Source organism: Diceros bicornis, chromosome X (genome assembly GCF_020826845.1).
Source record: "Diceros bicornis minor isolate mBicDic1 chromosome X, mDicBic1.mat.cur, whole genome shotgun sequence".
Lineage (NCBI taxonomy): Eukaryota > Metazoa > Chordata > Mammalia > Perissodactyla > Rhinocerotidae > Diceros > Diceros bicornis.
Window position 1 is genome coordinate 136208545 of NC_080781.1, and position 72089 is coordinate 136280633.

The 72089-nt window shown below is 44.8% G+C and overlaps 2 protein-coding genes and 2 pseudogenes across 2 annotated transcripts; 3 read left to right on the plus strand and 1 right to left on the minus strand.

The window, feature by feature from the left end:
• Positions 1 to 8844: 8844 nt before the first annotated feature.
• On the plus strand, positions 8845 to 21882 carry LOC131400400 (melanoma-associated antigen 11-like). Its single transcript, XM_058535134.1, is given in 4 exon segments — positions 8845 to 8880; positions 19773 to 19791; positions 20375 to 20701; positions 20704 to 21882. Coding segments are annotated over 4 exon segments (894 nt in total). The 3' UTR covers positions 21216 to 21882.
• A 9831-nt stretch (positions 21883 to 31713) lies between these two features.
• LOC131400171 (heat shock transcription factor, X-linked member 3-like) lies at positions 31714 to 33210 on the plus strand. Its single transcript, XM_058534895.1, has 2 exons — positions 31714 to 32205; positions 32620 to 33210. Exons 1-2 carry the CDS (start codon positions 31714 to 31716, stop codon positions 33208 to 33210), a joined length of 1083 nt encoding a protein of 360 aa, XP_058390878.1.
• A 1277-nt stretch (positions 33211 to 34487) lies between these two features.
• LOC131400172 (protein EOLA1-like) lies at positions 34488 to 35885 on the minus strand (annotated as a pseudogene).
• A 10981-nt stretch (positions 35886 to 46866) lies between these two features.
• Positions 46867 to 48006, plus strand: LOC131400635 (melanoma-associated antigen 10-like; annotated as a pseudogene).
• The last annotated feature ends 24083 nt before the right edge of the window (positions 48007 to 72089 follow it).

Below are 72089 nucleotides of genomic sequence, written 5' to 3' on the forward strand. Positions count from 1 at the left end.
TTTCTAAGTTCACTCACACACTCTCTGCTGCCAAATTTTACCTGAGGCAGGATTCCAGGGAGCTGTCAGTCAATTCCAATGGAGAAAGAGATGTGGAGCATCATCCAAAAGCTCAGATATTAAAACCTCAGCTAAGTTGCCACCAACAGCCCTCAGATCACATCCCCTGACCATGTGCCCTAGTTCTTTGAACTCTTTCACACCTTCACTCTAGATATAACTTTTCCTTGACTTCAGACAGCCCCTGGGTCATCCTTTTACTCTCAGCCAAGCAACCTCCTCCAAGCCTCTTTTCCTTCCCTCCCAAGCCAGGCCCCCATACATGTTAGATCAGTGGAACAATTCTGTCTCCAGTACTCTTGATTTCTTTGCATTCATCTCTTTCCTTTGTATCCACTCAACAAAACCCCAACCCTGGACAGACTAATAATCCACAATCCAACTTCACTTTTTGTGGAAAAAATCACACAACCATGATTAGCCTCATTATAAATCAGGGTCTATCCTCAGTTGAGCAATCATAGCTGCAGGTAATCCTTTTCTGTGGCTATAGTGAGCTTCACCCCCATTTTTAATCCAGCAGATAAGGCTAGACCATTAAGTTATGGGTGAGAGGCAAGCTCAAAAAGGCCTTGTATGCCTGCTAAGACACTGGCCAGCAAAACTCTTTGAATGTTTACACTTACCAGTCACTACTCTCAACCTCTTCCTCTATCTTCAAGCTTCCTAATCAATTGTCATCCTTCTTGCCTACAGAAAGCAACCTTCCTCATCCCTGACAAAACTGAGGCCATCAGAAATTACATCTCTCAACTTCCTTAATCTTCCTCCTTATCAATTTTTGATAGTCTTCTCTTCTCTGATCACTTTATCTCCAGCCTCAGAGATGACTGTTTTCCTTCTGTTCAAAGGTAAGCACTTCCCCCATACTCACACTCCTTTAATCTTTCCCCGTCTTTCACCTCATCACTCTTTCTCTCTCTTTTCTGCTCCTTCATGCTCTTTTTCTCTAGTATCTTCTTCTCCAAACTTGAAAACATATTCAAGTTGCTGTAATCTAAAGAAAAAAAAATCCTCTCTTGATTCTTTATCCTCTAGCCACCACCATATTTTTCCTCCACCCCCTCCAGTGCCAGACTCCTGGAAAGAGATATATGTGCTCAATGTTTCCACCGCTTGCCCACTTCCCACTTACAACCTACTCTATTCTTACCTCTGCCCATCACTCACAGAAACTGCTCTTGTTAAGGTCATCAATGACTTCAAGCTTGCTAAATCCATTGTCAAGTCTCAACCCTCTTTTTACTTGACCCCTTTGTCGCACTGAATACTGTTGACCATTCCCTTCTTGAAACACTGTACTCCTTAGACACACTATTTCTCTTCTCATTCTCTTTGGGGTCACCACTTACTTAATCATCCATCAAATGTTAGACACCCCAGGGTTCCTTCCTCAAGTCCATAACTTTTTCCATGGACATTCTCTGCTACTGTGATTCCAACTACCACCTTTAAGCTCATGACCTCCCACACCCACACTCATATCTGCAACTCATAGCTCTCCCCAGCTCCCAACTCGTATAACAAACTATCTGCCTGATATCGCTGACTGGACACCACACAGGCATCTCAAATGCAGTAAGTCCAAAATGACCTTGTCATCTGCCCCTCACCACACCACATGCAAATTAACACCTTCCCTGTGTTCCTATTTCAGGGAGTGATTACCTCATCCTCACAGTCACCAATGCCATGAATCTGGGAGGTATCCAACTAGTCATCACATCCTGCCAATTTCCCTTTGATTAACATTTCTCAAGTTTGTCCTTCGATTCTTATCCTCACTACCACTATCTTAGTCCAGGTCCTCATTATTTCTCCCCTTGACTATTATAAAAACCTACACAAGAGTTATAGGTTACTCATCCTAGGATACTCATTTTAGCATCAATGGCACTTTGGAGTCTATAGGTAACTTAAAAGTAAACAAACACAACTCTGACTCACAGATTTGTTGGCCATGTTATTGATTTCACATTATCTGGCTGAATGTCATGGGAGCTCGGGCAATGAATGTCACCAGCTTATCTCCAAAAGAGATAGTCCATCAATACCTCATATAAGAAAGGGAAAGCTTCCTCTCCCTATCAAATCATTTCATAGTCCCCTTCCAGGTTTAGCCTCATCCCAGCACTGTAAGAACTGGCATCACATTTCTGGGAGAGATGGAGAAATTAGTTGCTGGAGTGACTACCCTTACATTGGATATATGATTCCTGGGATGTCCCCCCTATCTTCTCATGAGTTCTTGACACCTTGTGACACTCTTCCCAGAAGCACTGAAGGGCCAGGAATTTACTGGACAACTTTGCACCCAAAGTGTCTCTTGGGTCCCCTTCTCTTCTCCAGCATCACTATTAATTCATTCAGAAAATATTAATTGAATACCTACTCCATACCAAGCAGACTTCTAAGTGCTTGAAACTCAGCAGTTAAAAAAAAATATATAGGCAACTACTCTACCCTCACAGAGCTTACCTTCTAGGGGGTTCAGGCCCCCCAGTTTATGCTCCCCTTCACAGCAAAGCTACTTGAAAGAATTACTTCCTTGTGCTGTGTCTACTTTCTCACCTGATATTCTCTCCTCAACCCTCTCTAATCAAATTTCTATCTCCATAACTCCTCTAAAATGGCTCTTGTGAAGATCACAAATGACTGATATGTTGCCTAATATAAGTCACATTTCTGCCCCCATTTTTCTTGACCTCTCTGCAGTACTCAACACCCATATACACTCCCTCCCTCCCTCCTGAAACACTTTCTTCTCTTAACTTCCATGATGCTACAATCTGTTGGTACTTCTCTTTACCTCTAAATGTTGGAATAGCCTAGTCTTAAGTCCTTGAACCTCCTTACTTTCTCTCTCTTCTTGCAACTTCCTAAGTGTCCATCCATTCCAATGTCCAATCCATTCTAATGGTCTTAACAGATTCCAACATGTGCCCAATGGACATCCATTAGACAACGGATCTAATGTCCATCCATTCCAATGGCCTTAAATGCCATCTATAAACCTACAACTCCCAAATGTCTATTTCGAGTTCAGACCTCTCCAGACTCATACATCCAACTTCCTCCCCAATATTTCCTCTTAAATGTCTTACTAGAATTTCAAATTAAACACACCTCTATTGGACACCAGTTGATTGCCTCTCTAGCATCCAGTCCCTTCCTCCTACTTCCTAATAGCTTCCTCACCTCCCATGATTTTCTGAGGGTATCCATACATTTCTGGAAAATCTAATTCCACCCCCCACCCCCAGATCTAGATGAGGAGTGCATGACCTAACTTAAGTAAGTTAACACATCCCATTCTCTAAGTCAAAGTGATTGCTTCCAGGGCAGGTGTGTGACTCAGGTTAATCCAACTGGAGTGGACTTCCAAAACATTTTCCTGCCTGGGAATTTTATATATGTTCTTTCTTGCTCTACAGATGTGATCTGTGGGTATGAGGACTGCAAGTACTGCAGCAATTTTGCTACCATGAAGCAAATCAGACTGGTACCCAGAGAAAGATAGTGCTTCAAGATTAAAAACAACTGAGCCAGAGCTCTGATCATATCATGCTTGAAACCTTGCTCCTGTAGCCTTTTTTTAGTTCCATGAGCCATTACAGTTCCTATACTGTTGAAGCAATTTTGATTTGGGTTATGTTATATTGTCCAGAGCAAAACACTTGATTCTCCTTTTCCCAAACCTATTGTTCCTGAAGTCTTCACCATCTCAGAGAACTAGTTGTTCAAGCCAACTGTTTAAGCATCATCCTTGATTCCTCTCTTTCCCTCATACCATATATCTAACTTTCTTAACCACTTCTCTTCATCTCCCAGCCACCATGTTCCCTTTCCTGTACCACTGCAACAGCATCCTATTTCATTGTATCCCTATTTCCACTATTCCCTCCTTTCAATCCATTCTCCACAGAGCAGAGTGAACTTTTAAAAACGTAATCAGGTCATACCACTCTCCTGTTGAAATCTTTCAGTGGCTTCCCATTACACGTAGAATAAAACTCATATTCTTTACTATGACATTCAAGGTTCTACATCATCTGGCCCCTGCCTACCTGTCCATTTGCATCTCTTACCACTCTCCTCCTGGCTTACTTCTTTCCAGATACATTGACCTTCTTCCTGTTCCTTGAATAAGCTGCTTTCAACCTCAAAGCCTTTGTACTTATTGTTCCTTTTCTTTAATCACTTGTCCCCAAGAACGTTGTATGGCTGCTTCCTTTTCTTCATTCAAATCCGAGCTCAAATATTAGCTCCTGTAAGGCCTTGCCTGACCATCTTATACAAATTAGTTAGTATCTCTCCTACCATCCCAAACATTATCTCATTCCTCTGTTTTCTTTTTGACAAGACATCATAATTATCTAAAATTATTTTATTTATTTATCAACTGATTTATCTTCTGTCTCTCCACACTAAATTTTCACTTTCATGGTGGCAGAATCTAAGTCTATCTCCTTCACCACTGAATTACCACAACCCAGTTGGTTATCCATAAGTGATTTCTGGATGAATGCATAAATGCCCAAACGACATAGACCTGGCACACGAACCAAGGGAGAGGCAAAGGCAAAAGTGTTTCAGATAATCACAAGTGTAATAAGTATGATAATGCAGGAGTTTCAGAGAACAATAGCAAAAAATATTAACAAGAGAAACTAACTCCAGGGCACGCACACACCCACAAACACACATACACACACACCCTGCTAACATACACACTTCAGTCATGAACCCCGGAAAACATTCTCTAATTCTGACAGAAGCTTCTCTTAAAGCACTTACTGCTAGGATGTCTTTGATGATATTGCTCACTATGGTCCACCTTGTCCCCTCCATGAGGACCTCCAGCAGAAATTCCTTTCTGATATCATTGAAAATAGTTTGGCTTCCATGAGCAATGGGTTGGTTCTTATCTTTTGAATACTGAGGATCATGTAATAGAGATTCTTTTCTTCTAGCACTAGCTGCTAAAAAGTATCAAGATTAACTGAAATGTCCGGATCCCACAGCATGCATTGTATGTACACACTTACTCTTGGCTCCATCTTTTTTTTTTATTAATTTGTATTTTCCTTTAGCCCTGATACTCCAAACATTTAAAAATACAGTTGTATTCCAAGTACTTTTGAAAATTTCCCTAATTCTATTTTTGAGCAAGGAGAAGTATAAAAGTAAAAGAAAAGAAGCTTCTAAGCTTATTTTATAGGTACTCGATGGTCATCTGTTATTGGGACAGGAATCTCTTGAGAATGTAACAAGTGGATGAATCAGGAGTTTCCAATCAGTTGGTCTATATTTATCAGGAGATCCTGAAGGCTTTATTACTCACCAAGGCTGTTTTTGAGAACTCTTTTTCCTTTCTGTGATGAGGAAATCTGAAACTGAGCCAGCAGCTAAGGGACATTTCTAGCTTGCTGCCCTGGTCCCCATCTTGTAACCAAACACTGGCAACAGTCCTCTGTCCCACACATCCCACCATCAGACTGCAAACCAAGATGAGGACTCCATCCTGTAGGCAACAGGGAGCTATTGAAGATTTTAGACAAAGTTAGTCTAGGACATATTACTTTGGCTGCAATGTTTGGAACAAATTAGAGAGGAATAGGACTAGAATCAAAATGATTTACTAAAAAGCTGTTACAACAAGCTAGGTTAGAAGTAATAAGGGCTGTCTGTATCTGTCAGGGTCCACCCAGAAAAGTAGAAACCACTCTAATTTTTTACAAGACGAGAAATGTAATCTAAGGAACTGGTTATATAGGAGATGGAATCACTGAGGAACCAAACTGTGTAAGATGAAGCAACTCAGAGATAAGCAATAGCAGGAAACTGCTACCACCCCTAAGCTAAAAGGACAAAGAATGGAGCCAGGGTCTCTAGAGTCTTGAAGCAGGGTCACCTGGTGGAAAATGGAATCATGGAGGGTCTGTTGGTGGGATATGGAGTCACAGAGGAGATAAATGCAGCTCAAGGCAGAGAGAGATTAGCCCCCTCTCCCATCCTCCTTCCCCTTTCCTCTCACCATCCAATCTCCCTGCATGAGGCACAAGAGCCAAGGAAATTCAGCCTGGAAAACAGAATGGAGCAGGATAAGGGTGAGGAATGGATCTGAGGGAAAATAGACCAGCACAAGGACCTATCTCAAGATGGTGGCAGCAGGAATAAAGAAGAGAGGATGGAGTCAGAAGCCATTTAGGAGTAAAATTGACAGGAGTGTTGAGCGCTAATTTCCATTCTGATGACTGCTGGATTAATCATGGTGCTCTTATACAGGAGATGAGGCTGTTTGGGGCCTTGTTGAAATTGAGATGCTTGTTAGGCCTCCAAGTGGAGGGGCCTGGGGATAACTATATACTCAGCTCTGAAGCTCAGGAGAGAAGTCAGGCTGGAGACAAGAAATTAATGATATTAGCCAAGGAGTGTGTGGTGACAGAGATGAGAGTTTGGGAAGGCCTGGGGCACAGTCTTGAAGAGCACCTGCACTTAATGGTTGGATGGAGAAAGTGTTGTGTAAGAGCAAAGAAAGAAGAAGGCTCTAGATCTTCTATGCCAGTGACTTCAGACAAACCCAGCCCTCTCTTCTCCTGCATTCCCTTCCTCCCTCCCATCAGCCTCCGCTTGGCTCTACTCTAGCAATGTGGGGCATTGCAGAGCCATCACTTTGAGAGCTGGCAAGCCCTCGTAGCTCCTAGTGAAAGATTCCAGGTCAACCAGTGAGGGAGGCTCATGTGCAGTGAGTTCCAATCCTGACTTTGCCCCTTAGTGGCTATGTGATTTCCAGCAAGTGACTTCACTTTTCTGAGCCTCCATTTCTGAGCATGACAAACAGGACCTCTCAAAGTTGTTGGGAAGATTCATTGAGTCCACAGAAGCATCCTGAGGAAGGGACCCAGTCTCCCAGACTGAGGCCTTTGGCGGGTGAGGCTCTCTGGTAGGAGGACAAAGTATTGTCCTGGATCTCTTAGGGCATTCTCCTCTCAGTCATCTAGGGGTCTGTGAGTGGCTGTGAACCTCTGCCTGGCTACTGAACTGTGGTGACCATTGGGATTTACCCTGGAGGGGTGGAGAGAGGCTGGCAGGACAATTCACATGGCCTATCCAGATGGAGGGTAGGTAGCACCCTCTCTGGGGCACACGTGGGCAGGTAAAACTGCAGGGAACAATGGTGCTTTAAGAAGATCCCAGGCCTGGCAGGCATTAGCAGCTCAGCTTGACAGTGATGGACTTGCTGGTGACCTTGGGCAAGTCCCTGTTGTTTCTGGTCCTCAGACTCTTCCTTCATACAATGAGGACCTCAAAGGCCCCTGCTGGATCTGCCAGCCTCCCTACTTGGCAATCACAACTATTTCTTGATCTGTACTCTTTTTAAAGGAGGCAGAGGGACGTGCAGATTCTCAGGAGCAGGGCTCTGGCTAGCCCAGCTGGGCCACTATGCCAATTATGGAAAAGGTCCCACAGAGCAGCATCTAATTAACATTAACAGAACCCTGCATGTGACAATAGCTGAACACACATTTTTCTCAATGTGTATTGAGAAATATTCTCATGGAATATTTATTAAGAGAGATGATATTCTAGGTCATAAAACAAACCTTAACAAATTGAAAATAATAGAAATAATAAAAAGTGTGTTCTCAGACCATAACTTAATTAAACTCAAAATCAAAAAAGAAAAGCTATCTAGAAGATGCCCAAATATTGGAAATTGTAAAATATGCTTCTAAATATTTCATAGGTCAAATAGGGAGTTGCAAGAGAAATTTAAAACTACATTAAATTGAACGAAAATAAAAATACACACCCAAAATTTGTGGGATTCAGCTAAAGTGGTCCTTGAGGAAAATTTATAGCATATTTTAAATGTTTATATTAGGAAAGAAGAAATATCTAAAAATCAACAACCTAAACTTCCACCCTGGGAAACTAAAGAAAGAAGAATAAATTAAATTCAAAATAAGTTGAAGAGAGGAAATAATACAAACTAGAAGAGAAATCAATGAACTTAAAACAGAAAAACAGGGAGACAATGTCAAGATGGCAGTGTAGGTAGACTCTGAACTCACCTCCACCCGTGGACACAACGAATTTACAACTACTCTTAGGACAATTACCCCTAAGAGAGAACTGAAAACTGGATAAAAAGAACCCTCACAAAAAGGGACAGTTCTGATTTAGGTGGAAGAGGCAGAAATTCCTTTCGGGAGAGAAAAAAGCCACCTTCTAGCTGAGACGCTTCACAGCTGGCCAGGAGCAAACGTAAGGTATGCAGCCTTCCATGGGGGAATGGGGGCTCTGAGCGGAGGAGCGTTACCACCATAAGCAGCTTTTGGACTCAGCACAACCAAGACAAGTGTCATAATACCTGGCTTTGCTGGCTATTAACTACATCGGGGAATACTCCCAGAAAAGCCTGCTCTTAAAGGGCCCATGCACAAATTCACCCACTTTAGAAAGCAGCTTAAAATCAACAGAAATAAATGTGCGCAGTCATTTGGTGAAAAGAGACTCACATGATAGGCTCTGGGTGCATCTCAGTGAGAAGTGAGACCTCTACAGGGACTGAGACATTGGCAACAGCCATCATTGTGACCTAGTACAGATGTGCTGACACAGATGCTGGCAGATGCCATTGGAGTTCTTCCCCTGGCCTATTAGCCCAGGGTCTGCCCCACCCACTAGAGAACCAATTTAATCCAGCTCAGCCAGAGCAGGCAGCCCACCCTAGGGACTGGTCTCATGCAACAGCAAGCCCTCGGGCAACTTGTGGGCATGCATAGGTCAAGTGCCTGGAACCTCTGCAACCAGGTGAGTGGGTCCAACTTTGTGGGGCAGGGCATGGGTGAGCAGTGGGTGGAGTGTGTAGGAACTCTGCAGTGGGGTGACTGAGTCCGTTTCAGTGGGTCGGGGCAGGCGCATGGGGCAGGACTGTGTTGGGAGAGTGTGTGGCCCTGAGGGCTGTGGGGCCTGCCAGCTGTAGCAGACTTGTGCTTCCCAAACAGCTACATAGGGGATTGGCCTCACCTACCAAAGCCTGAAACAATTGGGTGATCCCATGCCTGAGGCTGGCCCCAATCAGCTGCCACCCTGAGAAAACTTACAACAGCCTTGCAGGTCAGAGGCCTACAGCAATTGTAAGCCCCTGAGTTTAGCAACCAGCCACGCTGGGGGCCTACTCACTTAACAGAAAAACTGCAGCAGGAATGTGCTATTAGACCTTGCAGCCAACTGTGCTGGGGATCCCCACACCTGATAATGTGACTGAAAGGACCATAGCAGCCTCAAGAAGCTGAAGCATTACAAACAGACATTCAGGGGGACAGTCTAGCCTCCCCAGGCACCTGCAGCAAGAGCAAACCTGTCATAACAGAAGGACACGTGTAGCCCATAGAGGGGACACTCCTGGAACATATGGAACTGGTGGCAAGAGAGAAGCATACTGCTGGGCCTCATAAGGCATCTCTTACATAAGGCCACCTCTATCCAGAAAAAAAGTAACAAAATGGCAATAAGTACATTCTTATCAATAGCTACTTTAAAAGTCAATGAACTAAATGCTCCAATCAAAGGGCATAGGGTAGCCAATTGGATAAAAAAACAAGACTCATATATATGCTGCATACAAGAGACCTAAAGACACTCTCAATCTGAAAGTGAAGGGATGGAGAAAGATACTCCATGAAAATGGCAATGAAAAGAAAGCTGGGATAGCAATACTCATATCAGACAAAATAGACTTTTAAACAAAAACTGTAACAAGAGACAAAGAAGGGCACTATATAATGATCAAGGGAACAATCAAACAAGAGGCTATAATGCTTGTAAATATCTATGCACCCAATGTAGGATCACCTAAATATATTAAGCAGTTATTAACAGACATAAAAGGAGAAATAGACAGCAGTATAATAATAGTAGGGTAATTTAACACTCTTTTTACACCAATGAATAGAGCATCCAAACAGAAGATCAATAAGGAAACATTGGCCTTAATGACACAGTAGACCAGATGGACTTAGTAGATATATACAGAACATTCCATCTAAAAAACACAGAATACACATTCTTTTCGAATGCACATGGAACATTCTGCAGGATAGATGACATATTAGGCCATAAAACAAGTCTCTATAAATTTAAGAAGATTGAAATAATACCAAGCATCTTTTCTGACCACAACAGTATGAAACTAGAAATCAACTACAGGAAGAAAACGGAAAAACCACAAATATGTGGAGATTAAACAAAATGGTACTGAACAACGACTGGGTCAATGGAGAAATCAAAAAATACCTGGAGACAAATGTAAATGAAAATACGACATTCCAAAATTTATGGGATACAGCAAAAGCAGTTCTAGGAGGGAAGTTTATAGCAATACAGGCCTATCTCAGCAAACAAGAAAAATATCAAATAAACAATCTAACAGTGCATCTAAAGGAACTAGAAAAAGAAGAATAAACAAAGCCCCAAATCAATAGAAGGAAGGAAATAATAAAAATCAGAACAGAAATAAATGATATAGAGACTAAAATAAATAGAAAACATCAATGAAAGTAAGAGCTAGTTCTTCAAAAAGATAAACAAAATTGACAAACCTTTAGCTAGACTCACCAGGAAAAAAAGAGTGAAGGCTCAAATAAATAAAATCAGAAATGAAAGAGGAGAAATTACAATAAACACCTCAGAAATACAAAACATTATAAGAGAATACTATGAAAAGCTATACACCAAAAAATTGGATAATCTAGAAGAAATGGATAAATTCGTAGAATTATACAACCTTCCAAAACTGTATCAAGAAGAAATAGACAACTTGAATAGACCAATCAACAGTAAGGAGATTGAAACAGGAATCAAAAACCTTCCGAAAAATAAAAGTCCAAGACCAGAGGGCTTCCCTGTTGAATTCTACCAAACATTCAAAGAAGACTTAATGCCTATACTTCTCAAATTTTTTCAAAAAATTGAAGAGGAGGGAAAGCTTCCTAACTCATGATGCTAACATTACCTCAATAGCAAAACCAGACAAAGACAATGCAAAAAAATAAAATTACAGGACATTATCTCTGATGAACATTGATGCAAAAATCCTCAACAAAATACTAGCAAATCGAATATAATAATACATTAAAAAAATCACACCATGATCAAGTGGGATTTATTTCAGGGATGCACGGATGGTTTAACATCTGCAATTGATTCAATGGGATACACCACATTAACAAAATGAAGAATAAAAATCATATGATCATCTCAATAGATGCAGAGAAAGCATTTGATAAGATACAGCATCTATTTAGATAAAAACTCTGAATAAAATGGGTATAGAAGGAGAGTACCTCAACACAATAAAGGCCATATATGACAAACCCACAGCTAATATCATTCTCATTGGAGAAAGACTGAAAGCTACCTCTCTAAGAATAGGAAAAAGGCAAGGATGCCCACTTTCACCACTCTTATTTAACATAGTATTGGAAGTCCTAGCCAGAACAATCAAGCAAGAAAAAGAAATAAAAGGGATCCAGATTGGAAAGGAAGAAGTGAAACTGTCACTATTTGCAGATGACATGATTTATATGTAGAAAACTGTAAAGAATCTACCAAAAGCCTTTTAGAAATAATAAATGAATACAGTAAACTTGCAGGATGTAAAATCAACATACAAATTCAGTTGCATTTATGTACACTAACAATGAAGTAGCAGAAAGCAAAATTAATGATACAATCCCATTTCCAATTTCAACGAAAAGAATAAAATACCTAGGAATAAATTTTACCAAAGAGGTGAAAGACCAGTACACTGAAAACTATAAAACATTGTTGAAAGAAATAGAGGAAGACACAAAGAAATGGAAAGATATTCTGTGCTCTTGGATTGGAAGAATTAACATAGTTAAAATGTCCATACTTACTTAAGCAATCTATGGATTCAATGCAATCTCTGTCAAAGTTCCAACAACACTTTTCACAGAAATAGAACAAAGAATCCTAAAATTTTTATTGAACAACAAAAGTCCCTGAATAGCCAAAGGAATCCTGAGAAAAAAGAGCTAAGTTGGATGTATCACACTTCCTGACTTCAAAATACACTACAAAGCTATAGTAACCAAAACAGCATGGTACTGGCACAAAAACAGACACACAGATCAATGGAACAGAATCAAGAGCCCAGAAATAAACCCACACATCTATTGACAGCTAATTTTCAACAAGGGAGCCAAGAGCATACAATGGAGAAAAGAAAGTCTCTTCAATAAATGGTGTTGGGAAAACTGGACAGCCACATGCAAAAAATGAATGTAGACCATTATCTTACACCATACACAAAAGTTAACTCAAAATGGATTAAAGACTTGAATTTAAGACTTGAAACTATGAAACTTCTAGAAGAAAACAGACAGTACGCTCTTCAACATTGGTCTTAGCAGCATATTTTCAAGCACCATGTCTGACAAGGCAAGGGAAACAATAGAAAAAATAAAGAAATGAGGCTACATCATCAAACTAAAAATCTTCTGCACAGCAAAGGAAACAATCAACAAAATGAAAAGACAACCTAACTGAGAGAAGATATTTGTAAACCATATGTCTGATAAGGGGTTGATATCCAAAATATATAAAGAACTCATACATCTCAACAACCACAAAAAAACTAACAACCCAATTAAAAAATGTGCAAAAGATCTGAACAGACACTTCTCCAAAGAAGATATACAGATGGCCAACAGGCACATGAAAAGATATTCAACGTCCCTAATTATCAGGGAAATGCAAGTCAAAACTACAATGAGATATCACCTCATGTCCGTCAGAATGGCTATAATTAACAAGACAGGAAATAACAAGTGTTGGAGAGGATGTGGAGAAAAGGAACTCTCATACACTGCTGGTGGGCATGCAAACTGGTGCAATCACTATGGAAAACAGTATGGAGATTCCTCAAAAAATTAAGGATAGAACTACCATATGATCCAGCTATCCTACTGCCAAGTATTTAGCCAAAAAACATGAAAATGCATGTGTGTAAAGATATATGCACCCCTATGTTCACTGCAGCATTATTCACTATAGCCAAGACTTGGAAACAACCTAAGCGCCCATTGAGGGACGAATGGATAAAGATGTGGTATATATACACAATGGAACACTACTCAGCCCTAAAAAAGGATGAAATCTACCCATTGGTGACAACATGGATGGGCATTGAGGGTATTATGCTAAGTGAAATAAGTAAAAAGGAGAAAGTAAAATACCATATGATCTCACTCATAAATAGAAGATAAAAACAACAACAAACAAACAAATAGAGATAGAGATTGGATTGGTAGTTACCGGGGGGGGGGGAGGGAAGAGGGTGAAAGGGGTGATTAGGCACATATGTATGTTGATGGATTGCAATTAGTCTTTGGGTGGTGAACATGATGTAATCTACAAAGAAACTGAAATATAATGATGTACACCAGAAATTTATATAATATTATAAACCAGTGTTACCACAATAAAAATAAATAAATAAATAAAACAGAAAAACAATAAAGAAAATAAAGCAAAAAACAAGTTCTTTGAAAAGATCAATAAAATTGATCAAACTGTAACCAGACTATCCAAGGAAAAAAAAAGAAGACACAAATTATCAATATCAGGAATGAAAAAGGAAAGACCACTAGTCATCACATGGATATTAAATTGATAATAACAGAATATTACAAACAGCTCTATGGCCATAAGTTCAATAATTTAGATGAAGTAGATAAATTCATGGAAAGATACAAACTATCAAATCTCACCCAGGGAGAAATAGATGACCTCTCTGACCTTGTATCAATTAAATGGATACACAGGTATAATGCAATTCCTATCAAAATCCCAGCAAGAAATTTTGTGGATATAGATGAGTTTATTCTAAAATTTATATGGAAAGACAAATGAACTGGAATAGCTAAAACATTTTTGAAAAAGAAGAATTTTAGTCTAACATATTTCAAAATTTACTATATAGCTACAGTAATCAAGACTACATTAGATTGGTGGAGGAATAGACATATAGATCAATGGAATAAAAGAACTCAGAAATAGAACCATACTAATATGCCCAATTGACGTTTGTTGAAGGCACAAAAGCAATTCAATAGAGGAAAGACAACCTATTTAACAAATGGTGCTGAGCAATTGTATATTTGTAGGCCAAAACAAACAAACAAAACGCCAAACAAACAAAACAAAAACAAAAGTTGATTTCAACCTGTTAGCTTGAAAAACTTAACATATACTACCCCATACAAAATTAACATAAAAAGAATAATTGACTTAATTGTAAAACACAAAACTATAAAACTTTTAGAAAAAAATGAGAAAATATTTAGGATGGAGGGCTAGGCAACGAGTTCTTACAACTTGACACCAAAATCATGATCCATAAAAGTAAAAAATTAGGGGCCGGCCCCATGGCTTAGCGGTTAAGTGCGCCCGCTCCGCTACTGGCGGCCCAGGTTCGGATCCCGGGCGCACACCGACCCACCGCTTCTCTGGCCATGCTGAGGCGGCATCCCACATACAGCAACTAGAAGGATGTGCAATTATGACACACAACTATCTACTGGGGCTTTAGGGGAAAAAAGGAGGAGGATTGGCAATAGATGTTAGCTCAGAGCCGGTCTTCCTCAGCAAAAAGAGGAGGATTAGCATGGATGCTAGCTCAGGCCTGATCTTCTTCACAAAAAAAAAAAGAAAAAGAAAAAAAAAACTTTAAAAAAAAGTAAAAAATTAATTTATAAATAATTATTTAATAATATTTTATTTATTTATTTATTTATTTATTTATTTATTTATTTATTTATTTATTTATTTATTTTTGTGAGGAAGATCAGCCCTGAGCTAACATCCATGCTCATCCTCATCTTTTTGCTGAGGAAGACCGGCTCTGAGCTAACATCTATTGCCAATCCCCCTCCTTTATTTTTTCCCCCAAAGCCCCAGTAGATAGTTGTTTGTCATAGTTGCACATCCTTCTAGTTGCTGTATGTGGGATGCGGCCTCAGCATGGCCGGGGAAGCGGTGCGTCGGTGCCCACCCGGCATCCGAACCCGGGCCGCTAGTAGCAGAGCGCACACACTTAACCGCTAAGCCACGGGGCTGGCCCCAATAATATTTATAAACATTAAAAAAATTCGCTCTACAAAAGACCCTGTTAAGAGACTGATAACACAAGATACAGACTGAGAGAAAATATTTGCAAATCACATACCCAATAAAGCACTAGCACTAGGACATATGATGAACTCTCAAAACTCAACAGTAAAAAAACCCCAAACAATGCAATTAGAAAACAGGTAAAAGACATGAGCAGACATTTCACCAAAGAATATGTACAGATGGCAAATAAGCACATGAAAAGATGTTCAACATCGTTAGTCATTAGGGAAATGCAAGTGAAAACCACAATGAGATATTACTGTACACCTACCAGAATGGCTAAAATAAAAAATAGTGACAATAAATGCTGCTGAGGATGCGGAGAAACTGCATCACTCATACATTGCTGGTGGGGATATAAAATGTTACAGCCACTCTGTAAAACAGTTTGGCAGTTTCTTATAAAACTAAACATGCAACTACCATGTGACTCATACATTCCTGGGCATTTCAGGAATGCCCTGGGTACAGAGAAGTGAAAACTTATTTTCACCCAGAGACTATACATGAACATTCAGAACAGTTTTATTCAAAAAAGCCCAACACCAGAAACAATCCAGATGTCCTTCAATGGGGTAACAGACAAACAAACTGTAGTACATACATACCATGGAACACTACTCAGCAATAAAAAGACATGAACTATTGATATATACAATGACCTGGATGAATCTTCAGAGAATAATACTGAGAGAAAACAAGCCAATTCCCAAAACTTACATACTATATGATTCAGTTTATATAATATTCTTGAAATGACAATATAGAAATGGAGAACAGATGAATGGTTACCAGGGTTTAAGGAGAGGGTGGAGGTAGGAGGGAAATGGATGTGTCCATAAGTGGGCAACATGAGAGATTTTTGAAACTATGGAAATATTCTGTACCTTGACTGTGTCCATGTAGATATCCCAGTTGTGATGTTGTACTACTACAGTTTTACAATATAGTACCATTTTTAGGGGGAGCTGGCTAAAAGAGCTCTTTTTATTATTTCTTACTACTGCATCTGAGCCTACAATTATCTCAAAATTAAAAATTTAATTTAAAAAATTGTCTGAAATTTATTGCCTGCACTGGGAGTGAACTATTCCCACTGCCTTGCCTTTGGGAGGCCACTACTTCACCTCAAGTTTCTTAACAAAAAAGTGGCCTAACCGGTGTTGGATTTGAGTGTCCAATCACCATTATTTTAGTGTTGGAGACTGCTGTCATTGACTTTACTAGCATGAGATTTTTGGTCATTTTGAGGACCTTCAGTTGCTTACAGCATAGGGTGGGGCACAACAAACATGACTACGAGGTAAGTGGCCTAGAGGTGATGGATTTGTCTGCCCTTTGTTGGGTCACTGTCACCCACACACACTTCACTCACTCCATGTAGGTTCTTGCAATCTACACCTTGACATCCTGCCCTGCTCCCCCAAAACACACACAGGCGGAAACATCAAGCCGTTTTCCTCCTTGCCTATGGGATAAAGTATAACCTTTTTGTTGTTGCTGTTTGTCTTCAGTGCTCAGACCTCACTCACTACTTATCCTCCATGTCTGGCTAACTATGGCCCTTCTGGTTTGACCTCCAATCTTCCTCCTTTCTCACGCACCTACCTCTTCCCCTCCTTCCTCCTCCTCACATTCAGAGAGCTCATGAACACACACAAATTTTTTCAATAACTTGTTGATTTTATTTTAATCATCACTACTGGTGTACTCTGTAGGTGTAAGATTTGGCCTCTACACTGTTGGTCATTTCTCAAGGGCCAGACCTCAGAGACTTCTCAGATAATTCTGGGGTCTCTGGCCTTGTTCTGAAGTTACCTGCTGCTCAGGTAGTCACGTGAAGTGGTGGACTTCACGCTCTCAGAGCAGGGTCCTTCTCTGGCTCACTTTTATTCAGTTCATATTCAGCCTGTGATAGTGACCAAATAGTGTTGGTTTTCTAGCTTTCTTAAGTTTCCTTGAAAGGGTGGGAGTTTTTGGAGAGGCTTTTTTTCTTGAACTCCCTTGAAGGGGTCTTTTTACTCCCAATGTTGTCTTGGGCACCTGGAGTGACAACAGGGTGAGCAAAGAAGGACATTGGTTTTGGGGAAGATGATTAGGGATGGATGGGAAGAAGGGCTTCATGAGAGGGAGGGCAGGCTGAGGAGGGGGTCTGCCAGGCAAGAAGAGGAAAGGAGTCTTGTGGAGAGTGTTAATGGGGAAGAGGAGGGGGAGCTTGGGTGAGATCATCTCACCTTGACACTGTCTCTGTACCTGGGTTGACAGGGTATTTTCCTCTTCTTCCTACTTTTGGTGCTTGGGATCAGTTGTTCCATGACTGTGCTAGAAACTTGTGGTTTCCTGGTCACCTTCGCCATGTCAAAATTATCCACTGATCTACCCCAGGCCACCTGATCTGCCTATATATACCCCTCCTCAGGATAATGAGGGGCCTTACCCTTAGGCTTTTATTGGTTAGCAAAGTTCTCCTCCAGTCACTGGTAGCCCTGGGGGAGGGGCTTAGACATCACAAAGCACCATACTGATGTGTCTTTGGGTGGGGGGATGCTGGGGAGGCCAAGATGTGGCTTAGATATCGCAAAGCACCATCCTAATACCTCCATAGGGGGTGGGGGAAGTGAGGAGGCCAAGATGTTCTGGTTGGAGAAAGGGGGCATTTCTTTAGCACCCCTAAAGAGTCTTCTCAAACTGACTGAGCACTGCACCTCACCACCTCATGTTCAATTCTGGTGGGTTACATGACAGGGAGAGGGTGTTTCCTCCAAACATTTCCCCATGGCCGCCCATTTAGTGGTTCATTCTGTTGTTTCTCACCCTTCACCATTAACCAGTTTTAGTCCGTCTTACCTAAAATCCTTCTAAGGTAATGTGGATATATTTAAGTTTCTGTGGAGATGTGAACCATTCAACTTCCCTCCTAAAAATTTCTTATGCACCTTGAACACCACTCACTTCTTGGCTACTGATAGGGAAATTTTCCATCACACTTCATTTTCCCAGTGTCCACTTGGCTCTCCTCAGTTTTCTGTTTTCAATATTGAAATCACTGCCTTCGGGGTGTCTTCAGTGAACAGATTTGCTCAACTGGGTATCTTAGTCTTGTTTGAAAATCGGGGTGGGGGGGGTGGGGTGGGGGTCGCATTCATCTCGGTAGGGATAGTACTCAGACTTGGGTTTTAACACTGTAGGAAGATGAGGCAGGTATTTACCTTCCATAAGTTGGTCTTCACGTTTGCATGTAGGAAACGGTATTCTCCAGGTCCCCAAACTGCTCAGGGAGCTCAGAGAGTCAGAGTCCTGGTCTGACGGATGCAGACTGAGGCCCAGAGAAAGCAGGGGGCCCAGGTCGGGCCAGAGACAAAGTGGGGAGCAGAGGTCTGGCCGAGGGACGCCCCACACACCGTCTCTGCCCCTGCCGTCAGCCCTGGGAGACCCCGGGCTATGGTGTCCGGATGTGACGTCCTCTGGCTTCTGCCTCCGAGGTCTGAGGGAGCCGAGGGCCTCGTGGTGGGAGGCCGGATCGGGGCGGCAGAGGGAAGGAGCCCAGGCCCGGCCAGGCGTCCAGGTAGCCCCGGGAGGGAGGACTCCAGGCCCCACGGCGTCCAGGTCTGCCCTGAGGGACCCCGGGGGAAGGGGAGGGGGCAGGGTGGTCAGGCAGAGTTCCCCGCCCCCACCTCGTCCTCAGAGGAGCCTGCTGGGGAGTCCTGGGTCTGCGGGGAGCGGCCTCAGGGGGCAGAGGCCGGGGCCCAGGCCCTGATGGGAGCTCAGGAGAGGAGCAGAGGGAGGGCCGAGGAGCCCCAGGCAATCCCTGTCAGCCCCTGCCATCAGCCCTGGGCGTCCCCGTGCTTGGTGGCCTGAGGTGACCTCCACAGACTTTCCCCAGGGCTCTCAGGCCAGTGAGGGCCTCGGATCCACAGAGGGAGGATCCCAGGACCTGCCAGGGCTCAAGGGGAGGACCCTGAGGAAGGACAGAGGGGCCACCACAGAAACACTCCCCTACCATCTGCTCCGGGGTGTGGATTGATTCCCCCTCACTTCCTCTTCCCGTGTCTTCGGGAGACGAGGCCTTTGCCTAAGGAAGGTGGCTTCAGGTCAACAGAGAGAGTTGTCTCAGGCCCTGAGGGTGTCAAGGTAAAGACTGAGCAGACCACCCATCCCAGGACACATGGAACCCACAGAGTTTGGCCACCCCTTATTGTCCCTTGGTGCCTCCTGTTAGCCCTTGGGCAGGTGTGGCCTGATGTGGGGCCCCCTCACTTCCTTCTGTGCAGCCTCAGGGGTGTGTGGTCTTGATCTGAGAGTTTTGTCTCAGGGCAGCAGAGGGGTGGGGCCCAGGGGCTGCCAGGGGAAAGGTGAGGACCCTGAGTGAGCACGCAGGGGACCACGCTCCCCAGAACAGTGGGGACCTCACAGAGTCCGGCCCGCCACTCCTGTCAGCACTGGGGGCCCAGGGCTCTGCTTGCAGTCTGCACCCTGACGTGCTCCCTTGTTTCCTCTTACAGGAGCTCCAGGAACCCACAGGTGAAGGCCTTGCTCTGAGGCTCGTGTTCTCAGGTCACAGAGCAGAGGAGGCCCAGGCAGTGCCAGGAGTCAAGGTGAGGTACACACCCTGAACGTGTACCCAGGGGCTACGCCATGCCAGAACTGAGAAGACCCCGCAGTGCCCAAGCCCACCCCACCCCACTGTTGTCCCCAGAACCTCGGGCTGTGATGGGTGCACCCTGAGAAGCCGTCTCACTTCCTCCTTCAGGTTCTTAGGTCACAGGCCACCCAGGAGGACAGAGCCCTCCTAAACTGAGAGCACCCCTAAAGAGGAGACCTATAAGTCGCCTTTGTCAGAGCCACCAAGGCTGCGTTTCTCAGCTGAGGGCACTCACACTCCCTCTCTCCCACACGCCCGTGGGTCCCCATTGGTCACCTCTTGCCCACGTTCCTGCCAGCTGCTGGACACGTGTCGTCATGCCTCTAGGTCAGATGAGTGAGCTCTGCAAGCGTTAGGAAGACCATCAGGACCCAAGAGAGGCCTACGGCCTAGTGGATGCACAGCTGTCCGGGGCTGAGGAGGAGGCCACATCCCTCTCCTCCTCCCTCTCCTCCTCCCCCTCCCCCTCTGTCCTGTTCCTGGGCACCCTGGAGGAGGTGGCTGCTGCTGTGACCCCAAGTCCTCCCCAGAGCCCTCAGAGTGCCTGGCCCTCCCCCACTACCATGGCAGCCGCTCCATGGAGCCAATCTGAACACGATGGCTCTAGCAACCAAGATGAAGAGGGGTCAAGTACCTGGGAGGACCTGGAAGATGTCGAGTGTTCGCTCCAAGACGCACTACATTTGAAGATCGCTGATCTGGTGGGGTTCCTGCTCCTCCGGTATTGCACAAAGGAGGCGACCACAAAGGCGGAAATGCTGAATCTGGTCATCAGAGAATACCAGGACCACTTCCTGTGATCTTCAGCTGAGTCTCTGAGTGCATGCAGCTGGTCTTTGGCGTTGGCGTGAAGGAAGTGGACCCCAACCACCAATCCTACGTCCTGGTCACCACCCTGGGCCTCACATACGATGGGATGCTGAGCGGTGAGCAGAGCATGCCCAAGACCGGCCTCCTGGTGCTGCTCCTGGACGTGATCCTCCTGGAGGGCGACTGCGCCCCTGAGGAGGACATCTGGGAAGCGCTGAGTGTCATGGGGGTGTGTGCCGGGACAGAGCACTTCATCTATGGGGAGCCCAGGGAGCTCCTCACCAAAGTTTGGGTGCGAGAACCATACGTGGCATACCGGCAGGTGCCCGACAGCAATCCTGCATGCTACGAGTTCCTTTGGGGTCCCAGGGCCCACACTGAAACCAGCAAGATGAAAGTCCTGGAGTATTTGCTCAGGGTGGGTAGCAGGGATCCAGGTTCCTTCCTCCACGTGTGCGAAGAGGCTGTGAGCGATGAGGAAGAGGGGGCCTGAGCCAGAGTTGCAACCAGGCTCAGTCCAGGCCCACATCCAGCAGCTTCTCCTGCCAGGAATGAAGTGAGGCCACTTCTTCACTGTGTGTTTGAAGGGAGAGCAGTCAGTGTCCTAAGTAGTGGATGGCCAGGGCGAGGTGAGGAGACACAGTGCATAGCATCTTTGGGATCCTGTTCTCTATGATTGATCTTGGAGATGGATCTTGGTTTCTTTTAGGAGTTTTTCAAATGCTGTTCCTTGTAGTAGAAGGTTTAATTAGCTTCAGCATCTAAGTTTGGGAATGACGTTGACCACATATGAATTTGTACTTATCCAGTCCAAGAGGAAGAGTTTTGCTATTTTGTAAAAGTCATTGGGACACCGTCCATTGTAGTCTGTGATCTGAACAGGTGACATGGCACTGGAACAGGAATTTCCTTGGAAATGTGAAAGAAATTAGCAGTCAAATTGATGGGGTCAGGAAATAGAGAAAGAAATGTAGAAGATACTTAATTCTTGGCTTCTTATCCCTTCTCTTCTGTCATTCTATCAAGCTAAAAGATATACTTATACACGGATTTGCTTGGGTTATTCAAGAAAGTCAGACAAATTTCATTTGAGTAAATGAGACCCCTGCTCACTGGCTCGTTTCTTCCTCAGACTTTTGCTGAGCCTCTGCTCTCTGGAAGGCCTGTGTTAGTAGTGGGGAAAGGAGGGTATGGAGGATGCCCCCCACCCACAGAATGAGAGTCTAGGAGCCCCAGTCCTAGAAGGAAGGTGGTGAAGTGTCCCCTCAAGAACAAGTCAAACAAGGTGAGCAGTGGTGCGGTCCCGGGCAGAGCACTCAAGTATAAATGCCCCTAGCCAGGGCAGTGTGTATCTTAGGGCTGAGAAGAAAATCTGAAGTGGAAAATTGCTCAGAAAAATTTCTTATGGATCATGGATAAACCCGAGATAAATCTCCCCCTCAGTTGGAAGGGAAGGTATCCTGGGCCCTTGTCACACTGCAGTTGAACAACAGTGAAGAATGAGTTGTTTTATGTCCATCATCTGCAAGGATTTCCTGAGAAATACGTCCCCTTCTCTGAGGTCACCCCGAATAACATATTGCTGTACGTTATTTCAAAGCTTATTCTAGGATTTTTTCATACTTAATTATGCTATGAAATACGTGGTGTTTTTAACGTACATAGGTAATGATGTACATATTGATCTGTCACATGTCTTTGCCACTTAATATGATGGATGCAGGATATTCCCATGACAGCACATATAGATCTACCTAACTTTAAAAAAAAACCAAATAACCCTATTCAAAAATGGTCAAAGGACTTGAATAGACATTTCTCTAAAGAAGATATACACGTGGCCGATAAGTAAATGAAAAGATGCTCAACATCACTAATCACTAGGGAAATGTGAACCAAAACCACAATGAGATATGACCTCACACCCATTCGGATGGTTACTATCAAAAGAAAAAAAAACAAACCCAGAAAATAACATGTGTTAATGAGGATGTTGAGAAATTGGAACCATTAGTGTACAGTTGGTGGGAATGTATGATGATATAGCCGCTGTGGAAAACAGTATGGCGGTTCCTCAAAAAATTAAAAATAGAATTTCCGTATGATCCTGCGATCCCACTTCTGAGTATATACCCAAAAGAATTGAAAGCTGGGTCTCAAAAAGGTATTTGTTCACCCACGTTCATAGCAACATTGTTCATAAAAGCTAAAATGTGAGTGTGACATTGTGATTTATAAGAAAAATATATATTTGGTTATTCAGTTGACCAACATATATTTCTCATATATATTTGGTCTTTGTCCAGAGTTCCTGACTCACAGCTCCTAAATCCCTTGGAATCTTCTAAAGTGTTGAGAGTGTTAGAGGTATCTCTGGATATGTTAATGAAGTGACTTTTGGACCCCACCCAAGGATGGGAGCTGGTAACCAGGAGAACTGAACATGTTATTACAGGGTTAGAACTTTTAGCCCCACTCTCCTGACCCTTGTGAAGGGGAGAGGGCCTAGAAGTTGAATCAGTCGCCAATGGCCAATGATTTAATCACTGGTGACAATGTAATGAGGTCTCCGTAAAAAACCAAGAGGACAGGGTTCGGAGAGCAGCTTCTGGGTTGGTGAACATGTGGAGAATCGGGGACAGTAGTGTGCCTGGATAGGGCATGGAAGCTCTGTGCTCCTTCCTGTGTACCTTGCCCTATGCAGCTCTACATCTGGCTGTTCCTGAGTTATATCCTTTTACAATAAACCAGTGATCTGGTAAGTAACATGTTTTCACTGAGTTCTGTGAGCCTCTCTGGCAAATTAATTTAACCTGAGGAGGGGGTCCTTGGAACCTCGGATTTCTAGCCAGTTGGTCAGAAGCACAGGTAATAACCTGCATTTGCGATTGGCACCCTGAGTTGGAGGGGGTTGTTGGAACCTCCAATCTGTAGCTGGTCAGTGAGAAGCACGGGTAACAACCTGGGCTTGTGACTGGCAACTGAACTGGGGGGTGGGGCAGTCTTGTAGGACTGACCCCTTACCTGTGGAATCTGATGCTATCTACGGGTAGACAGTGTCAGAACCGCTTGTTGTATGTGTGGGAACCACCTCCCCCCAGTGTTGAAATTGAGTCTCAGAACACTAGAAGAGTGGGAGCAAACCAAGTGTCTGTCAACAGGTGAATGGATAAGCAAAATGTGGTACAAACATACAAGGGAATTATTCAGCCTTAAAAAGGAAGGAAATTCTGACATATGTTGGTGAAAAATAATACACAGAAACGTCATTTTAAATGGAGTCAGGAGGCCAGAAGAGAGAACTTGCATGCACGAGCCTCTTAATGTACACTACAGATCCCAACAGGAAGAGACATACTGTGCATGTCCCACAGGAAGTTATTCTGCTTTACTATCCCAGCAGAAGGAAGGAAGAAATTCCTCCTTGCCCAGCAACAGCTCAACCAATGAGACAGTGCCATAACTCAGCCAATGAAACCTCAGTATATGTTGAACTTCCAGCTTCCTCCAATGGACTCTTTGTTTATAACAGCCCCTCCCAGCTTCATAAAAGTATGTTTTTCTCCTTTGTTTCTCTGGACATGCCTGTGGTTTGCCATAGACCACAGGTCCCCAATTGCAATTATTTGTTGTTCCCGAATAAACCCATTTTGCTGGTAAAATAACTGGCTGTTTATTCACTTTAGGTCAACATACTACAACATAGATGAGCCTTGAGGACATTATGCTAAGTAAAATAATGCAGACACAAAAAGACAAATGCTGTGTGATTCCACTTATATGAGGTACTTAGAGTAGTCAAATTCATAGAGACAGAAAGTAGGATGATAGGTGCCAGGGGTTAGGGAAAAGGCGGAATGAGGAGTTATTGTTTAATGGGTATAGAGTTTCAGTATTGCAAGATGAAAAGAATTCTGGAGATGGATGATGGTGATGGTTGTGCAACCATAAGAATGTACTTAATACCACTGAACTATACATTTAAAAATAGGATGGTAAATTTTATGTTATGTGTATTTTACCACAAAAAATATATTTTATTAAAAAAGGACACTGTAACAGAAAGGAAGACTGCCTTTGATGGGCTCATCAATAGACTGGACCCAGCTGAGGACGGAATGAGCCAGCTTGAAGAAATGTCGACAGCAATGTCCAAAACTGAAATGTAAACAGAACAAAGAACGAAAAAGATGGAAGAAAATACCCAAGAAATGTGGGACCAGTGCAAAAATTGAAACATATGCATTAGTGTAATACCAGAAGGGGAAGAAAGAGAGAAAGAAACAGAAGAAATATTGGAAGTATTAATGGCTGAGGATTTCCTAAAATTAATGATAGACTTGAAACCAGAAATTCAGGAAGGTCAGAGAACACCAAGTAGGATAAATAACCAAAAAAATGTACATCCAGACATATCATATTCAAAGTGCAGAAAATCAAACAGAAAGGAAACTTTCTGAAAGAAGCCAGAGGGAACCAAAAGTGTGAGAGGAATCCCTTCTGTTATTTCTCTTGTCAACTTAAAAAGCCAAGTTGCCTGTTATTTTATCTCAAAATGAGTTTATTCAGGAATAGCCAAAAGAATTGCAATGTGGGATGTGCATGCTATGGCAAACCATAGGCTAATCCGGAAAAGAAAGGAAGGGAGCTGCTTTTGTAGAGGAAAAGGGGGAGTAGGGAGGGGCTGTTCTAAGTGAAAGTCCTTTGGGGGAAAGTAACAGTTCAGGGTGGCAACAGCTTCTCATTGGCTGAGCGTGGCATTTCTCATTGGCTGGGCTGTTGCTGGGTGGGGAGAGAAATCTTCCTTCAGTAGTAAAGTAGTTTTACTTCCTGTCCAAGGTGCCAGCATCCACTTCTTCCTGTTTGGTGTAATTGAGGATGTCTGATAGGGTGTGAGAGCTCCCTCTGCAGACTTTCCCAACTCCAATCCAATTTAGTTAGGGTTTCTTTTATTAATTTCCACACTCTCTCCCTATGCTCCTGCCACTTGGCCAGCGAGTCAGACACTTTCAAGGGAAGTGCACAGTTGTGTCAGGGGACTGAAGGCCCATCTCCTAGCTAGAGGACCACAAGGGGGCCCCTGGGAGCCAGAGAGTGTGGTCAAAGCAATCTGTCCCGAACAATTTTAGCTGCCTGTGACCAGTGTCGACGACGAGTGGTGCAGGCGTTGTGTGTGAAAAGTGCCAGAGCTGGGCCCACCTCCGGCTGTGTCATAGTCAGTGCTGTCAGGTGTGCTCCCAGGCTCAGCAGTCAGTTTGGAGTCCATCACTTGAGGCAGCTTGCAAAGGCAGCATGGTGAGTTCTCCTTCAGGAGGAGGGCAAAGCTTCCAGGAGTACTTCTGGAAAACCAAGATCAAAAAGCCCTCCCCGTGCACCACACCTCCCCAGCTGTTGGGTTTTGTTTTTCCTCCATCCTTACAAAATCAGTGTGTCCCATTCAGTGATCAAACTTTACATTGTTTCCATCATCCCCTCTTCTCCCCCAGACCCTTTCTCCTCTGGAAGGGTTGTATGCAAGAGGAACAAAAGCATTTTCACAGAGAAACACTGTCATACAAGTGAGCCAGAAAGACACGTCATGTTCGGGAAGTGGTCAGGATGAAATCCTGGTTTTCAACAATTTTCAAAATGGATTTACATAACTGTTTTCATCCTGATCGCTTATGCAGTGAGGGATGGAGAAGAGAGCAATGCCTTTCTGGGGACAGCTCCGTTAACACTCACACCGCCTGGTGCCTGCGCCAGGAGAGTGAGGGAAACAGTCAGGTAATCGGTCCTTGTTGCAAACTGCGACTAACCCGGCTAGTCAACGGCAGAAGAACGTCCCGAGAGGGGGTCTGAGTGGGATCTGTCTGAAGTGCGTGGAGGGCTCCCAGTCCCTGCGATGGGCCCTCCCCGGATGTACAACTTTCACAGGAACGCCAAGTTAGGAGTGCAACCATCCGCCTCAGAAATGCAGTGCCCATGAGCAGCTCCATCTCACTTGGCCCCATCCCATATCAAGCCCTTCATCGCGGGCATCTGCAAAAGACCCGGATGGTGCAGGACAGCACCCAAGATGCTATGACAGATTCAGACCCCACAGAGGGGTGCCCCAAATCTGCAACAATCCCAGAGTCCAAGACCTGTTCATTGAGCTTGGCCTGCTCTCCATTCAGCACAGCTCGCGCTGAGGCTGAATCAGACCATCGTGGACAGTTTCAGGTTTTAGCTTAGAGTTAAAGCCAGTCCATTAGGATTTGGGAGTCTGGGATCCACAAAAAGTCAGTGGCTTTTCTGCAGCAGCAGGAAAGCCGAGATGCTGCAAGGACAGACGGCAACAGCGGTACAAGTCCGAGTGACAAGCAACGCTTTCCTAAGCCCTTTTTGCCTTGTCAGCCTTAGAGTCCCTCCCAATCGACCCCTGAAAAACATGCACCTCAGGTCGGATAATCATCAGCCTCTAAGGGTCAGACATGTGATTTCACAAGAGCTCATTAGCCAACTGTAGGGGGTTCGAGGGATTGAGGGCTGATCCAGGAAGAAGAGATGACCAGGGGAGGCAGCAACACACCACAAGCTTTACTGGGTGGTGCCCCAACAGGATTGCATTAGAGGGGACTCCCTCAAAGCATGCGATCGTCCCAGGGTTTATGGGTCAGGAGGGCAGTCTCAGAAGGGGAGCACTATGGTCGAACTGATATGTCCCCCCAAATGCATATGTTGAAACCCTAACCCCCGAAGATGATGGCATTACGAGGTGGGACCTTTGGGAGGTGCTTAAGTCATGACGGTAGAGCCCCATGGATGAGAGTAACCTTATAAAAGAGGCCCCAGAGAGATCCCCAGCCCCTTCCACTGTGTGAGGACACAGTGAGAAGGTGGCGGCTAGGAACCCGGAGGAGGGCCATCACCCCACCATGCTGGCACCTTGGACTTCCAGTCTCCAGAACGATGAGAAACAAATTTCTGTTGTCTATAAGCTACCTAGTCTGTGGTCTTTTGTTATAGCAGCCCGATCGGACTACGGGAAGAAGACAAGAGAGCTGCTGGGAGAGAGGCATCAGAGAGGGGGCCCATGTGTCTAAGCGATGTTGCTCAGCGGTTTGGGGCAGTGGCCTGGGGTCTTAGAGCCATAAGGCTCTATCTTATTTATTCTTAATAGATGTGGGTTGAGGTTTGGTGTGGTACACAAAGCAGGCAGGTTCTAAAAGGCCGAAAATCTGCTAGTATGAGCACTGTGAGAAACAATTGGATATGTGAAAATTTGAGTTGGGTGCTGGCAGGTTTTTAAGCCAACAGGACTCAGACTGCTGTGAAGAAATATACCACCTAGGGGCCCATACACACAGGTCATGCCTCTTTGGCTCGTCAGTATAACACAACCTGAACACTGCTTTTTAAATCTCTACAAGTCTATCTCCATCTGGAGACTGCCTCTCTTTCCCAAGTGGTCTTCCTTTTTCCAGGGTCTCCAATAGGCAAAAATCATCACGAGGCTTGTTCTGTTTCCAACTCTCAAAGATTTTACACCAGAGAGATTGATTGAGACTGACTTGAATGCCACAATTCCTACTGGGATAATGTCCCTGAAGGAGAGTAAGCCTAGTGGAAATTCCTAGAATCCAGGCCTCCCTGTCTAAGGCAAGGGGAGGAAGCAGGCTGCTAACAAAGCTTGCACGTGGCTCCTTTAGAAAGGCGCATTTCACCCAATGGCCCCCGTGCCATTTTTAGCCTCTTAGGACATGATTACCAGCATGCCCTTAGCCTTGGACAACTACAAAATGAGACATCACCAGACAAGAAAGACTTTCCTTTGCTGCTTGTCCTGCAGTGTGCAGGTGGCTTCACGGCACACAGAAGGCCCCTGTCTGGGGGTGAGGCTGTGGGCCCCATCCTGGCTCTACTTCTTCCTCAGGGTGGAAGCTGGGCCCGTGACTCCACCTGCCATGGCCCAGGCTTGGGCCTTTCCTGGAACCTGCCCAGGGACTGTGCTGAAGAGCAAATGGCAAAGACCCTCAGAGAACTCCCATAGCCAGTGATGCAGGAGCCCTCCACATCTGCTACTATGGTCACTGTTACAAGGCATAGCTGCTTTCAAGGACACTAAACCCCACCCAGGTCCTGGTGACACAGAACTTCCTTCATTCCAACATGTATACTGGGGACTGGGTTCACATCATGGTCTCTGCCATCCTCAAGGTCCTCCTTCCTAGTCTGGAGGGAGAGACAGACCCACCCAACCTCACAGGGGGCAGGAGCAACCCAACTGGGACTGGACGTGGCCGCTGGGCTGTGGGAGCCCTGGGGAAGGAGCTGTGAGGGGGATCTGGGATGGGAGGAAGACCTTACTGAGGAGGCAGCCTTGGAGCGGGACCCCGACAAGCTGAGTAGCCTCTGGATGGAGAAGGGCATTGACATACGAGGGGGCAGCACGAGCACCATTCCTGACTGGAGTTCCCAGCGTGTCAGAGTTTAGCGCCAGGGGCCCAGTGGGGGCTGGAGCCCAGCAGATGATGAGTGAAAGCAGCTGGAAGTCCTCTGGGCTGGCAGATGATGAGTGGGTAAGAGGAACACAGTGGCCGGGGGACTGGAAAGGGCAGGCTTCGGATGTCACGAGGGCCTGTGTCTGAGCCATGGCTGAGAAAGACCCCTCAGGTGCAACGTAAACCAACTACAGGGGCACAGCTGGTGCCTGATGGGGAGAGAGACCAGTAAGCAGGCAGCTGCCACTGGGACCCAGGGTGCGAATGGGGGCCGGGAGGAGTGGGAGGCACAAAAAGCCATACAACCAGGCTTGCCCCTTGGTGGTCCCAAGCCTTGGGCCCCATAGCCCAGAGCTATGCACTTTCTCCATGGCTGCAGGCTGTGCAGAAGCCGCAGCCAGTCCAGACAGAAATCACTTTCCCTCTGGGGTGGCTGTCCTGGGAGCCCAATCAGCCATGCTCTGCTCAAGTTACCTGACTCTAGGGGTTTGGTCCATAAGGCAGCGACACGTATGGGTCATCTCTGGGGCCTCTGGAGCACTGAAGAGCCAACCAATCATTTCTCTCAAAGTGGCTTGAGCGTGGTAGGTACCTAATAAAGACTGTCGGACTGGTGGCCACAGGGCCCAGGGTTGAAATTCTGGGACTGAGAAGGCTTAGTCGAGGGAGGCCATTTCCATAACGCATTTCATCAACTACACTGAAGTCAGCACTGTGAATGTTTCATTTTCAGAGGACAAGGTGAGCCTCATGTCCTAGATTCTTGACCCCAGTGGTAATTCGGTGACTCCTGAAACAAAGGAGACGAGCTAACGGTCCTACAGAAGACTCAGGATGTAAGAGTGCCTAAAGCACATCAAGGAAATACCTGCTCTCTGCAGAATGCCAGGCTGTGGTTTCCTGCGTCATTTTCTCCTCTCCCACCAGTGGCCCAATGCCTTTGTATAAGTCATCGGCAGAGTTCATGAGCTAGCACAGGCCACAGGGAAATTTCATTTTCAGTCTTTAAAGAGCTCACTGAAGGAAAAACACTTGGGTGTGCAACTGAAGGAAGCTGGCTGTTCATCCAGAGACTCTAGGAGACCTCTTCTGAGGAGCCACCAATGGCCTCCATTTAAATTCTTAGACTCTGAGGGCATGACCCTACAGGATAAACTGACTTCTTGAATGAACACTTTGGAAACCTGTTTAGAAGCACAAAGACCACAGACCAAGCCCAAATCTAGACCTAGGGTCTCCCTTAAGGGTTACAGTCCCTAGACCGAAAGGCATCTTGAGAGATTCTCTTTCAAACCCTCTTTGCACTCCCCTTTTAGAAACAAAGGATTGACTCTCAGGGAGGGCAGATGACCCTACTTAGTGGCAGAGCTGGGAAAAGGACCTAGGATCCTTGCAGGCAGGCCCCCCCAAATCAAGTAATTAAAAGGAGATGTACCAAATGAGATCTAATTTGGAAGTGGGAGGCCAGAAATCTGGGAGAGAAGAAGCCGAACCACTCTACTGAAGAAAGGAAATCGGGCTTTAGAGGCAGGCTCAAGGGAGGCTGAATCTGAGCGTCTGGGGAAGGTGATTTGAAAAGGGCAAACACAGGTGTTCCCAAAATCAGCTTGTCCTGGGCAATGAGAATAGTTTCTGTGGGGAAGAAATGGAAACTAGAGACAATTCTGTTGTGACCTAGAGAAGGATGAGATTTGGGGACAAGCAGAGCTTAAGAGGAGACTCCCTCTCACGCAGAGTGGAAGATGCGTCCACCCACTCACATGCCAGTGCTTTGGGTGACAGAGTTTGGGCAACCTGAGAAGCACTTCCCACTGTGCTCCAGCACAGCCTTACTCTGGGGACAACTTGACCCAGGGGCAAGAAAACAGGACTCTTTGTTTGGGCCCACCTGAGCAGGACCGACCAACCAACCAGCAGGAGTAGCTGGAAGAGACCAAAACAGAAAGGGAGGGGGTGACCAACCTAGACTAGGCCAATCAGCCTGCTAGGGACCACCCTCTTCTGGGAGGTGCAGTCTCCCAGGGGCCCATCTGACCCACCTAGTCTTGGTGGGAGCCCAGCTAGGACTAACCAGGGCCTGGTCCTTGAGCAAATCAGAGAGCTCAGCAACCGGCCCACCTCCCCGTCTTTAGGGGTGTGAATGGAGATAGGATCAAGATTTCTCAACCCATCCAGGGCCTGGTCCCATGAAATAATGTGCCTGGCAGCAGGTGGGAGCCTTTTCTGGGAACTTGAACCATACTGTTCTCTACTTTTAGAAAAGAGAGAAGCTGGGACCCTGCACCCCTCCCCTCCCCCACACTTAGCCAGGGCTCCCTCTACACACTAGCTGTGAGCCACCCTTGTGACATCATGCGTTGACTAAAGAGAATGATGACTTAAGCAGCTGGTTGCCCCACTACTGAGACTCTAGAATTTTGTGGACGGTATTTACTGGGCGTCCCCGCTCTGACTGAAGGCATTTCTGACTCGAGAGTTCACTGATACGGTCTTGGGTAGAACGTGCTCCTGATCTAGACTAGCTCCATGGCTAGTCAGAGTACTGACCAGATAGATCAAGTCGAGCTGGCCCCATCAAGTAATGGAGAGTCAGCAGCAGGGGTCCCATCTAATTCATCCAATTCATCAAATTTGGATTCAAGGGAGATTTTGGAGAACCACAGTGACCAAGCCGTGAGCCAAGATCCAGGCCCCCAAGAAGACCTACGACCACAGGATCCAAACCAAGGCACCGCCCACATGGAAGAAAACAATCTTCTTGGGCTCTCCTTCCCTAGAAAGCTTTGGATGTTAGCAGAGGACAGCACCTTCACATCTGTGCGCTGGAATGATGACGGAGACACCGTGATCATTGAAGAAGATCTTTTCCAGAGGGAGATTCTTAACCGGAGAGGTGCAGCGAGAATTTTTGAAACAGACAGCTTGAAGACTTTTATCCGCCAACTGAATCTCCATGGATTCAGCAAAATACGTCCAGACGACTCTTCGGCTCACTCTCCAGGGAACAAGAGAATGATGGTAAAGTAGAAAGTCCTTCCCTTTCCTATGTTCTCTGTCACTCGAATATCTTCCTAGTAGACCAAGATGAATGATACACTGAAAGGGTTTAATTTCTGGGGGTAACTTTCTTTCATGTGAGATATGATTTATGGAAAGATGAGAAAGTATAGATGTTCCTATGAAACTACAACCCCCTTAGAGATAATCTGCAGGTATGACTAAAGACTCTGAGAGGTCAGTTAATGTCAAGGAGATATATTAGCACCTTAACGTATGCATTTTGTGTGTTTAGTGAACTCAGGCTCTAGGGCATAACGAAACTTGACAGCAATTTAAAAAGATCTTTTCTCCGTAGAAGAACAGGACCACTATGATTGGGGGGGGGGTGAATATTTGCTCCCAGAATGACTAACAGGATTGATTTCGTTTCAGATCTACAAAAACCCAAACTTTCAGAGAGACAAGCCTCTCCTCATTGAGAACATTCGGAGAAGAGGAGACCTGAGAATTATTGCCTGCCCAGGGACCAGTGCAACAACTCCCAAGAGAAAGAAGCAGGTAGCAGCTACGAGGCACTCCCCAAGAATCCATCGCAATGAACCCACCAAAGAAGCCAACAAAAAGGCCCAGAAGGAAGCCCCAGATGCTCAGGGACCCAGTGGCAGCTGGTGGTTCACGTGTTCTGGTATCTGTTCTGTGACCTGTGCAGCCAGACGTACCATGGCAAACCATCACCCAAGTGAGCCAGGCAGCCCAAGTGGGGAGGGCCCGTCCAGGAATGAGATGTTTGTGCCCCTGGCTACTGCAAGAAGGGATGGCACAGGGGAACCACCCGCCAGGCCCCCAGATTACTCAGATTACGATTTTGTGATGTCCTTGTACAACACCAGTTATTTCATCCTGCTGGCTGCCCTTTCAGTCATGTCTGCATACGAGGCCCCTGATGGGGATGAGGAGCAGGAAGGCTCCTCAGATCACAAATGTGTACTCTGCGAGCAGTGCAAGGACAATCCAGGTCCCTAAGCTCACAGGTCAGCGGTGACAGATAAACATCACCGTTTTATAACCAAGATGCAAAACTTCATGGGAGTAAATAAACAATCTAATGAGAATTGTGAGTCGGTGTTCTTCCTAACTTTCGATACTACACACACCTCATCAGATAAGCCTGAGGAGGTGGGAAATCCCGGCCTGAAACAGGTTTTGGTTCCTGTTGTCCTCCTTCACTTGAAGAAACATGATTTTCACACACTCAGCCGAGGATCTGGCTAGGGAGTATTGAGGCAAGCCCTGGAAGACCTGGTTCCCTGAGCCTTGCCTGGTGGTCAGGAGACAGAACAGCCTGGCTCTTGACCTTGGGGGTATCACCTTACACTATGCATGTATCTTGAAACAGGAGAGTCTTTCCTCACGGGTTCCCCTATGATACTAGGAAGTTTCTGATCAGGAGCTGGACGTCTCTGGCCCAAGAGCCAGGGGCCTTCCAAAGAGGTCCACCTAATAGCAGGGCCACCCCACTTGCCCGGGGATGTCCAACCACTGCAGTCTGACTCAGAAGGGACAGGTCATTCCAGTCAATGCCTGGGGGAAAGCCCGTCATCCTCACAGGTAACAACCACTAGAAACCTTGCTAAGAAACGGCCAAAAGAAAGAAAGAAAAAAAGATTTCCCACAAAATAAACAACACTACCTATCACTCATCCAAGAGAGCTGTATTTAGACAGGAAGGACATGAAGTAGCTGTGCGACATGTCAAATACGCGTGCTCCGTGATCCACGGGACACTTGACAACAGAGCAACAGTCAATTGCAAGGACACACAGCTGCTCTGTGTCCAAGTCTGATGTCCTCTTCACCAGAAATGAGGCCATCCAGGGCTGGTCACTCTCGAGCGATCATTCAGCACCCACTCCCAGCCTTCACACAACGTCCCCTGGATGTTTTTCAAACATTCTGAGTTCGACCAGAACAAAGAGAGGGGAGAACACTAACGAGTTCTCTTAAAACATATTTCTTCGTAGAATCCAGAAATCAGCTGGACCAAAATGAGTGGCAAGGCCAAGACATTTACTGGCAGCTTTCCCTTTTTCCTGAAGGTCAAAATCCTTGAGACTGTTCCTGAGCCTAGAGAGGCATCTTGCAAGCAAAGTCCCGCTTCCTCGTCCCTGCATCCGAGTGGAGAAATCTGTTTACACGCACAGCACATGGTGGGTAGCGCCCTCCACTGCGGTGCCAATCCATATTGAACCCGATTTACACGTCCGCGGTATGACGGCAAGTTGATAGGTCATGATTTAGCTGGTTTCTCAGTAACCTTCCTCCGAGGAGCCCACGTTCATCAGGCCTCCTGCCCCAAGGGGATCAGGTGCTCTGGGATGTCTACCTGGAAGATATCCCTTCCGCCTTTCCTGGCTAGGGGCTCCAGTAACCACCCGGGGTTTGAAAGCACAGTCAGGAACTTCTGCTTCAGGTTGGTCAGTACAGCTTGACTTTCCAGTTCCACAACCTCATCAGGAGCTAAGTCCTCTGGGCACTGCAAAGTTTCCCCAGTGTCAACGAGCCCTGTGCACAAAGAGAGAAGCACAGAGATGTCTTCTCTTCCATAAACCAAGGCCTGCCTGTGAGAGAACATGGTTTTCAAAGTTACAACCACTAGAGACTAAGATGATGTCACCCAATGAACACGGAGTGAGCTGGGTCTCTCGGAGTGAGCATTTCTGACATGCCAAACTCTGTCCACGGCATTCCGGGCGAGGCCAAGGGAGGGACAATGAGGAGGAGAGGGCCTTGTCCTCAATAACCCCACCAAAATAATGGGCAGGTCTTAGTCAGACTGCTGAGGGCAGCAGGTACAGATTACAAGGGCACCGGCCACTGCAGGGAACCTACAGGCCATCAGACCCCCAAGCACTTCACCAGGCGACAGGAGCTGATGTGGGACCTCAACCATTGAGGGGTTAGGGGACTTGCCCAGTATGCGGCGGGCACTGGGGGTGGGACACGCATGTGATGCCAGGCAGGCAGCCTGAGTCTACAGGCCACCCTGACCCGCTCTGCGTGCTCTGCTGCCTCTCATGGTCTCTGCCACACGCATGCACACGCAAGCACACAGACACATGGGCAAACACCACATGCAGATTCGGACCTGTCCCTGCCTCTCAGATCACACACGGGAACTGAGGCCTAGGATGGAGAAACAGTTCACCCCAGGTCGTGGAACCTCAGCCCACTGACCCCCAGCCCAGGGACCCTTGCTGCCCCTCTGAACGTGTGGTGCTTAAAGAAACCACACAGCCCACACACCCAGCAGTTCAAAAGAAAAGAAGCCACAAAACTCCTGAGCAAGATCCTGGGGGCAGCCCTGCGAGGTGTCTGAGCAGTGCCTGGCACCGCGTCACTTGCCAGCTATCACTCCACGGCCCTACTTTTCTCCTTCCCAGAGCAAGGCCTGAGTCTGAGCGGGGGTCCGCCCCAGCCTCTCCACCAGCAACTCCCTCCAGGCGGCATCTTCCCAGTCCCTGTGAGCAATGTGGATGGCGATGGCACAGTTGCGGTGGCTGCTCAGCAGGGGATACCAACGCGTCTCCAGGGTCTTGACCCCATTTAAGACAAAACCTGCATAGGGCTGCCAGAAGGAGAGGCAGCTGAACTTCATCTCCCCAGGGCTCCTCGGGCCTCCGGTGGCCTGTGGAAACAAAGAACAATGAGTGTCAATAAACATCACGCACCAGCATTCAAGCTCACTGCTCCCTGGAGTTTATTTTGGTCATTTGTAAGCAATGCTGGATTTTAGTGGGGTTACATGGATGAAAATAGGGGGTTTGCATGGAAGAGAGGTGGCAAAAGAGGGAAGGGGGTGGTCTCTGATGGGAATTCTGGGAGCTTTGAGTTAGGTGCACCCTGCTGGGGAAGACCCCACGCTGAAATTGAATAATATAGCCTCAAGGAGGGAACTATGCAGAGCTGCGATTTGGGTGGAGTTTCTCTTCAGTTTCCAATCAAGCTGCAAACGCTCTGAGATGTCAGGGAAACCAGAAATTTCCAGAGGAGAGAGTGGTAGGAGCTGAGGTCAAAATCATACTAGAAATGAGTATGTTAGTAGACGTTGGAGAGACATCAAGTGCTCCTCCACATCTTGTCTTCCTCTCCTCCCTGGACTGATGGGGACACCCCACTACCAGTCCTCTTGTACTCAGGTGGGGTCCTGTGAGGACCCTTTGCCACCAATGGGAGCAGATGCATTGTTTGTCACAGCCGTTCTTATAGAAGGCACCACAGGGGCCGTGGGTTAATTCTCAAGCCGTGACAACATGGGACACAGACTACGCTGTTTCCTCACCCAGGGACTTAAGGCGTGCACATTGGACCCTTAGAGGTGAGATGTCAGATTCTGGCCTTCGAGGCCCTGGTCAGGGTTGGAGGTGTTTGAAAGAGGAGCCGCCCCACAGGAAGCTGGCTGCAGGAATTCCTCCATGCCACCTGCACCCTTAGGCCCCTCTGCTACACCCCTCAGTCTCCTCAGGACTGTGATGCGTCTCTTGTAGGAGGCCAGCTGCCCAATGGCCCTGTAGGGATCGGGGGTGTCCTCCTCCTGGGGCTCAGCCCGGCACCCCCAGCACCCCTGCTGCCCACTCTGCCCACTCCCTCCCCAACCTGGCCTCCTAGGTCTGCACAGGGTGGGGCTTTGCCCTGCCTCTCTCCCCACTGAACAACTGCTCAGTCCCCAGTGCCGATGTTCTTGTGCATATATCTGTATTTGGAGGTCCCCAGATAAGAATCCCCTTTCAGGACAGTTGTCATTCAGGGATAGCTGGCACAACGTGATGTAGCCTTTGGTGACTCTCCTCACGGCTGGTAAATAATAATCATTGCCGTGTGAATGTGTGACAAATCGCTATGATGATGATTTATTTTCAAGCAGTTCCCTGTATAATGCCAAAGGTTTGATTAAACTGATGGCCTGGTCAGGGTGACTCTGAGGTTTTGCTTTCTGAGGCCAAGCCAGAGTGGGGAAGGAGAGTCTTCTCAGCCACCCACAGAACCAGCTAGGACCTTGGTGTCCCCAGCAGAGAGTTTGAGCAGACGAAAAGCTCCAGCAGATGGCAGGGGTGGTCACCAGGAGGCTCCCCCAGGCCTCAGACACCCCCAGACTCAAAGGTGGATTTGGAAAGGAGCCAGGCAGGAGAGGGCTTTTGGGTCCCAGGAGGCAGGCTGTGAAGAGGGCCAGCTGTGCCAGGAGAGATGGAAGGAGGAGCACCCGCTAGATCCCATCTGAACCGCCCTGGGCTGGCCAAGGGAGGGGGGGTGGTAGCAGATGTGACCAGAGGTGAGCTGGAGCACAGGACCACATCATGAAGTGGGACCAGGACCATCCTGACAAGTCCCAGGACCAGACCCCTGCGGGGCACTCCAAGATGGAAGCAGGGACACTGCATGCCCGTTCTTGGAGGGAACTGACTGGTGTGGGACTCCACTCACCCAGGGCAGCTATGGACCGCAGGGCTGCAGCAGTCGGGATGCCCCAGGCACCCCACAGGTTGCGTCACGGAGGCGTTTCCAGGGTGCGGCATCCTCTGCAGCAGCCTCTGTGGGGGCACACAACACCCAGGACCCCAGCCAGTCCTGAATAGGGCGGGGCAGAGCACACAGGAGCTCCCCTGCCCATAAGGAGGAAGGTTCTGACATTCTCCAGATGCCCTGAGCCTGCCCCCTGAGGGGCTGGTGTGGGGGGACTCAGCGATGGTCCCGCCTGTCTGAGAAGCCCCCATTCCCCAGCCACGGCTAAAGCCTGCTCAGAACTCCAGCCTCCTTGGCAAGGGGCTGACCTTCTCCCTGGCTCTCACCTGCCCTCCTCTGTGGCCAGTATTGCTGGCAGCTCACCCAGGGCCCTGCGTGAGCAAGTACGGGGTCCCAGGTCTCTGCCTTTTCTTGGCCCCTGAGCTGGGGCTGGGCATAGGGATAGGGCTGGGCTGGCGGCAGGATGCAGGGTGTGATGCCAAGGGCCATCCACGAGACAGCATCAAGGGGCAAAGCCACCTTTGCCCAGCACTCAGACGGAGGGCCTGTGCAAAGGGTCCCACAGACACTTACCCCTGTGTGCACGCACGAGAGCCTCCGGCCCTGTGGACACTGTGCTTTGAACTCCTGCCCTGCCGTGTGCCTGATGTCCAGCCTGCCCACGGGAGTGAGCCTGCAGGAGAACGCTGAGCCCCAAGCCAGCTGGGAGAGAATGAGAGTAGACTGGGTAGGTGACTGGGAGAGCAGGGCCCATGCCGGATCATAAGAGCAGCCTTCAGAGCCCCTCACCTCCAACACGCACATCCAGGTGGAAACTTCTCCATCCCCACGCTGTCCATCCTAGACCCTACCTCTCCTCCAAGGCCCCCCGTCTGTCCCCATGTCAGGAGAGATGGTGACCCGATGAGGCTGGGAGAGGCCACGTAGGCAGGGTCCAGCGTCAGGCTCTCCTTGGCACCACTGCTTGGCATCCCTGCGGTCCCTCAATTATGTGGCATGAGGCATCACGCGTGAGGTCACCACGGAGGATCGCTGGAAGCCCCTTGATTGTGGGGGAGATGGCTCAGGCCAGTGCAGGGACGGGGCTTTGCACCCGTACGAAGCTCAGCTTGAATAGGAGTTCTGCTGCTCCTAAGCCGAGACAATCATGTAAATGCTCTGTGCCTCAATTTCTTGATCTGTAGAATGGCATAGTACTAGTACAAGCTCAAGGCATTGGTGTGAGTTTATACATGATGTGACCTGTATGTAAGAGGCCCAGCACAAATTAGGTGGTCAGTAGACGTAGCTCTTGCCACTGTGTGTCTGAGATGTAGCTTCCCCCCAAGTTGTGAAGATTCTCAACCAGTATATGTCTTCTGATCCCTGTGTACGTTGATTGAGGCAGCTTTTCTTTCCGGCTGAAAATCTGCTATTGAGGACTGTCCATCTGACATGTCAGAACCGTGCAAACATACTATAACTTGTTCTAGACCTGTGCAGGCTGGCGGCCAGGGCTCCTGGGCTGGGGCAGGGAGAAAACATTGGGCTGTGGGAGTTGGCCCTGGGGGAGGCATCAGGACCTCCTCCAGGCCCACTTCCTGCTCCGAACCCCAAACCCAAAGCTCTGTGAGGGATGGTCCTCCTGGTGGATGGATGCCCTGAATGCCAAAGTGAACCTCTTGCCTTGGGCCTGCCCTCTGGACTCCCAGCTGCACGGTTCCTTGTAGCCCTGGAGCCACCTTCCCAATTCTCTCTCACAGCACAGCATGGAATTGGAGGGTCTGCCCTGCATGTGCTCATTTTGAAACCATTCTGCTCACACAAGCTCTTTCAAGGTGTGAAACACATCGAGTTCCTAATTGACAACCCTCAACCTCCTCTTGATGTTTCCAATTACCTTTCCTGCATTTTCTCCTAGAAAGCAGCCAGAAGTGGGATGACATCCCCAAGGACAGGATTAAGTGCACATAATGTGCTGGAAGCTGCCTCTGATGCTCTGGGTGAGACTCTCAAAAGTTAGCCAGCCTGGCTCTGCCTTTTCCCAGATTGAGCCCTAGCGATCTGCAGGCTTCTGATGTCACTTGAAAGACCTAAATAAAAAGCCTCAGCATGTCAATGACCTCCGAGAATCTGGAAGGAAAATGTATGGAAGACTGGTGACACTGGGTGTCAGGTAGATGGGTATATGACACTATTCCTTACTGTTTGCATGTTTGAGATGTTCTGGAATACAAAGCTTTTATCATAAATATCATGTCATTACATTTGATATGCTATCTAACACGGACCATTAAAAAAATGGCCAAATGGATCCATAGAAAAAATGGAAAACCTATGTTGTACAATAGAAACTGAAACTGTATTTAAGCTCCAGCCACCTTCAAATGTTCCAGGACAGGGCAGTTTTGGAGGCCACTTCTACCAAATGGTCAGGGAGAACTCGTCGTCATTTAGGTCAACTCTTTCAAACCATAAAAAATAGGGGCAATTGTTCAACTCATTTTCCCAAGCTAGTTCTCCTTGATTTAAATACCAGAGGAGGACCCCACCGTGAAAAGAATGCTTAGGCCAAAATCACTCCCACTGCAGCAAATATCCTAAATAAATGAATAGCATATTCAACATAGTAGTGAATTCAATGGACAAACAGGCTGTGTCTAACGAATGAAAATATGATTTAAAAATTAGAAAATGCTTTCAACTGTAATTCCCTACATTAACAAATTAGTGGGGGAAAAAAGAGAAAATCCTTGATGGCATCAATGGGTACATAAAAATCCTTTTAATGAAATTCACCAAGAGTTTATGGAAAAAAACTTTTAGTGGAACAAGATTAGTAGGGAATTTCCCTTTCCTGAAAGCAACAGCAAACACACTGAAGTGTGAAATGCTAGAAGCATTCTTGTCAGAGACAAGTCACAGACATGTGGAATCACCTCTTCTTTTAGAGGCTGCACTGGAGCACAAAGCTAGAGCTATGGATATCCCAATACATGACAAGAATGAGTATTGAAAAGAAAGAGTTAATATTTGGTGGGACAAGATCATCACCTTCCTGGAAAATTGAGAGGAATGGGCATATGGAATATTCAAATGAAAAACAGACTTCAGAAAAAGAGTGGATGGCAGATCACGACTATCACAATATCAAGAGCCTTGCCACACCAAAGCAAAAACTATTTAGAACGTGTAGTAACAGAAGACACTCCATTCACAACAGCCACAAAAATGAAAATTTAACTAAGAAGCTCTTGAAGAAAAATACACAAGATCTGAGGAATGCAACGATAAAAGTTTACTGATAGATTCAGGTAGAAGGAGTATAAAGGGAGCAGTATGCTCTATTCCTTGAGGGAGAACAGAATAGTGCAAAGATGGCAACTCAATTCTTAAAAGACTATAGCGGCGAAGATGATAAGCAAGCTCGGACTTCTGTTTTCCACTCCCAAAACCAACCCTGGAAAGCCAAAGAATGGAGAATGAAATTAAATACACACACACACACACACACACACACACACACACAATAACTACACACCTGTTAGAATGGCCAGAATCTGGTACACTGACAGCACCAAATGCTGTCAAGGTTGTGGAGCAACAGGAATTCTCATTTATTGCTGATGGGAGACCAAAATGGTACAGCCACTTTGGAAGACAGTTTGTAAGTTACTTAGAAAACCAAACATACATATTCTTACTACATGATCCAGCAACGTATGGGTATTTACCCAAAAGAGGTGAAAAGGTATGTCCACACAAAAACCTGCACACAGGTATTTAGGGCAGCTTTGCTAACAATTGCCAATACTTGGAAGCAAGCAATATGTCCTTCAGTAGGTGAATGGGTAAATAATCTGTGGTACATCCAGATAATGGAATATGATTCAGTGCAAAAAAGAAATGAGCTATCAAGCCATGAAAAGACATGGAAGAACCTTAAGGCCATAGTGCCAAGGGAATAAAGCCAATCTGAAAAGGCTCCCTACTGTATGATTCCAAATATACGAACATTCTGAAAAAGGCAAATGATGAAGATGAGCAAAAGAGGAGTGGTCACCAAGGGATGTGAGGGGAGGGAGCAATAGGCAGAGCACAGGGGATTTTTAGGGCAGTGAAACTCCTCTGGATGACACTCGAACAATTGATACATGTCATTATACATTTGTCCAAACCCATAGAACGTACAACACCAAGTGTGAACCTTAATGTAAACAATGGATATAGGGGGATACCATGTGTCAATGTAGGTTCATCGATTATAACAAATGTCCCCCGCTGGTGCGGTATGTTGATAATGGAGGAGGCTATGCATGTGTGGGGGCAGGGGGGAAGTGGGAAATCTCTGTACCTTCCTCCTTATTTTTCTGGGGACCTAAGAGGCTCTAAAAAAAAATAAAGGCTTCAAAAATAACACACAATATGAACAATGAAATCTAAATAACAAACCAGGAGAAAGCCCTGGGGGAGACTCAAGACTGGTGAGCCCAGGACTTGTGTTGGGGGGGGGAGTGGGCAGCAGCACCCAAGTTGGGAGGGTAGTAGGCTGCATAGATGCAGATGATGGGAAGGAGGAAAGGTTTCAAACTTCTGCTCCTCCTTCACTGCACACATCTGAAGCAGGCCCTCAGACCACACATGCCAGTGGCCCTGGGCCAAAACCAGGCCAGCAGGAAAGATGGGTCGATTGAGGCATTTGACTCTGGAGTCTGTCCTAATAACAACCCGAAAACATCTTAATGGGTGAGGGCTGGCCTTACAAAGGATTCTTACTTTAATAGAATATAAAGAATAGACAAGAAACAGAATATTGAGTATCAGAGCTAATCACATAGAGAAAGAGAAGGTACTCTTTCATAAAATAAGTATACACACACATATATATAGTCTACATGTATCTATAAAGACTAATAGAAACATACATGAATGTATACAGTTTATTTGTATATTCACGTGGTGTGGACACATATGTGTCTATACGCACATAGAAGCTACATATGTGTTATAGATACAGGACAGCTGCAGTGGGCAGAGACGTACAATGTATTTCTTACTAGGAAGGAAGATTAAAAAGTGAAAATCCCTGCACTTAACCAGGCAACACGAGGTCACCATAGACCCGGAGGACCATCCCGGGAAGCCCCTGCAGCTGCTCAGCCTCTTCAGGACAAATGAAATCCAGAAAAGGAATGGTTCACGGTGTTGGGCCGGCTGGTGCAGAGAAGCCCCCACGGGAAGGGGGGCTTCTTCTCTGACCTCCCCCACAGCCCTGGGCACGGCAGCCCCCATCCAGCACCTCCCCTGGGACGGCAGCCCTTCTCGGCCAGGGTGGACGAGGACCCTCCCGAGGGAGGCCAGAGGGCACCCCCCGCCCCAGAACACAGGGTCCCACACAACCCCCCTGCTGTGCGTTCTGGGGGACCCCCGGCAGGGCTGTCAGCAGAGCTCCCCCCCCCGCGTCCCCCTCCTCAGACAACCAGGGGAGTCAGAGCTGAGAGTGAGGGGCGCAGATCCAGGCGGGCAGAGGGCTAGAGGCCCAGGCCGGGCAGAGTAGGGTGAGGAGCGGAGGGCGGGGCCGAGGGAACGTCCAGACCACTCTCACCCCTGCCGTCAGCACTGGGAGACCCCGGGCCATGGCGTCCGGATGTGACGTCCTCTGGCTTCCGCCTCGGAGGTCTGAGGGAGCCGAGGGCCTCGCGGTGGCGGGCCGGATCCGGGCGGCAGAGGGAAGGAGCCCAGGCCCGGCCAGGCGTCCAGGTAGCCCCGGGAGGGAGGACTCCAGGCCCCACGGCGTCCAGGTCTGCCCCTGCCATCTGCCCTGAGGGACCCTGGGGGACGGGGAGGGGGCAGGTGGTCAGGCAGAGTTCCCTGCCCCCACCTCGTCCTCAGAGGAGCCTGCTGGGGAGTCCTGGGTCTGCGGGGAGCGGCCTCAGCGGGCAGAGGCCGGGGCCCAGGCCCTGCTGGGAGCTCCGGAGAGGAGCAGAGGGAGGGCCGAGGAGCCCCAGGCAATCCCTGTCGGCCCCTGCCGTCAGCCCTGGGCGTGTCCGTGCTTAGTGGCCTGAGGTGACCTCCACAGACTTCCCCCAGGGCTCTCAGGCCAGTGAGGGCCTCGGATCCACAGAGGGAGGATCCCAGGACCTGCCAGGGCTCAAGGGGAGGACCCTGAGGGAGGACAGAGGGGCCCCACAGAAACACGGCCCTGCGGGCAGCCCCGGGAGGCGCCAGGGCGCCATGAGCACAGGCCGCGTTTCCGACTTCCGCATCCGGGACTGAGAGAGACCGGGGACTTGGTCAAGGGAGCAGGGCCTGAGGGGGGTAGAGGGGATGGCCCAGGGCCTGCTGGAAGTCAGGGGGAGATGCCGAGGGAGGCCTGAGGGACTCTGGACCCCAGGACAGACAGGGATCCTGTGGCCCTATGCTGGTCTGGGGAGGCCCCAGGGCAGGATGACCCGAGGAGGCGTTTGCTGCCTTCTGCCTTGGGGGTCTTCGGGAGGTGAGGAATGTGGCTTCAGGTCAGCAGAGGGTGGAGTCCCTAGACCCCCAGGGAGGACTGAGTAGACCCCCAGCCCAGACATAGGCGACAGGTGTGGCTCAGTCCCTGGAGGCCACGCAGGATGTCAGGAGAGTGGCCTGTCCACTTCCTCCTCGGGGTCTCAGCGGGATGGTGGCCTTGGCCTGCAGAACGCATCCTCAGGTTAGCAGAAGGGATGGTTCCAGGCCTGGCCAGGAGTAAGTATGAATACCTTGAGCACACTGAGGGGACTCCCTCCCCAGCCAGAGGAGGACCTCACTGAAATCTGCCCTGCCCCCCATCACCCCTGCAGACCCCAGGCAGGGGTGGCCGCGGGTGGTGCATCCTCACTCACCTGTGCCTCGGGCTCTCTGAGAGGTGAGGCCTTGTTCTGAGGGACGGTGTCAGGTGAGCAGAGGCAGCCACATCTGGCCAGCAGAGGAAGGATCTGCCAGAACGAAAGACAAGACACTTTGGGAGGAATGCAGGGCATGGAGGTTCCCCCCACCCCAATACCCAATAGAGAAGGAAACTTACAGAGACCAGCTTCCCCTGTTCTCAGCCCTGGGCAAGGATGGCTGGATGTACCCTGCTCTGACTTCTGCCACGTGGTTGGGGATGGGGCATCTCAGGGAGGTGAGGCCTTGGTCTGAGCAGTGACATCAGGTCAGCAGGGGGAGGAGTCCCAGGATCTGCCAGGACTCCAGACAAGACCCTTTCGGAGGGACGGAGGGTATGGAGGTTCCCCCCGCCCCAATAGAGAAGGGACCTTACAGAGGCCAACTTCCCCTGTTCTCAGCCTCCGGGAGGCCCCGGGCAATGATGGCTGGATGTACCCTGCTCTGACTTCTGCCACGTGGTTGGGGATGGGGCATCTCAGGGAGGTGAGGCCTTGGTCTGAGCGGGGACATCAGGTCAGCAGAGGGAGGAGTCCCAAGATCTGTCAGGTGTCAAGGTGAGGACCCTTCATGAGGGCTGAAAATACCCCCTCACCTCAGAAAAGAAAGGCCGGCACAGAGTCCTGCTGTCCCCTGTTCTCAACACTGGAAGGAACAGTTGGCGGTGGTCCTCAATGGCATGCTCACTTCTACCATGGGTGGCAAGGTGGGGAGTCCTCAGGGAGGAGAGGTGTTGCTCAGAGGGAGATGTCAGCTATCCAGGTCGGGGGCCGGGAAGAAGGGCAGGCCCTGGCAGGAGAAAAGACGAATAACCTACAGGAGGTCTGAGGGAACCCCCACCCAGGACAGAAGGGCCAGTCCCCTCTGCCAGCCTTTTGTGATCCCGGTGGGGGATGTGGGGGGTGGGGGGTGGGTGTGGATGTGGTGCCTCCTCCCGTTTCTCTCAGAGCCCTCAGGCAGGTGAGGACCTTGGTCTGAGAGGACAACATCAGGTCATCTGAGGAAGCACATCTGGTCAGCTGAGAGAAGAGTCCCAGTTCTCACCAAGAGTCAAGATGAGGCCCCCGAGGGGGCAGTGAGTGTACCCCAATCCCCAGGACAAAGAGGGGGCCCCTCAGAAATCTGGCCTGCCCCTACTGTCAGCCCTGGAACCCCCCAGCAGGGCCTGTCTGGCTGAGCCCGTCCTCATTTCCAGATCGGTGGTCTCATGAAGGGGAGGGCCTTGGTCTGAGGCTCTGGACTCAGGTCAGCTGAGGCAGGATCCCAGGCCCAGGCAGGGGTCACGGTGAGGACTGAGGGGACCCCCACCCACACAGTCAGCAGGACGCATGGAGCCCAGGCCTCCTCTACCCTTCTGTCTGCCATGGGGAGACCCGGGATCAGGGGTTGGATTGATGCCCCCTCACTTCCTTTTCCTGTGTCTTCAGGAGACGAGGCCTTTCACTAAGGAGGGTGGCCTCAGGTCAACAGAGGGAATTGTCCCAGGCCCTGAGGGTGTCAAGGTGAATATTGAGCGGACCAGCCATCCCAGGACACATGGAACCCACCGAGTTTTCCTGTTAGCCCCTGGGCAGGTGTGGACTGATGTGGGGCCCCCTCACTTCCTTCTGTTCAGTTTCAGCGGAGTGTGGACTTTTTCTGAGAGTTTTGCCTCAGGGCAGCAGAGGGGTGGGGCCCAGGGGCTGCCAGGGGAATGGTGAGGACCCTGCATGAGCACGGAGTGGACCACCCACTCCAGAACAGTGGGGACCTCACAGAGTCTGGCCCGCCACTCCTGTCAGCACTGGGGGCCCAGGGCTCTGCTTGCAGTCTGCACCCTCAGGTGCCCCCTCGTTTCCTCTTACAGGGGCTCCAGGAACCCGCAGGTGAAGCCCTTGGTCTGAGGCTCGTGACCTCAGGTCGCAGAGCAGAGGAGGCCCAGGCAGCGCCAGGAGTCAAGGTGAGGTACACACCCTGAACGTGGTCCCAGGGGCTACCCCATGCCAGAACCATGGAGACCCCGCAGCGCCCAAGTCCACCCCACCCCACCGTCGTCCCCAGAACCTCGGGCTGTGCTGGGTGCACCCTGAGGAGCCGTCTCACTTCCTCCTTCAGGTTCTTAGGGCACAGGCCGCCCAGGAGGACAGAGCCCTGCGAAGCCGAGAGCACCCCTAAAGGGGGGACCTGTAAGTCGCCTTTGTCAGAGCCGCCAAGGGTGCATCTCTCAGCCGAGGCTGCTCACTCTCCCTGTCTCCCCCAGGCCCGTGCGTCCCCATCGGTCAACTGCCCACGCTGCTGCCGGCTGCCCCGTCACGAGTCATCATGCCTCGTGCTCCAAAGCGACGGCGCTTCACGCTTGAGGAAGGCCTTCAGTCCCAAAGTGAGACACAGAACCTCGTGGGTGCACTGGTGCCTGTGGTTGTGGAAGAAGATGCTTCTTCATCCTCCTCCACCTGCTCCTCCTCTTTTCCTTCCTCTTTCCCCTCCTCCTCTTCCTCTTGCAATCCTCTGATCTCAAGCACTCCGGAGGAGGTTTATGATGTTGCCCGGACCCCGAGTCCTCCCCAGAGCCCTCAGAGTGCCTGCCTCTCCCCCGCTGCCATGGCCTCCACTCCACTGAACCAGTCTGAAAGCGATGGCTCCAGCAGCCAAGAAGAGGAGGGTCCGAGCACCTCACAGGCCCTGCCAGAAACTGAGTCCTTTCCCAGAAACTTGCTTGATGACAAGGTGGCTGATCTGGTGGAGTTCCTGCTTCTCAAGTATCGCACAAAGGAGCCGACCACAAAGGCGGAAATGCTGAATCTGGTCATCAGAGAATACCAGGACCACTTCCCTGTGATCTTCAGCCAAGCCTCTGAGTGCATGCAGCTGGTCTTTGGCGTTGACGTGAAGGAAGTGGACCCCAGCGACCACTCCTATGTCCTGGTCACCACCCTGGGCCTCACCTACGATGGCATGCTGAGCGGTGAGCAGAGCATGCCCAAGACTGGCATTCTGATACTTATCCTGAGCATAATCTTCGTGGAGGGTGACTGCGCCCCTGAGGAGGACGTCTGGGAAGCGCTGAGCGTCATGGGGGTGTATGCCGGGATGGAGCACTTCATCTATGGGGAGCCCAGGGAGCTCCTCACCAAAGTTTGGGCGCAAGAACAGTACCTGTAGTACCGGCAGGTGCCCAACAGCGATCCTCCATGCTACGAGTTCCTGTGGGGTCCCAGGGCCCACGCTGAAACCAGCAAGATGAGTCTCCTGGAGTTTTTAGTCGGTGTCACTGGGAGTGACCCCAGATCCTTCCCAGTGTGGTACGAGGAAGCTTTGAGAGATCAGGAAGAGAGAGCCCAGGCCAGAATTGCCAGCACGGATAGTGCTACTGCCACAGCCAGTGCCAGTTGTAGTACCGTGCCCAGTAGCTTCTCTTTCCATGAGTGAGGTCTAAGGCATAGTCTTCCCTTTGTGTTTTAAGAGGACAGTCAATGATCTAAGCACTGGAGGGCCAGGCTGGGGCTGAGGGCATCATAGAGCGTAACATCTTTGTGTTCCTGTTCCATAGGGGGGACTTTGAAATGTATCTTTTTCTATTTTTTGTATTTTAAATTGTTGTTACTTTTAGTATAAAGTTTATTAGCTTCCGAATCTAAGTTTGTGAATGACGTTGGTCACACATTTATTGCTGTTTATTCAGTTTAAAAGAAAGTTTTGCTATTTTGTAAAAAAGAAAGGAGGAGGGGAACCTTCCATTTTATTTAGTCTGAAACAAGACAACTTGGCATTGGAATAGGAATTTCCTTGGAAATGCGAAAGAACTTAGCAGTAAAATAGAGAAGAAATTTAAACGGCAATTTTTGAATTCTCTTATCATTTTTAGTCTATCATTCTGTAAAATGAAAAGGTAGATACCTTGATTTTCTCAGCTTATTCAAGAATGTAGAAGAAATTAAATGAGTAATAAATGAAATCTCTACTCACTGGCTCGTTTCTTCCCCAGACTTTTGCTGAGCCTCTGCTCTCTGGAAGGCGCTGTGTTAGTAGTGGGGAAAGGAGGGTAAGGAGGACGCCCCCCACCCACAGACTGAGAGTCTAATAGCCGCAGTCCTAGAAGGAAGGTAGTGAGGTGTCTCCTCCAGAACAAGTGAAAGAAGGTGAGCAGTGGTGCGGGCCCAGGGGAGGGCACTCAAGTGTAAATGCTCTGAGCCAAGGCAGTGTGGGGCTTTGGGAAACTGCGATTCCTTCTGTGGGAGTTGATTGTAATGAAGCTGGGTGTTGGCAGCGGCCAGACTCACAGACCGTGTGTGTTAGGGCTGAGAGGAAAGTCTGAAGTGGAAAAGTGATCTGAAAAGTTTCTTTTAGATCCCGGGTAAACCAGAGAGAAATCTCCACCTGGGGCAGGAAGGGAAGGTGTCCTGGGCTCTTGTCACATTGCAGTCCAACAACAGTGAAGAACGAGTTTTATACGCACAATCTGCAAGGATTTACTGAGAAATACGGTCGCATTCCTTTGAAGTGAAGCCCAGAAGTCAGTGGCCAGGCACTCCTTTCCCAGGCCTGGGAGAGCCGGAGCCCACAGCATAAATTAGGTGTTAATCTTAATTATCTTCAGTTTAATTTGCCCAATTGCAATCCAGGGCTAGATTTTTGGTGGGGGTGAAATGAATGGAAATAGAGGTCTGGATGAAGAGCAGCTTGGAGGGAGGGAAGGAGTTGGTCCTTGATTCTAGTTCTAGGAGCTTTGTGTTCCTTCCAGCTGGGAAGATTCCCACACCCCCAAATTTTCACATATATCCCCTAATTGGGAAGATTTAGTGAGTTTTATTTATGAAACATCCTTTTTAGCCTATTGCATATTCCACGTCCTATTGAGCTGCATATTCTCTAATATGACCTGGATAACAAACAAACAAAATCCCAGAGGAGAGAGTGGAAGGTCTGGGATCAAAACCATCCTAGCAAAAACTGCGAGTCCTCAAACTTCCCATACACACCAGGCACTGTGCCAGTTCCTTTCCGTACATCACATACACTCCTGCAGGCCTACAAGGCAGGGCTCACCAACCCACTTCCTTCACAGAGGGAGAGCCCAAGGCTCCGAGGGCTTGCTAATTTTCCCGGCATCGCATGGCTACTAAGTGACAGGGCAGAGACTAGAAACTGGTCTGGATTCATCTAGAGCCCGCACTGCTCCCAGCATCCCAGTTGGGGCCAACCTTCTGACTCGTCATTCACTTCTCTTCTCAGTACTCCATGATGTCTCTCAGGTGACAAAATCAGGACCCTGAGGCCCAGGTAGTGAAAGCAGGCCCAAGGAAGGAAGGCAACAATGAGAATCAAATATAATTTGGGGATGATCCGAGGCTTGCTGAGAGCTGACTCCTCCAGGTGTCACCATTTCTGTCCAGTCCCAGCTCTTTCCCGCATGACAGCACCCTTCCCATGGTCCTCCACTGTGTGACCTCCTGCCCAACTCTGGAACCTTGTCAGCTGACAGGGTCTTCCCTGCTGCCTCCTCTGAAGGCTGCACAGAACCTCCTGCCCTCCCCACTGACACAGGGCATTCCTACTCCCTGCAGAGGTCCCCCTCGATCCCGTCAGAGAGCCACAGCCCTTTTCATGGAAAAGGTTACTTTGGACTGTGACGTTTAGACACCTGGTCATCCCTCCCTGGGAGTCTTCAACACACTCGCTGTTTTCCAAATGGGCTGTGAGTCGAGTCTCATTGCGCCTATAATCTACTGGGACCTGGAATACAACCCTGAAGTTACGTAGAGGATTTGTGAAGCCACCCTGGTGCTTGCAGTAGGACTTGAATGGGCTCCTTATTTGATGCTGGGAACTGAACACATAGAAGGATGAAAGAGCTGATTTGGGTGGTCAGAAATTAACGCCTCGTCACAAGCGGTAGAGGAGGAGCAAACAGTCAGTGAAGCCAAATTCCTACAAACCCTGGGATCCTCCTAGGAGGTGAGAAATGGTTCCCTGGTGGACGTGTTAGGTCAACTTTAAAAAGAAAATATAACCATTCTCCCACTGTCCCTCTCTGGTATCTGCCCCACAGGAAGGTCCTGGCTTTCAGGGAGCCTAAGGTCACCTGTGCAGGTGTTCAGAGAAGTTCAGTCATGTGGAGGGTAGCGGAGACTCACAGCTTAGGATTTTACCCATGCATCAAAAGGAAGGAGTAAATTCTCAGCCTACTGAGATTATATATGGTATTGCAAAGCGAGGGCAGAAATGTGCTGTTGAGTGAAGAAGGCGAACCCTCCCTGCTGAGATTGACAGTATCCTCTTAAAAGGAGATGTGGTCCTGTATTTGAAAGCACCTGTCCCGTAGTAGGCTTCATAGAAGGCTTAAGACTTCAGAGAATTTCAAGGCAAACCTGACCTCAGAAACTCCTCCACGCAATGGACACGGTTGTGGTCACAACAAGTTACAGTAGTTGCTTTGTGTTGAGCACCTAGTATGTGACGGTGCATGGGAGAGACCAGGGCTCACCCATATGTTGTCTAGCTGTCTTCTCTGGATACAGAAGACACTACATTGCCAGTCTACTTGTAGTTACGGAGGGCCATGTGACGACCCTTTGCAAGGGAGACATGAGCAGAATCATTGTTTGTCACATCCAGGCATTTGAGAGCCAGTATGCCAGGTCCATGCTCTCTCTCTCTCTCAGTTCACCAGCAAAGATGGTAACCCCGTGCTGAGATGGTGGAACCACAAGATGGAAGCAGCCTGGACTCCTGGGTCACCTAGAGCGGAGGGACCCTGGCAAACCGCATCCGAGTTTATGTGCGCCAAAAGTATACTTTTGTTATGTTAACCTTTGAAATGTCAGGGTTTGTCTGTTGCATCAACTAGCAGTTACTGTGACATAGCTATTTTTCTATTGTTAGGTGTATACAAATATTTTAACTACAAACGTAGTAGTGACTATGTTCCTATTGCTAAAAATTCTAAAAACACAGATCAATCACAACATCCCCTTTTCAAAGTTCCTCCACAATTCAGCCTCTTGCTCAGAGGTCACCACAAGTAACAATCTAGGGTGTGTTATTTTAAAGCCCACTATGGTCTTTTTCATAGATAGATATACTATAAAAATATACTGTTTTTATTCAACATACCTACATAATGATGTACATATTGATTTGCCACTAGCCTTTGTCACTTAATAAAAAGGATGCAGGATCTTCCCATGACGGCACATATAGATCTACCTCACTTTTGAAACTACCCCCTGGGATGCTAAAGTTTGCATGTACCATAATTAGTCAAACAATTTCTTCCTGATGCACTGTTGGTTTCCTTTTGGTGCGTGATTAATAAAATGAAATCAACATCTTTGAATATGAATTCTTGGGTAGACGTGAATGTTTTCTGATAAGATATACATACTAACATAGACATTGGGTTAGGGTGGAAAGGGTGTGAATAGTTTAACATTTTATCAATACTTCTGAAATTTTATTCCAAAATGCTATACCAATTTGTATTCTCATAAAAATCACAAATGATTTAAAATTCTGAAATGTCAACCAGACACTTCCTCTTTACTTTGAGAAGGAAGGATTTGGTCAGAATGACCAGGAGCCTGGGAAGGGGACCAGACAGGACACCCTCAGCTAGTGAGGGGCATTGAGAGCATCCCAGGGAGAGCGAGCGCCAGAGTCCACGAGAGAGACCAAGTGCAAAACCAAGTCCAGAGAGCCCCAGGCAGGCTGGCAGTCAGGGCTCTGAGTCCAGAGTTCAGTGTAGGGGGAAAGGGACTCGAAGGAGAGAAGGTGGGAAAAGGAAGGGATTCAGCTCAAGGAACATGAACAGGCTGAGGACGTCTCTGAATCATCCTCACCAGCTGGAGGTTGCAGTGTGGTCTGAATGGGCAGGTCTATTGGATGAATGGACCAGCAGCACCCAGACCGCCCACTACCTTAGAGTCCCCCTACCTCTGTCAGGAAGGGTACACCTGGCTCCCTGCATCATTCGGGTGAGCTTCATCTCTTGACTACTTGAGTGGTCCAGTGCACTCTTGCCAGTGTCCCAGGGCAGAGAGCTGTCGTGATGCCTGCTGGAGACTGGGGACTTTCCCCCTGGGTGCAGTGCAGCCCTACGTAGAGGCTGGAGCTATGTGACTGAGTGGGGTTGGTGACTGAGGACCAACAGCCGAGAGAGGCCAGGAATAGCCATGAGCACTGGAAGGGAGTGTGCAGCTGCAAGCAGGGTGAAATTAGAAGGGGCAAGCACGGCACTCATCACTTCAGACTCTGCAGATGAAGGGCTGGGCATGGACAGGCTTTGAAAACTGTCCAGATGGTGGCCCTGGCTCAGACTGCCTCCCGGGGTTTCTGAGTTCTTGGCCCACCAGGGGCAGGTGTCCTGTGGCTGTGACAGCTGGCCTACATTGCCGCCAGATACTGTCTGGGATAGAGGATTTGCCCAAGGTGCAGACGTGCTCTGGGTGGATGGAAAACCCGTGGGGATGGCACCCTTCCTCGTTAAACTGACGGGGATATGCGCGGTGCAACACAGGAAGCACATGGACCATCCTGTTGAGGGCATCCCCACCTTCAAGATGGTGTTTGGGCCCGGGGAGGGCACGTCCATAAGGACACTCCCAGTAAGAGTTTCCCACGGGAATTCTGAAGTTACGTGAGCAGTTGTGCACTTTGTGCTTGTCCCATGGAGGCGGAAGGCTCAGACAGGGAGCAGGCTCCACATTTTAAATCAGCGAATGGGGCCCTCCAGTAATTATTCCTCTGATTGGTGGATTTGTGGTTGAGTACAGGCATATACGCGCCATCTCGAGTTACTTTTAATACTCTGCTCCTGGCATCCTTGTCAAGGCTGAGCATACATCCCCCAATACACAGACACTTACTTCCACTAGCCTTGTTTGAGGCAGCTGGCAGCTCTGCAGACACTAACGTTACACAGGACAAACAGAGCAAGGGACTGGGGGCAACCTGGGGCCCATGGACCTGGAGGCTGGGGTTCCCTGAATCCATCCTGTACATCCTATATCTAACTGGAAAGTCCCCATGAGCATCCTGTATCAAACTGGTACACTATGGTTGTCAAAATTTTAGAGGTGGAACATTTTATTCCAACTGAGGCCTTCTACACAAATCCACTCCGTGACCATGAGGAAAGCAGAGTAGTCTGGTTGAAATGAGGACGATAAACCCAGAGTCCTGTCCACTCAGCACCCTTTCTTCCCCCTTGAGGCGGTGGGTCCTGACACCCAGCCACAGAACTCTAGGCAGCCTCCTGAGTGCAGCCGGGAAAGTTCTCTGCTAGAAGACTATTCCTCAGACATGGACTTCATTGTGCTCCTGCACAGGTATATAGATGTAGACTCCTGTATCCAGTGTTTTCGGGTAAACATTTTTGCCATACATATCCTTACTGCAAGCATTTTTGCCACATAACTAGTTGGCCACAAGGCAATTTTGCCATAAAAGATTAAAAAAATAGCTGGTTGACAGTTTGTTTATTTTGGTTTTGTTTCTCTATTGATGAATCAACTGCTGTAAAAGATAAAAAAGCATAACTGGTTTACAGTTTAGCTTTTTTTTGTCAGTTTGATTTCTGCATTGATGAAGTTCTCACATTTACTCCCGTTTTTATGTGATATAAATCTTAGCTAGCCTTCATAACGGTGTATACAGTGAGGAGCAGATGTGGTTGTGGTAGTGGTCTTAAAACAGTGAACATTTCTTCCAGTTAGCAGCGTTTTACTGATGGCTTTATCGAGCTGACAGATGACGATGATTTGCCCCAAGAGTTGGTCTCTTATTTTGAAACACACTGCATTGAAGGCGAAAAAGAGGGACGAGGGCCTCTTCTTTGAAGGTGCAGAGTTGAACCTACATTTCTCATAGAATGAACACGAGTGCTTAGTTAGGGACAATCCACACAGGAAGATAAAATCAGTTCTTTGTGCAGTATTGCCATGAATCTACATACACACATTTTAAATGTATTCAAATATTTTCAATTTCAGCATAAAGTCTTTTTAATTTTGTTATTCATTTTTCCATGTTTCATTATGCCCTTTTAAATTAATACCCCTCTTTTATTTCTTGTGATTTTATCTTTTATGGCAAAATTGCCTTGTGGCCAATTAGTTGCGCAGCGAAAATGTTTGTGGCAAAGATGTCTCTGGCAAAGATGCTTGCAGTGAAAATACCTAGAACTGTAGACTTCATTCTGTCCAATGTGCTGAATGCCAGTTTTGCTGCCTGACTCCAGCACTGCCAACAACTTGTGACCCCCAACCTCTGCATCCTCAGCACACTTTACCATCTCATTTCTTGTTTCCCCAAGTCGTCATTGCCCACCACCCCTGAACTACATACACAGTCACACACCGTCCTCCTACCTACCCATCTATTCTTTATTCTCAGCACTGGACTGCCTATTCTCCTTCCGACCCACCACCCCACCTAGGATTTTGTACAGGCTCTTCCCTCCTGCTGACCCCAGTCCCTGTCTCTATCTTCCTAGGCCTGGGCCTGCTTCAAACTCTCCTCTGGGAGAGAGGTCTCTCCTTTGACCTGGTAGCCTCTCAGCACCGAGTAACTTGGTATGCCCTCTCTGTCTTTCCACTCGTGCTCCTTTCTTTTGAAATTATTCCTAGGTCACATTCAAATGCCCTCAACAAGAACAGGAGCTTGGCTCATTTTACTTTCGCCTGTTGTCTCTGCTCCCAACAACGCATGCAATCTCCTTGACTGATGTTCAGATTCCCTAACCTCAACCAAAATCTAATAAAGTTGTATAGCTTAATCCCCTTTAGAACAGAAAGGAACTGGATCCTATAAGAGTTCCTTATTCAAGGGAGAAAATTAATTTAGACCTGGAGTTCACAGCAGCCCCTCTTGTCACATGTTCACATTTAAATGGTGAGTGCAATTTAAATGTCTGGTATAATGGGATCACCTAGTCACCAGGCTAGAGCCTCGGATACAAAAAGGAAAACAGATGGCCATAGCCACTGGATCTCAGAATAGTCAAGCATACAAAAACCAACAGTATGCTTCCATTTCTCTCTTCTTAGCCTTTCTTCTACTGTTGGCATACATTTTATTCCTACATATGTTATACACTCCACCACACATCTTTATTATCTTTACTTAAACAGTCAATTATCTCTTAAAGACATTTACATAAATAAGGAAATCATCTCTATGTTTACCCACATGGTTACTATTTCTGTTGCTCTTCCTTCCTTTCTGTAGATCCAGATTTCTATCTAGTATCATTTTCTATCTGCCTGGAGGACTTGAACATTTCTTTGTGTGTGTGTGTCTGTGTGTGTGTGAGGAAGAGCAGCCCTGAGCTAACATCTGCCAATCCTCCTCTTTTTTTTATTTTGCTGAGGAAGACTGGCCCTGGGCTAACATCCGTGCCCATCTTCCTCCACTTTATATGGGACGCTGCCACAGTATGGCTTGACAAGCGGTGCGTTGGTGCATGCCCGGGATCCGAACCGGTGAACCCCAGGCCGCCGCAGCTGAGCGCACACACCCAACCGCCTGTGCCACTGGGCCGGCCCCTAACATTTCTTTTAAACATTCTTTAACATTTCTTGTAGTGCATGTCTCTTGGTGATTAATTCTTTAATGTTTTGTATTTCAGAAAAAGCCTTTATTTCACCTTTGTTTTTGCAATACATTTTCACTTTGTGTAGAATTCTAGGTTGACAGTTTAATTTTTCAGTACTTTAAAGATATTGCTCCACTCTCTTCTTGCTTTCATTGTTTTTGGCAAGAAATTTACTCTTATTCTTATTTTTCTTCCTCTGTAGTAAAGTGTTTTTTTTCTCTGTGTACTGTTAAGATTTTCTCTTTATCACTGATTTTAAGTAATTTGATTATTATGGGTCTTGGTATAGTTTTCTTAATATTTCTTCTTCTTGGCATTCTTTTAGTTTTTTGAATCTGTGAGTTTATAATTTTCATCTAATTTGGAGATTTTTCACTCATTATTTCTTCCTTCCTCCCCTTTTTTCTTTCCTTCAGATCTCTAAATGTATAAACTTAGGCCACTTGAAGTTGCCTCACGACTCACCAATGCTCTATCCATTGTTTCCAGTATTGTTTTCTCTGTGTGTATTTCATTCTGGAAAGTTTTATTGCTATATCCTCAAGTTCACTAATCCTTTGGTCTTACATGTCCAATATGCCATTAATCCAAATCAGTGTATTTTTTCAACTCGGACATTGTAGCTTTCATATCTCAAAGTTTATTTGGAGTCTTTTTTAAATTTTCCATGTCTCTTTTTAACCTTTTCTCTTATCTTTTGAACATATGTAACATAGTTATATATAATACTGTATTAATGTCCTTGTCTGGTAACTCTATCATCTGTCTCGTTCCTAGGTCAGTTTTAACTTCTCTCCTCATTATTGGTCCCACTTTCCTGCTTCTTTGAATGGCTAGTAATTTCGATTGGATGTCAGATATTGTCAATTTTACCTTGTTAAGTGCTGTATACTTTTGTGTTTCTATAAATAAATATTCTTGGGCTTTGTTCTGGGACACAATTAAGTCACTTGAAAACAGTATGATCCTTTTGAGTCTTGCTTTTAAGCTTTGTTAGGTGAGACAAAACAATGTTTAGACTATGGTTAGTATTTCCTCACTTCTAAGGCAAAGCCATTTTGTGTATTCTAACTGAGCACCATGAATTATGAGGTTTTCCTTTCTGACTAATGGGAGCAGGAATAATTCCCAGACCTGCATGATCTCTGGATATTTCTCTCTGTGGAGCTCTCTCCTCTTTGGAATTTTGTCCCACAAGCTCTAGCCACCTGTCATCCCTAGACTCCCAGCTCCATCTCCTCAACTCAAGGAGATGGCTCAGTTCCTCCACTGTGCCTTGTGGTCTGCAGTCTGTCTCTAGGCAGTAAGCTTGGGCAATCATAGGGCCCATCTTGCTTGTTTTTCATCTGTCAGAGAACACTGTTCTTCTTTGCCTGATGTCCAACAAATTGCAAATCATTGTTTCATTATTTTGTCTGTTTTTTTTTTAGTTGTTTCAGGTAAGTGTGTAAATTTGGTCCCTGGTACTTCGTCATGGCCAGAATCAGAAGTCCTATAATATAAATTTAAAAACTAAATTATTGACACATGACAAATGTCCCAATATTTCAACTTATTCAAATTAAAACAAGATTTAAAGACTATGGGATACACATATGTATTTTTTTTTTTATTTATTTTTTTGTTGTTGAGGTCATATCAGTTTATAACATTGTATAAATTTCAGGTGCACATCATTATATTTTGATTTCTATATAGACTACATGGTGTTCACCACTAAAAGTTTAGCTGCCCTCCCCCTCCTCCTTCCCTTCTGGTCACCACCAATCTGTTCTCCATATCTATGTGTTGGTTTTTTTGTTTATCTTCCACATATGAATAAAATCATACAGTAATTGTCTTTCTCTGTCTGACTTATTTCACTTAGCATAAAACCCTCAAAGTCCATCCATGCTGTCACGAACAGCAAGATTTCATCTTCTTTACGGTTGAGTAGTATTCTATTATATATATATATATATATATATATATATATACACACACCATATCTTCTTTATGCACTCATCCATTGATGGACACTTACATTGCTTTCAAGTCTTGGCTATTGTCAAATGCTTCAGTGAACATAGGGGTACATATATCTTTTTGAATTAGCGTTTTCATGTTCTTTGGATAAATACCCATAAGTGGAAGAGCTGGATCATATGGTATTTCTATTTTTAATTTTTTGAGAAATCTCCATACTGTTTTCCAGAGTGGCTGCACCAATTGCATGGCAAAGCCATCAACAAAAAGAAAAGACAAACCACCAACTGGGAGAAAATATTTGCAAATCATATATCCCATATATATATATTAATATAGACATACATACAAACAACTGAGAGTATATACAGTAAAACAGCAATGTTTCTCTCCTGCTTGTCGAAATGTAAGTGATTTTTTATTTTCTTATTTATGCTTGCAATATATCTAACACTTCTAAGGCACATAAGAATTGCTATTATAATAATAAAATACTCTAAATATTTTAAAATATGATTTAGACTACCAAAATAAACTCTCATTATCTAGATGTTTTGTTTATAATATTGATCAGCTTCTTGTTGGATTCTTTTCAGCCCCTGGCATGCTTGTGGTTATGTAACTATAAAGAAACAAAAAAACTTTGAAATCCAGTTAGTAGGCTATGTGTAGTCATCCAACTTCTCTCAGACTTTCAAATACAATGCTTAACAGGTAAGAATCTATCTTGCTTTTAAAATCATCCATCCAGAAAAACTAATAACATATTTTAAAGGATAAAATTATATTTATATTGGTCATATTCCCAATGACATGATATTGAATCCAATATTTATAGGAAAGATTGTATGTAGGTAATATTGGCAGGAGGGATTATCATGATTACTTTCATTATTATGAATGCTGTATGTCCCTTGTCAAACCTTGTTTATATGTTTCCTGTAACAGCTCATAATAAACAAATTGTTATTTAAGATATGTTTTTCATTCATTAATGCCATTAATTCCATGTCATGTTTGAAAATGTACTTTTGCAAGACACTGATTTTCATAAGAATCATGCGATGTTTTCATAACAATACCCATGTTTTCTTTAGTGGAGTATTATTCAACACATAGCTTCTAAGTTAACACACACTTACCTTTCAAAACTGAACACCATGTAAAAAGAACCGTGATTCATTATTTTTGTTAATATTTCTCTGCTGTAGGTAATACATACTTAGTGTTAGCTATATCTCACACACTTCTCTCCTGCATTGACAATTCCTCCATTTTAATGTTTTCATTCACACACTGTGCTAACAAAGTCATGAATGGTTTCTCTGATATTGATAAGATTCCATGTTATTCTTGTGCCTCAGGAATTTTCTTACCACTGTATCATTTGTTCTTTGTGTTCTTTTGAAACTCATCAATCTCTGATTTTTGCCAAATGATTTTGATCCAAAGATATTTCTATAGATTTTCAGTTATTAAAAATTGTACACATAATTTATTTGCAATGGAATAATCTTATAATATTTTTATTTTTCCCTTTTGCAACACCAGTATCTTTACCAACACCTTTTTTTTTACCTTCCTTGTTTTATATTTAGCCAGCATTTTCCCCTTGAAAAATGATAACTTTCTTATTTTTGCATATTATCACCTTGTCCCTTTATATGCATTTGCCATAGATCTAAATGATTTGCTGGCTATTCCAAACTTTATTTTTTATTGATGTCTTAATAGTTTATAACGTGAAATTTTGTTTGTATATTATTGTTTGTCAGTCACCAAATAAATGCGTCCCTTCAGCCCTTGTGCCCAGCCCCCAACCCCCTTGCCCATGGTAACCACCATACAGTTCTATCTGTCCATGTATTAGTTTATCTTCCACATATGAGTGAAATCATGTGTTGTTTGTCTTTTTCTCTCTGGCTTATTTCACTTAACATGATACCCTCCAGGTCCTTCCATGTTGTTGCAAATGGGACTATTTTGTCTTTTTTTATGGCTGAGTAGTATTCGATTGTATATATATATACCACATCTTCTTGATCCAATCATCAGTTGACAGACACTTGGTTTGCTTCCACTTCTTGGCTATAGCGAATAATGTTGCAATGAACATAGGGGTGCATAAGTCTCTTTGGATTGTTGATTTCAGGTTCATTGGCTAGATTCCCAGTAGTAGGATAGCTGGCTCACAGGGTATTGCTATTTTTAATTTTTTGAGGAATCTCCGTACTGTTTTCCATAAAGGCTGTGCCAGTCTGCATTCCCACCAGCAGTATATTAGAGTTCCCGTTTCTCCACAACCTCTCCAATATTTGTTGTTTTTTGTCTTGGTGATTATAGCCATTCTAACGGGTGTAAGGTGATATCTTAGAGTGGTTTTGATTTGCATTTACCTGATGATTAGTGATGTTGAAGATCTTTCCATATGCCTATTGGCCATCTGTATATCTTCCTTGGAAAAATGTCTGTTCGTTTCCTCTGCCAATTTTTTGATCGCGTTGTTTGTTTTTTTGTTGTTCAGCTGTGTGAGTTCTTTATATATTATGGAGATTAACCCCTTGTCAGATTGAAACTTTTAAACAATTGCATATTACTACTAGACTATAAGACATTTATTTATTTACATGATTATAATATGTGTTCTGTCACTTTTACCATTTCTGGAAACTCACGTACCATATATCCCTTGCTCTATATCTACAGTTTCTTATATTCTAACAGTGTCCAAAACCATTGCTTCTCAACAATTTTTTAAATATCATTGGGTATTTGAGTTTCTCTGATCTTTTTAAAGAAATAGCTTTTGTGCCCATTGATATTTATTGTTTTTCTAATTTCAATTTCATTGATTTCTGCTTTTATCTATATAATTCCCATCCTTCTGTGGACTAGGGTTTAATGTACTTTCCTTTTTATAGTTTCTTAAAGTGGAAGCTTAGATTATTGATGTGACGTCTGTCTTGCTTTCTGATAATAAGCATTTAATGACATAAATTTCTTGCTAAGAACTGTGTTAGCTGAATCTCACAAATTCTAATATGTTGTATTTTTATTTTCATTCATTTCAAAATATTTTCTAATTTCTATAAAGAATTTCTTTTGAAACATGAGTTAGTGAAAATGTGTTGTTTAATCTCCAAATATTTGGGGGAATTTGCAGATATCACTTGTATTCTTTAATTCCATTATGAGCAGTGAATATACTTTGTATGATTTAAATTCTTTTACATTTGTTAAGAGTTATTTTATGGCCTATCTTGGCGAATATTTCATGTGCACTTGAAAATAATGTATATTCTTCTGTTGTGTGGAGTGTTTTGCAAATGCCAATTAGATGAAGTTGGTGATAGCGCTGTTTGGGCCCTTCAATATCCTTGCAGATTTTCTGTCCGCCTTTTCTACCATTTACTCAGAGAGGAGTGTCACAGTCTCCAAATATAATTGTAGATTTGACTATTTGTCCTTTCAGTTCTGTCAGGTTTTGTTTCACGTATATTTGAAGCTCTGCTTTTAGGTGCATACACACTTAGGATTGTTACGTCTTCTTAATGAATCCTTATGTAATGTTCCAGTTTATCCAGGATAATTTTTCTTCTAATGAAATCAATTTTTTTCTGATATCACTGTAGTCACTCCAGCTTTTTAGTTTCTTTTAATATTTTAAAATTATTAAACAGTAAAATTATCCTTTTATTTTGGTGTACAGTTAAAGCGCATGTATAGATTCATGTAACCACAAACACAATCAAGATTTAAATAGTTCCATAACTATCCTCAAATACACACACACACACAAATTCCTGTATGCTATTCCTTTATAATCTTACCCTCCTGCCATATCTAACTTTGACAACCACTCAACTGTCCTCTAGCACTGTAGCTTTGTCTTTCCATGAGTGTCATATAAATGGAAGAATAGAGTAAGTAACTTTTTGAGACACTTTCACTCAGAAAAATGCCTCTGAGGTTCATCCAAGTTATTGTGTGTATCAATAGTTCATTTCATTTTATTGCTCAGTTGTAATCCTTTGTGTGGCTACACCTCAGTTTGTTTATCTATTCATCCATGGAAGGACATTTGGATTGTTTTCAAATTTTGGCAAATATGAACTTCTTTCAACAATTTAAATATATTGTTCTTTTTTCTTATGCTAAATGAAGAAAAATCCAATCTCAAAAGGTCACATACTGTAAGAGAATGTGCTATAATTCTTATCATTGTTTCTCAATATGTAATATTATTTTTCTTCTTACTGTCCTCAAGATTTCATATTTGTCTTATTTTTTTCAGTATGAGTAATATGTCTCTTTTTTTCTCTTGTTTAGTTCTCCCTGAGCTAAATGAGTCTTTAGATATTTGTGTTTTATCAATTTTGGAAAATTTTTGGCCCTCATCTCTTCAAATATAACTTCCACCCTGAACTCTTCTCTCTTTTTCACTCTTCTCCTTCTAGAACTCCAATAACATGTACTCTCAATCATTTGTTATTGTCCCACCATTCTTGAATTCTCTATTCTGTTTTTTTTTTTATTCCTTTTCTTTGAGTTTCATTTTGAATATCTATTAACTTATCTCAGTTTTAGTCTTTCTTTTTTTTTACTATGTTTAGTCTGTTGGTAATCTTATTGCAGATACTGAGCATTAATTCTAGCATTTTCATTTGATTCTTTCTCATAGTTTACATTTCTCTACTGAAACTGCTGATCTCTTCATGCATATTATCCAACCTTTCCCCAGATTCTTCAACATATTAATCATAGTCGTTTTAGTCATAGTTCTCATATATTTTAATCATAGTTCTTTCTTTTATAGCCAACATCTAAGTTATCTCTGAGTCTACATCTGTTTATTGCTTTTTCTCTTGGAAATGGGTTGATTTTCTTGACTTTTTATGTATTTTGTAATTTTTTATTGAATATAAGACATCATTTGTAGAATAACAGTAGAGGCAAGCAGGTAAATAGTATTTATGCTTGGAAATTGGCATACATCTTCTGCTGGCAGTTTAGTGTGTGTGTGCAGCGGAGAAGGTTAGTCAATGTAGTTAGTAGTTTACCCACATTTGGATTCTGTTGTTACTATTGGTTTCAAAATCTTCCACCAGTGAATTGCCTTTACCTGCACATAGTGTGGGGCCTATGATGCTGGAGAGTTTTTCTCAGTGTTCCTGTTCCTTTCTCAGCTTTCAGCAGTCTCAGCAGGCCTGTGCCACAATGGGGCTATCTGTGTTCTTTCTCCTCCCTCATTTCCTAGTGGTAGACTTCTGCTTGCTGTTCTTTATTGCATGCTAGCCTTGCAGTCACAGCAGCCAGGGTTCTTGGTTTTTCTGGTCCAGCCTCAGTCTTATTCAGGACTATATGTCTGGTTCTTGGAGGTGGGACCTTTTTGGTATTTCTTTGCCTCCCTCCCTTGGCACCCAAACTCTGCCTTTTGTCTGTGGAAAGTCATGGGTAGGGTAGAGTTCCTGCTGTTGCCCCATTGATAGCAGAACTCTGCTTTGTATTGGTGCAGGATATTAGGCTCAAAAGTCTTTTCTGCTCCTCCTCTAGGGGCAGATGACCTTTGCTTTCATGTTTCCCTCAGAGGCTGTGCATCTTTGCCTAGTGCTTGGAGATAGAAAAGAAGTTTTCTACCTTTCCCGCAAAGGCAGACAGATTTAGCTTTTGCCCCTACCCCAGAAGTCCTGGGGTTGAGAGGGTTTGTTGTCCCTCCCTGAGGGGTCTCTCTCAGTCTCCTGCCATATAGTGGAGGTCAAAGGAGAAGAGTTTTCAAGTAAGTAAGAAGTCATCAGTGTCTGGGACTCCAAGTCAGTTTAAACTGATATTGCTAGGCCACTGTTATGCTAGGCTTTAGGAATTTACAAAAGTTTAGCTGATTTCTTCTTACCTGCTGCTATGATCTCTCTTACTCCTGTGCCCTGCCAGAAGTGAAAGAGGTCATGTATCCTGTCTCTCCTTGGAGGGGGTTGTCATCCTTTAGAATTTAATTCCCTTGATCACCTTGCAACCGCAACTCTGAATGGCTTGAGAAAAGTTGTGATTTTACAGAATATTGGCTTCTTCTCATTGTTAGAATGGGTATGATGTTCTCTTGTGATTTTCCACATTGTAAACAGAAGCAGAATTTGGGGAACCTAGATTTTCGACCTTTATATACATAAAATCATAAAGTATACACTCTTTTTTTTTTGGTCTGGCTGCTTTCATTCAATATTATATTTGTGAGATTCATCCATTTTGTTAATATAGCTCTAGTTTCTTTATTTCATTGGTGTACAGTATTCCGTTTTATGACCATACCTCAAATAATACATCCATCCCACAGTTAGTTGAAGGACATGTAGCTTGTTTACAATTTGGGACTATTCTAAACAATGCTAGTATGAGCTTTCTTGTACATGTATTTTGGTGAATGTGTGTGCACATAATTCTTGAGTATATGCCTAAGATAGCAATTGCTGGTTATAGATATTCACATTTAGTAGATAATGTCATACTGTTCCAAAGTGGTTATAATAATTTATATTTATACCAGTAGTTTATGAGGATTCATTTTGCTTCACAACCTTGCTAATATTTTCATTGGCAATTTTAATGTAAATTTCTTATTGAAATATAGTATGCATATATAGAATGGCACAAATAAGAAGTGCATGATTTGATGCATTATCAAAAAGTAAACACAGCCCTTTAATTACTAGACATATCTAGATGTAGAACATTATTAGTACCCCAGAAGTCTCCCTTACATTCCATCAGTCAATAACACCCCAGCAATAACCACTATTCTGACTTTTATCACCATAAATTTGTTATGTTTTTTGTTTAAAAATCAATTTTAATAGCAATTATAGAAATAATAGAAATAATTTACTTACAATAAAATTCACCCATTTTAGGTGCACAGTTCAATCAGTTTTGACAGCTGTATATACCTGTGTAACTGCTACCACAATCAAGATATAGAACATTTCTGCTACCTTCAGAAGTTTCCTTATGTCCTTTTCAGTCACTCTGCCACCATCTCTGGACCCAGGCAACTACTATCTGTTTTTTGGTACTATAGATTAGTTTTTCATTTTCTAGAATTCCATTTAAATGAAATTGTACAATTTATACTATTTCGTATTTGGCTTCTTTTTCATCACAATATTTTTATGATTCAGCAATATTGTTGCATATATAAGTAGTTTGTTCCTTTTTGTTGTTAATATTCTAGTTTTGCTTATTTTTGAAATTATATAAATGGAATCATACAGTATATATTCTTTTGTGTCTAGTTTCTTTCTGTAACGCAACCTACGTTTGTGAGATTTATTCATGTTGGTAAGTTAGCGTTCATTTGTTCATTCTCATGGCTAGATAGTATTCTATTTTATGAATAATCCATAATTTTAAAATCCATTTTACTAATAGTGGACATTTAGAGTTCTTCCAGTTTGAAGTTATTATGAATAATTCTACCATGCAAATTCATGTACATATCCGACAGAAATTGCTGGGATATACTATAATAGTTTCTTCAAATTAGTGAATAATGACCTAGTGTTTTCTCAAGTGGTTATAGCAATTTATACTCCCACCAGCGGTATTTGAGCATTCCTGTCACTTTACATCCTTATCAACAGTTGTTTTATACAATTATTTTAAGTTTATCAGTTGTAGTGGGTATGTTGTAGTTGTGGTGGGTATGTTGTATCTTATGGTGGTATAAATTTACATTCTTGTGTTCAACACATAGCTTGATCAGTGTTTTATATGCTTGTTGCCAGCTTGCATATCTTCTTTTGTGAAGTTTCTGTTCAAGTCTCTTGCACATTTTTATATCATTCTGTCTTTTAATTATTGATTTGTTAAAGTTATTTATAAATCTACGTGGGAGGCTTTGGTTGATTTTATGTGTCACAAAAGTCTTCTACCACAGTATGTGTCTTAGTCTTTTTGGACTGCTGTTACAAAATACCAAGACCGGGTGGTTTATAAACAGTAGAAATATAGTGATCACAGTTCTGGAGACTCAGAGTCTGAGATCAGGGTGCCAACATGGTCAGATGAGGGCCCTCTTCTGGGTTGCAGACTTTTCTTATATCCTCACATGGTGGAAGGGGCTAGGGAGCTCTGTGGGATCTCTTTTATAAGGGCACTAATCCCATTCATGAGGACTCTACCTTCATGACCTAATCACCTGGCAAAGGCTCGATCTACTAACATTATCACCTTTGGGTGTTAGGATGTCAACATATGAAATTTGGTGGAACACAAACATTCAGATCACAGCAGTGTGGCTTGCATTTTCATTGTTTTAACACTTTTTAAAATAATAAACAAGGTTCTTAATTTTAATGTAATTCCATTTATCAACATTTTCATTTATTATTAGTGCTTTTTGGTTAGTTTTTTTTAGACATTATCTACCCTACAGCCACAAAATATTCATGTATAATATCTTTCAGAAGTTTTATTGATTTACTATTCTCATTTAGATTTATGATCAATATTGGAATTGATTTTTGTGTAGGTTGTGAAGTAAAGGTCAAATTCTTTTTTTCTATATGGCTTTTCATTTGCCTCAATAATATTTGTTGAATGAACCATCTATTCTCCACTGCTCAGCAATGCCACTTTTGTCATAAAGAATATATCCACATATGTATGAGTCCGTTCCTGTGATATCCATTGGGCTCCACTGATTTATTTGGTACTTGAACAAGCATCACACTGTCTTAATTCTTGTAATTTTGTGGTAAGTCTTGAAGTGACATTTGCTTTGGCAATAAATTTTTAAATTCAACACCAGAACATGATCAGTGAAAGAAAAAATTGATAAGTTAAACTTGATTGAAATTAAAATATTCTGCTCTGTGAAAAAACACTGTTAAGAGAATGAAAATACAAGACACAGACTGGAAGAAAACATTTTCAGACACATATATGATAAAGGACTTGTGTCCAAAATATAAGAAAGAACACTTAAAACTTAGAAATAAGAAAACATATAACCCAATTAAAAATAGACAAAAGATCTGAACAGACACCTCACCAAAGAAGATATACATGTTTCAAATAAGCATATGAAAAGATGCTCAAGATCATTTGTCATTAGGGAACTGCAAATTGCAACAATAATGTGATCCCTCTTTACCTATTAAAATGGCTACAATCTGAAAACTGACAATACGAAAAGCTTACAAGGATACAGAGCAACCAGAGCTTTCATTCATTGCTTATGAGAGTGCAAAATGGTTCAGCCAATTTTGAAGACAGTTTGGTAGTTTCTTAAAAAGCTAACATAGTCTTACAAAGCTTAATATATATGACTAGGCACTTATGCTCCTAGATATTTCCGCAACTGATTTGAAAACTTATGCTCACACAAATACACACATACGAAGGGATAGCAACTTTATTCATAATAGCCAGAAACTGGAAACAACCAAGATGCCCTTCAGTAGGTGAATGGATAAACAAACTATAGTACATTCATTGGAATATTATTTAGCCATAAAAAGAAATTAGAGACTGAGCTGTGAAAAGACCTGGGTGTAACTTGAATACATATTGCTAAGTGAAAGAAGCAGTATGAAAAGACAAGATAATATATGATCCCAATTATATGAAATTCTGGAAAAGGCAAAACTATAGAGGCAATAAAAAGATCAGGGGTTGCTAGAGGTTTAGGCGATAGAAGGAGAGTTGGCTAGCTGAAGCACAGGCAAGTTTTAGGGTGGTAAAAATATTCTGTTTGATACTTTAAAGCGAGATACATGACATTATGCATTTGTAAAAGCCCATAGAACTTGACAGCACAAAGAGTGAACAGTAATGTATGCAAATTTTAAAAAATAATTTAGGCAGTCAGGTGATCCTAGGAAGGAATGCAGCCTGTGACAAGACAATCTAACTGTATTATAATTGTATGAAACAATCTTAGTGAGGGTTCTTGAGGGAAAGGTGCTGATCTAAATAACTTTGGAAATGAGTGGAATCTGTAAGATTAAAGGTAAAAGAAACTGCACATAAGTGCTATAACTCTAGTTGATAAAGTTGTTTCCCCTGGGAGTACAGATTAGAAATTTTGATACTGTTATACATGTATACTGGAATTGAACAATTAAGTAAATGAATGGCACATGGGAGAGCCAAGTTTCTAACTGATTGAGTGGGAGGTTATAGATAAGCAAGGGGAAGAGGCTATAATGATTCTTGTAGTAATGATTTATAGTTGGAGACATTAATTTGAATTCATGTTCAGCTTAAAAGAGATACAGATGGTTTCACACATTAAATATTTATAGATATGTGTATACACAGGTTAGTACACACATATATCTTCTTTCTCTGTCAGCTGAGAGCACCTAGAAGCAATGAATCCCCAGTAGCAAAAAGCACACCTAGCAGTCAGATTTAGGTCTCTAAAACCATTCTTGAACAAATTAACCAAGGCTTCTCAGAAAAATGATTCTAGGACTGAGGCAGGAAATATACATCATAAGCCAGAGAATCTCGCAGTGCCAGAAAGTAATGAAGTGATTAAAAAAAAAAAAAACCTTCGTTGATGGGGATATGTGACAGGGACAAAATAGCCAATTGGAAGAGCTCCCAATAGCCAAAGCTGAAACAACTTGAACAAAATAAAGTAGTACTGGATTATAACCTAAAGTATAAAATAAATTTCCATGAGTCCACATTGATACAAATAAATGATTGAATAAATAAATAAATGGGGGAGAAGAAACAAACACTCCTACAGAAGCATTCCAAATAATTTATGTAGATACTTTGAGCTCAAGGAGAGGGAACGTAAAGCCTCATTCCTTAAGTGTGGGCTGTGCATAGAGACTTCCTTTCAAAGTCTGGAAACGGGGAAATGAGAACAACTTCGTAGTGGAGAAATCAGACAACCACTACCTCAGCGAGGTGATGAAAGTCTATATCAATAAGTCATGTTGATAGTATGTACCCTTGACATGATGTGATGAGTACGGCACTTTACCTCTGTGGTCTTCTGCCCAAAATACATAACCCCAATATAAGCATTGGGAAAACATCAGACAAATTCCAATAGATGGACATTATACAAAATACCTAACCAGTACTCCTTAAAACTGTCAAGGTCATCAAAAACAAGGAAAGTCTGAGAAACTGTCACGGCAAAGACTATCCTAAAGAGATATGAGACTAAACATAATGTGGTATTCTGGATGGGATCCCCAAGCAGGAAAAGGACATTATGTAAAAACTAAGGAAGTCCGAATAAACTACGGGCTTCAATTAATAATACTGTATCAATATTGGTTTGTTAAATATAATAAATGTACCATGGTAATGTAAGATGTTAGTAATAGGGGAAATTAGGTGAAGGGGTATATGGGAACCCTCTATACTATCTTCTCAATTTTTCTGTAAACTTAAAAATATTCTAAAAATAAAATCTATTTACAAAAAAATGAGCTAAACAAAGAAATCAAAATTTCTCCCATGGTTAAAAGCCTCTGGACCCTTCCCTTCTCCTCTGCCTTCAGGATAACCTTAAAGCCCCTGAGCTTCATAGTCTAATCTTAAGAGACAGTTCTCCATGGGTGCTTGTGTTTCTGCGCATCTTGGAAGGTGAGGCATTAACTGCCCTTTTTTTTCTATCTTTTCAAGGATATTTATATAGCAAACAGCCTTGGAAGATAGAGATGGTGTCTTCTTCCAGAAGAGGAAACTAACAAAGCCTTGGAGTTCATGCTTCTTGCTATATCACAAGTAATAACTTCCTTTGTCTATGACCCAAGATTCATCATTGAAACTGTGGCAGGCAAACTTGTGAACTAACAAGTTGGGTAAAATCCCAGACACTGCACAGTTCTTGACACCATGGTCTTAAGAGTCAAGGCCCTGCCCTGCCTCCATTCGCATCTCCTGTCATTTCTCCTTTGATACCCTTTGCTTCAGCAACATTTACTTGCACTTCCTTGAATGACCCGTGGAAGTTCAGCCAAGAGTGCCCCCTTCTACTTATCTATCCATGTCTCTCTCCTTGTTCCATAGTCCCTTCCTACTGCCACTCTGCCCCTCACTGAGTTCCATGACTTGAGCTGTGTTCTTAGAGCAGACAGCTCAGTGCCCTTTGCTATCCCAGATTGTTCTGTGTGGTATTTGTTGGTCTCTTCATCTCTCTCTCCACCTAGTCTATGGGCCTGTGAAAAAAGACTCATCTTCCTTCACAGGGCCTACTACAGTCCCTAGCATGTAGTAAGCACACATAAAATATTTATTGAATGGATGAAAGAAAAGTGAAGCTTTTTTACATAACTTTTCTCCATTGATGCTCTATACTATGAGCCATGCATGGGACTGATGATGTGCGCCAAGAAACTACCAGACCTGCAAGCTCAGTAACTGCTCCCAATCTCCACTCTGGCCCCCTAGATTCTGGGAGTTCTAGGTCCTTACTTCCTCTGACTCTAGCCCCTTAATGCTCTGATAATAGAGCTCTTGGAATTCCTTCTGCTTTAGAAGATAGCTATTCACATCACATATTTCAAATTGTATTATATCTCTTTGGGGGTCATAGGGGGATCCATATAGCATGACGAAAAATCTCCCATCTTTTCCTTTTGTTTCTCTCCTTCAGCAGAAATGAATAAACCCCACCATCCCCAACAAGTTTTTAAATATATGGACTCATGTGTTTTTTATTTATTATTATATTAATATTTGTTTATTGCCCACACTTTTCTCTTTTTTTCGCCAGTTAGTTGGGAAACCTTCACTAATGTGAGAACTTCTCATGTGATGAGAGAGCTATCATTCTATATGGTGTCTCACAGCAGTCATCTTAGCCTGGTGGTCTGGTTCCTCCAACTTCCCCTCTTTCTATCTGCACCTCATTTCATCTGCCAACTCAAAAACTCCATTGTCTTTCTGTTTTCACTTTCACTGAAATATAACATACTTACAGAAAAGTGCATATGTATTGCTTGAATGAATTTTTGTGGAGTAAATACACCAGTGTAACAACGCCTTAGATTAAGAAACAAAGCACTTCCAAGACACCAGAATCCCTTCATATTCCCTTACAATCACTACTTCCTCCTTCCACTCCAAAAGAAACAGCTATTGTGTCTTAAAACACTACAGATTACTTACCCTGTTTTTTTGAACTATATATCAATAGAACCATACAGTATGTATTATTTACATTTGGTTGTCTTACTAAAGTTTACGTTTTTGACATCCATCTATGTTGTTTCATGCAGCTGTAGTTAATTTTAATTGCTGCACAGTATTCCATCTTATTAATGCACCACAATTTAGTTTATCCAATCTATTCTTTTTTTTTTAAATTTTTTGTTTATTGCAGTACCATTGGTTTATAACATTGTAAAAATTTCAGGTGTACATCATTATACTTCTATTTCTGCATAGATTACATCATGTTCACCACCAAAATACTAATTACAACCCATGACCACACACATGTACCGAATTATCCCTTTCACCCTCCTCCCTCCCCCCTTCCCCTCTGGTAACCACCAATCCAATTTCTGTCCCTATGTGTTTGTTTATTGTTGTTATTATCTACTACTTAATGAAGGAAATCATGCGATATTTGACCTTCTCCCTCTGATTTATTTCACTTTGCATTATACCCTCAATGTCCATCCATGTTGTCACAAATGGCTGGATTTCATCGTTTCTTATGGCTGAGTAGTATTCCATTGTGTATATATACCACATCTTCTTTATCCATTCGTCCCTTGATGGGCACTTAGGTTGCTTCCAAGTCTTGGCTATTGTGAATAACGCTGCAATGAACACAGGGGTGCATGTACCTTTACAAATTGGTGTTTTCAAGTTCTTTGGATAAATAGCCAACAGTGGAATAGCTGGATCATATGGTAGTTCTATCTTTGATTTTTTGAGGAATCTCCATATTGTTTTCCATAGTGGCTGCACCAGTTTGCAC

Excerpts from the sequence above, each read along its gene's own strand:
- LOC131400171 (XM_058534895.1), top strand. The coding sequence starts at position 31,714 with ATGGCTAGTCAGAGTACTGACCAGATAGATCAAGTCGAGCTGGCCCCA. Across the intron at positions 32,206-32,619 it reads CAGGGAACAAGAGAATGATG|ATCTACAAAAACCCAAACTT; the intron begins GTAAAGTAGAAA and ends ATTTCGTTTCAG.